General features: G+C 47.6%; 1 long non-coding RNA gene across 1 annotated transcript; it reads left to right on the top strand.

Moving 5' to 3' along the window:
* The first annotated feature begins 35,336 nt into the window (after nucleotides 1-35,336).
* LOC149370148 (uncharacterized) lies at nucleotides 35,337-65,051 on the top strand. Its single transcript, XR_016290999.1, has 3 exons — nucleotides 35,337-35,448; nucleotides 46,527-46,673; nucleotides 64,939-65,051. It is a non-coding gene; the product is annotated as an uncharacterized LOC149370148 (long non-coding RNA).
* The last annotated feature ends 7,038 nt before the right edge of the window (nucleotides 65,052-72,089 follow it).

Here is a 72,089-nt window from a genome sequence, read left to right as displayed (position 1 = left end):
TGCCACAATGTTTCCGCAACAACACAAAGAGAGGAATGCTGTTAGACAACTGGTTATCTAATCGCTGCCAGAGTTCGACAACCTTGTGACTTGCTTCAATGGGCACTACCCAGATTTGGTTATAAGCATGATTGCCAAGTGCTCGATAAATATCCTGTTACAACTACTGGATGCAACACAATGACGCGGCTGCTGATGAAAAAGTCGACGCGAAAGCGTGAAAATTGAAGACGTTGATTTCGAGGTGAATTGCAGCCGTCATTATAATTTATTAGTGTTCATTTCTTTGTGTGCTTATTGTCCTTGCATAGATGTAAATAAACGCACGCCAGCAAATCTATGGGGCGACGCTCTACTGGAATCAAAGCGTGTTTCCTCTCTAAGCAGAGCTTGCAACAGACCAAGCAGCAGTGCTAATAAGGGTAAATATTCCTAGGAAGACTTCATTAACCGAAGCGCAAGCTTTCGACACAGCGTGCGTGCTGGGCAGAGAACAGTAGAAAGGCGCGGCGGCGTCGGACGGCCCGTCATGACCTGGCTGAAGTCATGACACTTGACGCAGAGGCTTGAAACCAGTTCAGGAGGTGTTGGCTACAGTGGGAGATAGCTTTCTCTGGCTATGCAGCGGAAGCTACGAGCTACGGGAGATTACGCTGGGTGATCTTCACATAATCGCAAGGAGCGCTACAAACCTTGTCCAATATAATGAAGAGAACAAATCACTAGCCACTTTCTCATGACCCACCTGCCACACTTGGCTCTTGCCGAAGGCGACTGTATAATTTTTTGATGGATTCGTGCTGAATGCGGCGTCCTAGCCAACGAGAGAGCAAACGAAGCGGGCCGCAAAGGTCTACAGAGTCGTAACTATACGCGGATCTTCTTCACAAAATCAGATGCGTCCCAAGTCACCAAACTGTACACCCATCATAAAAAGAACCACCTCTATAACTTGCCAATTCATCATTGCCCCTTTCTCCAATCCATCGGCCCAGTGATCAAATAAAGACTACCACTCGGGCTTCCGCGTCATCAAGAAGCAATTTATCATCACCTCCGTCTTAATGCTGCATTTACGAACAGCCTACGATACCGTTTCAAGGAAGCGGACAGTCGGTATTGTGGCAACTACGGCTCAATCGAGACGGTATTTCACATTCTCTTCGAAAGTGCCGCATAGACCAACGAACGCGCGCACTATGAACAATGCATGCGGACCGTCACCAAAGTGGCACTCAGAGGCTGCTACAGACATCCGCGACGTCCGGTGATATTCGTATTTGTTTATTTAGACGCTATTCGTGTTTTAGACAAACTAAATTGCCTAAAAACTTGATCATCCGGCTTTACGGGCAGATAACCTGACTTCGTACTCATTAAAAGAAGCCATCATGCAATGAAGTACCACGTTACAACCGCCCTCAATGACCGCACACTTTTCTAACACCCTTCTTGCATCTTTACTCTCCTATCCCCTCCCTTACGCACCGTAGCATATCCGCGAATATTCACGCCGGCTAAAGTCTGTTTTTTACTAAAAAGCTCTCATCCCATGAGCAGAGGTGAGAATTTTCTCTGTTTCTGCCTTTCCTACCTCAACCTTCCCTCATTTTGTAAAACTCTCTGACGCTCCCTTCGCCGCAACCTCGTTAAATTTGCTCACCCTCCATCTCTCTCACCCTTACTTCGCCTGCCTTCCCTAACTCGCACAACCAGCAGTTCTAATATTGAAATTCTTTTTTCCTTTTTGAATGTATGTGCCGATTTTTTTCTGAGTGGCACAAGGCGCACACTATTGTCCATTGCGTCCACTTTCTGCTGTGTACAGCCGTGTGCGCAGCTTACGCTTAGCTCTCCGAATTTCTCGGTAGCCAAGGATGTTTGCGAGAAATAACAAAGGTATTGTGGCCATGCTGTAGCCATTTACTGGCAAGAACAGGGTCAGTCTGGTACTTGCCACGCAGCGGGCAAAATGAACTATGCTGGAAGAATCGGACCCCGTGAAAAACGCAGATATACTCACACGACACCCTATGTCGACAATTATAAGCGAGTTTCGGGAGCATTTCAGCCAGAAAGTTCGTCCATCTGCCAGAAGGAGTGACATTGCCGTAGTTAACCGGGCCACTCAGTCTACCGATGCTCATTTTATAAGTTTGGAGAGGGTGGAGCGAGAAACAGCTCTACCCACACCCAGAAGACGGGGATTCGCACTGCAATACGGGTCACTCCTGATCAGCGACTGACCTAAGCCACGGAGCGCACACGGCACATTGGATGACAAAACACTTTACTCTGAATCAAGTTACAATGAAACACTGCCACGCATTGAGCTTAATATTAGAAATAGGTTTGCCAAAAGGCAACGGAGTGAAGCATAGACGACTGTGGAATAGCAAGGTTACATACATAAGGCAAAATAAGGTGTATGCTGTAATGAACACACGCATAATACCGTCGTAATGACCGAGAATAGACGCGTTAAACGTTCACAACGCTATCTGACTGAATGATTCAATACAAAAGTGTTCCACGCGGCACAAGACAAAAAAGGGTTTGCCAAAGTGGGGGTAAGTGGTGGCCTATCTGCCGAGTGGATAGGCCACGTCGCGAAGTGCGCCGGCGGGCTGCAGGTGCTCGCTTTCGGCCCCAAGTGGTGTTGCGCATGCAGATGAGCTTGGGCCGCGCATCTTCGGGGCTGCTGTCACCGTACTGGACGTATTAGACTCCGGCCAGAGGCTCCCTTTCTGCCCAGATGCCCAGCTGACCTCACTGGTGCGGTGACGAAATCCAGTTCCGCCAAATGCTCTTTAACCCTGCAGTGTCTATTTATTATAAAATACTCCACCCTTTTTCTATGTCTGGGCATTCGCGCACGTACCTGTATTGTCGTGTTTTTTGTAACTATTCCTTGTGCCTAAGTACAGAGCGCCGACCTGCAAAAGAGCTCGACATTAGTTTCTTGCTTCGCTGTAATGCAAACGAAGCAAGGGGCTAGGCCTCGCCATGAATAACGGCCATTTGCTGCGGCTTCCTCGTTGTTTACAAATAAAAATCAGACTTTTAACTCTTCTCTAGAAATAGGAACCACACTTTTGACTTTTTTTCTTGGGATCTCGCTTGGGAATTATATTCCTTTCAAAACAGTTTGCGACGACCTCAAGATTGTTTTTCAAGGAACAAAAGTATAACTAATATAACTGAATTATCTTCAACATGCGTAAAAGTACGCAAAAAAAGTTGTCCAGAAGTTGTTTTGCACACGTTAGACAAGTGCTTAAGTAAAAAAGCATGTCACATGGCAGAGGCGAGTCTGTACAGTGAACTGACATTGGTTTTAAAGCGGTATTTCTTTTTACTGAAAAACTGCGGCAGAATATTGTTCCGCCAGTATGCGCTGAAACAGTGTGCGTAGGTAAAGAAAGAAGCGTCTCAGGCAGCAAGTACGGCTCTTCCAGTAAGCCAGATGTCGTTTCATTCTCGGTTGTGGTAGGAGTTAATTACAGAAGGTTAGAGGCAGCCAAACCGAAAAAGTGCAACCGGAAGAGCTTAAGTACTACCTACACTTCATTTCACCTAACGTCCAATGTTTGCGCTGGTAATGGGGCGCAACTGTCTTTATTCCGGTAGAACGGCCGTGCGAACAAAGAAAAACCAGCGTGTTTTGACCCATGTGTGGCCTCCGAGAAAGCATACAAAAATAATTTCTTAACTTACAGTTCCTCCCCGAAGAGGATTCGAGCTCGTGGTGACGCGAACAAAATAGATTCGCTTTCTTCTGGTTTAGACCACTTGACCATTGTAATTACTCCACCTGGTATCTACTACAGTGATGCAACGTTCTCTGTATAGGAACTGTGTACAATTAATCAGGAAAGCGGTGGCAAATCAACACGATGCATAATACGACAAACCTATGCAACTAATCAATAGAAAACAGACAACAAAGAGCACTGCAAAAAGATGGAGTGCCACTTCGATTCGAACACCATCTGGGCATACATATTCCTTCAGTGCACAATTTTTCTACTGAAGTGGTCTTTCGCAGAAACAACAGATTGACAATGTAGGCACATCATGAGTACTTTCCAGAGGCTGTTTAGTTCAGTTAGAAAAAACATGGTCTAAGGGTTACAAAACAAATGGCAGTGCAGTGAGATATCGTACAGAATCGGGTGCCAGAGAAGTGTTTTCTTCAATGTACGCTGCATGATAAACCCTGAAGAGTATTGCATTTTCGCAATTTTTGAATCAATGCTCAGTCGGTGCTGGAGCAACATTAACGTGGCAATATACCGTAGACACAAAACTGTCCTTTTTCTTTAGCCATATTTTAATGGACAAAGACTCGATGTGTTGCTTATTCAAAAATCTCTCTTGCTTATTCAAATGCTCTTTTGACTACATAATGGCCGGTAAACATAGCAGTATAGGTGGAGGGAAGAGCAAACAAGTAAATCCTTCTGCGAACGTTTTTGTCAGCACTGAAGACAGGAACTCAGGGGAGAAACGAACTGCCAAATATACCTACAGCATTAAGTCCCAAAAACACGGTCGAATAGAAACAAGAGAAGCCACTATGATGTTTTGTAAAATGAAACAAATTGACTTCCAAGGAGCAAAACCTCGTCGAAAATGCTTGATGTAAAGTTTTGTGCAATGAATTATTTGGAACACAAAATAGATTTTAGTGGCGAGAAACAAAATACAGGTGGTCACCGTGCCAAGTCTGTTCATGCCTGTCACCCTGCCTCCTGGTTTCTCTATTTTCCGGCTATCGTCTCCACCCTTATCGCCGCGTTTGAAATGCCAGCCTCTGGCGTTGTGCTTTAGAAATCGTCGTCGCCAACTTTTATCCGTGCGAGATAGTACAAAATAAGATAACTCAGGTACCCGGAAGGTCAGCCAAGGATCAGCACTGTGGCCGGTTTGAAGGAATGAGGGACAGCACAGTGGAGGGCTTGGGAATAATTTAGGCCACCTGGGGTTCCTTACCGTGCTCTGATATTCTATGTCACATGGGAGCTTTTGTATTTCGCCTCAATAAAAGTGCGGCCACCTCGACTATAGGATTTCCTTCCAGATCCCCGCTGTTGAAGCAACAGAAGAAAGGTGCAAGGCTGTACCGTTTTGGTTCAAAGTAATCGTGCAGTGGGGTTTTTCTTGGCTGTTTAATGCAGCATTTATGGCATAGCCTTAGGTACAAATCTGGGCAAGGTGAGCAGAATCTTTCTCTTCCTCTTTCAAGACTTCTTTCTGCTTACGTTGGCTTTAAAGGTGCAGTGAAGAGGAATCTGAACTCATCTTTTTGCCGCGGGAACTCAATCTACACGTTCCGAACATTCTTAGAAACCTCGATTTATTATCCTGTGTGGCCGATTTCCCTAATTAAATCGAATGAACGTCTGGCTCCCGCCCTTTTTTTTTTAATTCTCTCCGTACGGTGGGCGGAGTCGACCAACGCTGAGTGCATGCCTTTCACGCAGTCCTGTGGCGGAGTAATACGTAGTAATCCGTAGAAGCACATAGTCCGCGGGTATTTTTATTTCTACGGGGTGATTTTGCGGCTATATTATCTGCGAATGAAACTATTCATTCACGGAAACCTAAAAAACAAAATAAAACGAAAGCAAAGCCTCCACGGAGCTGGCTGAAAGGCGCTCCACGCGTTGGTCGACTCCGCCCACCGTACGGGGAGAATTGAAAAAGAAAGGCGGGAGCCGACGTTAATCCGATTTAATTAGGGAAATCGGCCACACAGGGCAATAAGTCGAAGTTTCTAAGAATGCTCGGAACGTGTAGATCGAGTTCCCGCTTCAACAAGACGAGTTCAGATTCCTCTTCAGTGCACCTTTAAGGGCTCTACTACACGGCTGAGAAGCAAGCTTCCTTGCCTGGCTACTTACAGCATAGATAGCACGCACGTGTACAGCTAAAGTAATCAAGGTCGGGTTGCGGTCTTGAAACTGCTAGACGTCGAACGCTCTTGTAGCGGTAAAAGTGATTTTCGAAATTGCTTACCTGTGCTAACACTGGCGTAGAGTGCGAAGGAAGACTTTCGCCGCCCCCTGAAGCGCCCGAAGGTAATGTTTTTCTTTCATATAACCCGTCAGTTGGCATTGCGTTTAACTTTTTGACATTAAATATGACAAGGTCAGGCTCGACGGAACGTCACGTTTCAGATGCCAAGCGGCAAGGCTGAAGTCCCCAGATGGCACACGGTCGCTGTGTGCGGTAATTGCGTGCCAGTGTTCCGTGCGCAGCTCATCAGGTTTAGCACATGGGACAGGTAACAGCTGTCCTGAAAATATAGAAACATGCATTAATAATCCTAGAAGTATGCGTCCACTGCAACAGATGGATAATAGTAAGGGGCGAATCATGTAGACGAAAATAAAACTTGAAGGAGACGAATCTATGAAAAAGAACAAGTGAAACAACAAATCGGGTGGAATAAAAATATAGCATGCTCATCAACCAAGGAACTTGGAGCCTCTGAAATGCAAGGACTGAACGGGCAACACATACTCTAAGATTTTTCTTTATTGAATGCGCGTACAGGTTTTTTGTACAGTGCGAGCGTGAGAACAGAGTGTCAACTGCCTAACCGGAAGAAATTTGTTTTCCACAGCAGCGTTTTACTGCTGCTCCCGGCATGAAGAAAAGCCGTGTCACGTTATTAACGGTGATAGAGATCGAACGCTGTGAAGTACGGCTGTAGTCACAGCTCAGGGAGCGTTTTCATCGGATCTTCAACTGGCAGACGGACGACGTTGGACGCGGCATCGTGATCATCTCCGACAGGCAAACCCGCTGCCCCAGGTTGAGCATAACCAACCGTCCAGCACAGTCATGGACCCTGACGTTGTGCCCAGTCCTGACGTGTCCAATCCGGCAGGGCAGGTTGTGGCACCTGACTTGTCAGATCAGAGTTCTGAAGTCTCCTCTCCAGGGGTCTCAACTGAGGAACCAAGGCAACCAAGGGCTTCAGAAGGTACAGCGTCCCCTCGTCAAACACCTGTCACCACGCCTCCCCGGCGGGGCACCAGGGTTCATCGTCCTGTACAGCGCTACTGCCCATACCTCAAGTGCTGCCATTGTTACGCGTAAGCACCTTATAATTGTTTGGTTGTTTTTTAACTTAGGGTGGGAGGGATGTGACATTATTGATCACTGGAGGGCGCCACCGTGTCGTTAAATAAAAAGGCACGCATGACTGGGCTAGTCAGTGCGTGGCATGCCCTCGACTGGCGTGTTGTTCTTCACTCTTGGCCGGGAAATGTTCCCGGCGCGGCTTATCACACTTGGTCATATATCAAGGTCTTGCGGGGTTTGTGGGTGTGTGCCAAGTGAAAAAAAATTAATATAGAAAAATAAAAATATCCGCGGCTGGGATTCCAACCCGCGGCAGCGTGAACATATCAACTTCGCTGTCCTCTGTGCGAAAGCGTCACAGCGCTGTGCATTGCACATAATCTTCCTCAAGTAATTTTAATATCCAGCTAATATTCGTGCCTTGAGCTATGTGATGGTTGTGACAGAGAGATGCGCCCGGCATGTGTTGGCGTGGACAACGTTTTTATTTTATTTATTTATTGGATGGGAAATACATGGTACAGCCCGTGGGGCAGGACAAAAGGAGTTAATTAGTCTCCTGACGAGGCCCTGGCCCCACTGGGCGCAATAGCAGCGGTTACAAAATACTATTCCGGTTACAAAATACATGGAGACAGTACACATACAATTAGTTATAGCAATCATCACCGTACAAAAATGCACAGGGATCAAGTTCAAATAGAAAAACACATATCACAAATAGCCGCCGCGGTGGCTCAGCGGTTATGGCGCTCGGCTGCTGACCCGAAAGACGCGGGTTCGATCCCGGCCGCGGCGGTTGAATTTCTTTGGACGCGAAATTCTAGAGGCCCGTGTGCTGTGCGATGTCAGTGCACGTTAAAAAACCCCAGGTGGTCGAAATTTCCGGAGCCCTCCACTACGGCGTCTCTCATAGCCTTACCAAACCAAACCAAACCAAACCAAACCAAACCAAACATGTCACAAATATAGAAACCAGAACACAATAAGTTTGCGATGAGAAATCATTATTCGTACGTGTTTGGCCAGCTATTTGGTGTGAAAAGAAGTTGTATTCTGCGTTTGAAAGTTCTCAGACTTCTACATGATTTTGCAATCTCGAGAATGTCTGGGTAATTATTACATAGTTTCATAATTTGATGATCAATTGTCTGTTTAGCACAATTTCCCCTCGGTTTTTCTATGACAATGAAAGTCCTACGCAAATTGTGGCCAGTATCTATATTTAGATAATGACTAAAAAATCGACTGTAATTACTTGATACTTCAGAGAATATGCAGGCAGATAATTTCTGTTTGCATATTTCGTGAAAAGGTCGGATATTTTGTGTTCTCATAAGGTTACAGGGTGTACATTTTCTTTATATTATGTTCTAATCGCCCTTCGCTGCAGTGCAGTGTATCGTTATCGGTCACAATTCCGGTTACCCATATTAAAGCAGAATAATTAAAGTGTGAGAGTACAAGTGAAAAATAAGCTCCTTTTTGGGCCTGGCAGGGACGAGATTTCGAAGGCAGCATAACATTCCAATAGATCTGGCTACTTTTATTCTTATATTTTCTACATGATAGGACCATGTTAAGTTCGACTGAAAAGTAACTCCTAGAAAGGAATGACAATCAACGCGCTCATCAATGCATCATTAAAGTTCAGGTTTAGATTGAAGACATTGGGCTTATTTTTTGAAGAAAATATCATATATTTTGTTCCTTTGTATTTATTTGAAGCTTGTTTGTTGATACCCATAAACTGAGCTCATGCAGCCATGCGTTTGAAGTGGCCTCAAGTTCCTCAAGGCTCTCTTCGGAAAAAGAAATACACTTGTGTCATGAGCATACAACAACACTTCCCCCGGTGACGAAATGTTAACGATGTCATTTATATACAGGACAAATAACAGCGGCCCGAGTATAGAGAACTGAGGAACGCCGTATTTAATGTTACCTTTCCCCGATGCAATGCCGTGTATGGATGTGAACTGGGACCTCTCATGAAGATAACTGCGTATAAGACTTTGTGTGATGCCTCTAAAGCCATATGCTTCAAGATTGTTAAACAAGATATGGTGCTGTATGGAATCGAATGCCTCCCGAAAATCTAAGTAAATTCCAACTGTAAATAACTTAGCTTCAATATTCCGAATGATTTTGTCTTTAATGCGCAGCAGCGCCGTTTCGGTTGATTTTCCTTTTTGAAATCCATACTGCTGTTCGACAATAACTTTCTTTGACAATAAACAGGTACTAAATCGTTTATATAGGATACGCTCTGCAACTTTGGAGAACAGTGGTGAGACTGAGATTGGTCTGTAATTGTTTAAGTCATTGTATTTACCACCTTTGTGCATTAAAGTAACACGAGGAATTTTTAATTTTGCGGAAGAACACCAACGGATAACATTTGATTGTAAATATGGGTTAGGGGCTTTGCGATAACACTAGCCACTGCTTTAATCGGTAGGGCTTTAATGTCATCTTCGCCAGCTGCGGATTTGTTGTCAAGGGAACTTAACAGAGAAATAACTGCATCTTCAGAAGTAGGAGCAAGAATTACACTGTCATTTATGACATCGTTAACATAATATAAAAAGTTATCGGGTACGGTCATTGGAGCTCCGACATTTATGAAATAATCGTTAAACAGACTGGCTAACTATTCGCGAGAATATATTTTTCCATTTATTTGTAATTCAGATGGTAAGTCTGCTGTCGGGGCGTTGGTCAACTCACGAAAAACTTTCCACGATCAGCTGCTGTTTCGCGCAAAGTTCTCAGTTTACGTTGAAAAAACGCGAATTTGGCTTTTTTTAAATCTGAATTTAACCTGTTCCTGAAGCGTTTAAATTCATGCAGTGTCTCAACGTCACGTGTTTTTAGAAACAGACTAAACATTTTTTTCTTTTGCTTGATGCGCTTATCAAGATCCTTAGTTATCCATGGTTTCCGGGCTTTTTTGTACTGAAGCACAGTTGATAAAGGGAAGACAGCATTATAGCAGCGTTGTAGTGTGGAAATGAATGCATCGTATGAGTGAGAGGGATCACTTTCAGAGTACACACTTACCCATTGTGATCTAGCACCTAAAGACGTGAAAAAACTGACACTATGGTGATTAATATGTCTTCTAGTGTATTATATGCTTTGAAAATTGCCATCTATTGGAAGGGCTGAAAATATGGATAGATGGTCGCTAATATCAGAACAAAGGACACCGGACAAAGTTATATCCTTTGGAATGTTTGTAAAACACGTCACACGTCAACAAACATGTTTGAATGCGCAGTTACTCTAGTCGCCTCGGTAATTTCACAATTATTCGCTAGCATAACTTCTAGAAGTTGGCATTTCGGTTGTTCAGCTGAAAGCAGGTCAACATTGAAATCGCCGACAACTGCATGCCAGTTTTTGGCATATGCAAGAACCAGCAGTCTTTCAACAAAACTAAGAAATTTATCAAGGATGCCATGGGGAGGGCGGTAAACTGCAAGAACGAGTACATTACGACACAGAATTGCAACTGTTTCAGAATCATTGTTCACGCATGGGAAAACTTGCAAACATTCAAACAGATGATGCCCTCGAACATAAATGGAAACGCCCCCACCGCTTCTTTCCGAGCGATAAACAGAAACCTGTCTATAATCACAAAACCTGAGTACCTCCGAGCTATCAGAATACCAAGTTTCTGAAAAAACCAAGAAGTCAAAAGCACACGCAATAACAGAAAGATATGTTTCGATTTCCACATGTTTATTCCGGAGGCTTCTCGCGTTCATACCAAAGACAGAAACGTGCTTGCTACGCTACCGGTTTTCACGGTTATACAGTCTGTTAAAGGATTCAGTCGTGTAAGTGGCCATGATTTGATTTTGTGGCGCACTGGGCATGAACTGAACGCTAGACAATTTGTTCGAGGTCATCTTCGTTTGAGATCCTGACAGAAGTTGCACCAGCGCATTTGCGCACGAAGACTCGCCCTTCTGAAATCCAAACGTACTGATACCCATTTTCTTTCGCTGTACGTTTTGCGAGCCAGCGCAGATGCTTGTTGGTTGCCGTCAGGTTGTCAAAGAATATGACTCCGGGTTTCTTAGTCTGCAATCGCTTCCTTCTTTCAAACCATTTTGATCTTAGAGCTCGCGACGCAAATCTGACAGTTACCACATCTGGCCTGCCCGGTTTAGAGGGCAGTGTGTGCAATCCTTCAATGTCATCTTTAGACAGTCCTGCGATCTCAAGGTGCTGAGCTATATTATTTACTTCTTCCAAGAGGTCCTCACCTTCTTGTGGCTTAGGACCCTGGATTTCAATGTTTTGCCTTCGACTGTATTGCTCTAGATCATTTATCTGTTGTTTTAGTCCGGGTACAGCTTTCAGTTCTGGGGAACTTTCCATAGCCTCTACCCGTCGACGCAAGTCAGTAATTTCCTGGTCGTGCCTGTTTTGTGTGGTTCTTATGTCGTCATAAGTATCCGACAAATGCTGGACGGATTTCTCGATACTTGCTACAGTTTCCTGCAAGTTCATCAATTTATCCAATTTAGCTTCGAGTGCCGGAATCAGGGACAGCTTTCTGTTGACTTCCACCAGCTCTGCCTGTATATTTTAAGACGGATTTGGTGTTTTTTGTTCGCTTGCAGAAGGCTTGCAAGATGAGCATTTTTGCTTTTTTCTAGGTGATTCTTTCATTTGTCGAAGGACCGTTCTGATATGCCACTGCACTTGCCAAGATGGAACATTCCGAACATGTCCTTATCAAATCGTCTGCATCAAAGACTTCATAGCAGGACGAGCACTTATCGGGCATAGAGATGTGAAGGCCTGAAAAAAACACTGCAATTTTGGAAAAAAAATTGTTTTTTTTCGTTTTTTTTCAGACGACAAAAAATGAAAAGAGACATCGAAAATTTCACAATGCAATTTCAAGGTTTTATAATTGCTTGCTTTTAATTTAAGCTTTTGTTTTTGCTTTGAAAACCATTACAGCGTGCATCGTTGTACGTTTGGAGAGCAGTCGTCATCGCCGGTGCCAGGTAGTGCTGCGAGTACGCGGGTTGAAGGCCAGGCCACATATAAGATCCAGGCTTGACTTCAAAACACACTAATACTTGAACTCACGGCTGAAGTAGAACAAAATAGCTGCAAATTCTACAGCGCTACACACAGGACATAACCAACATAGGCTGCTGTGCATGTAAGCGGTTTTAGCTAAATACAAGCTTAGCTGCTTGATTTCCAACGTAGCACAGTACAGGACAACCGCAAGAATTTGGTCTAGGACAGGGGTCCTCAGCGAAGCACGTGACGCCATCTACCTGGTGGCAAGGCCTTTGCACCAACCAGCCGCTAACTCGCCTGGCTTGCCGACTGCTGCAGATACCACCATCATCCGCCAGCTGCGAACGAAACTGGTCACATTTCGGAAACGTCCATACAAGGATTCGCAACAGGCTTTCAGAGGAACGCGTTTGAAAGCTTGTGTATGTGCAGTCAAACTTAGCTGTAGACACAGCTTCAATCCATGCTGCTGAGCGTAGTGCCGCATCCAGCGACAGTGACTCTAAGTCCGATATGGAGTGACTTATAGATCAGTTTTGATGTTCCCTTTCTCGGTGCAAAAGAACAAGAGGTTCGTTCTACAAATATGATATTTATATCTTCATATTTGCCTGCAGTGCAAATCATTATTTATCTTCTCGGTGCAATAGAACAAAAAGTTCGTTTCACAGTATGACATCTATAACTGCATATTCGACTGAACTTCGGAGCATGATTACTGATCGTTGTGCTGTTGCAAATAAATCTTTTTGTCACGTTTCGCAAAATTTCCAATTTTTCATGAAATAAACCCCGAAAGCAAAGGTTTTTTTCATGCCTTTCAAAATTTCTTGAAATTTTACATCTCTAATCGGGCATAGCACCCTTTTAGCAAGCGACGGCCTAAAAACCGAACAAGAAAAGACGGCAAGGGCAGCAGCAGTAGCAGTAGCTTATTTGGACTAATAGCAAATGAAATGAGGCGAAGTTTTTCACAAACCAGCAATGAATTGCGGGATGGATGCGTTTAGGCACAGGAACGTTGGACCATGCTTCCGCTACCGCTGCTGCCCAAGAAGTGAAGACACCGGGATTCGGGTCGTTGCTTTTGTAGGCTGGACTGGATGACGATTTGTTCACGTGGCCTTCGATGTAGCGGTGAAACTCGGCACTAGACCAATACGCGTTGATGTTAACAACATTGATGCAGAAACGCGGCAGTGGAACATGGGCCGCATGCGTATATCGGGTAAATTGGCACTGACGATGCAAAACCCGTACAAGCAGATAACTGGCACCCTGGGTCAGTGGACACCTCAATCGCGCTTTCAGGTACGTGGCGGTGGTGTCCGACTGCAAAAAACTGTTCTCGCAAAGCATTTCATGCTTAGCATTGCTAAACCACCAGCCATTTTTTATGTTTGGAGCTTTCACAGCGTCACGTGGTATTTGCTTTTTATTCCTGCTTAGGACAGCACATTCATTAAAATTCGTACCGCAAATACCCCGCTTGCACTGTTCAAGGTTTGGCAACGTTTACTTCAATTGTTTCTACGTTTTTGTTGTGCTTGCATAGCTTGTTAGCCTGTTGTTGAATCACCGCACGGCTTGCGCTATGTGCAATTTAACACAAGACAAAAACAGAGAACTACATGTCTACGTAGTACTACTCCATATTACGACTCATGTTTACGAAACAGCGCGAGGAACACCGAAGGAAGAAGGGTCGGAATGCCGCGTCCACTGCGATCTCGGTGGTTCTGTCTCCGGAGTTAACGCTCGTTACTTCAACGTTTTGAAGACGATGACGGCCTTTTTAAAGGAAATATCACACCACAAGTTCAAAGTTAAACTATGTAACTGCACCTCACCTGGATGGTCCAGAAGAAAGAGAGAATTATTCCCTTTTTTTTTTCACACTGAAGTGACGTCGACATTTAAGGCGCACTTGACACTTCGTTCTCTTTTTTTATGTTTTTATGATGTACACGGCACCTCCGCGGAGCGCATGTGTGACTTCTTCAGGAACATATAGTCCACCATTGTGGAAAACGGAAAATTTTATGTAGCAGCAATCTTCGCATGTCGAACATATTGCACGCTTGGCGCGTAAACTCATGAATGCAAGACGGAAGCAGACAAAGCGTTCTTTGTCGACCGCTGCCGAAATGATTTCTGGAATGTGCCAGAAATTACGGGAACGCAATCAGTCAAGGCAACCAATATTAAGTGCGCATATGAAGAAGTTTATTCTCTCATCTCGAAAATGTTTCCGCGATAACCTGCGGCTCGTAAGAAATGAGCCTTTGGCCTTTGTAGAGGCAGCGAGGTTCTGCACGATAAGCTAGAAATAGCACTGGAATGTATTCTGTACTTTAGTTCGATATTCATCGATGATCAAGACTGCACACCACATTTTTCTTCCACGAACTGTCTGCAAACAGGGACATCTGTACAACTGAGGAAGGCGCTTCTGTTCAACTTCTTCTCAACTTAGAGGTCAAAAAGTCGTCAGGCATGGACGAAATACCCAACACATTATAGTATGGGAGAGTGAATGGCAAACGAAGTAGTTAAGTTCAATATTTAAGAAATCACTGCCACGCTGACAGCTTCCGAGCGATTGGAAATTTGTAAAAAGCACTCCCATTCCAAAAACAACCCCTTTCTTTCTACCGCCGATTTTATGTTAGTGCAGTTTTTGAACTTGCTAGAACATATGTTCTCTAACCACACAAATATTTTTCTGGAGATGAACATGATTATCTCGAGCACGGGTTCGGGTTCCGTCCCGGTCTGACACATCATAACACAACTGATTGCAACTGTTCACGAAATTGCGGCAGCACTGAATGGGATCAACCAAGCTGAAATAATATCAGCAATTTAGAAGGCGTTCGAACGTGTACCCATGACAAATTATTGCAGAAGTTTGAACGAGCGTTAAAAACATTACTGACAAACTTTCCTGAGGCAGCCGTGGTGGCTCAGTGGTTATGGCGCTCGGCTGCTGACCCGAAAGACGCGGGTGCGATCGCGGCCGCGGCGGTCGAATTTCGATGTAGGCGAAATTCTAGACGCCCGTGTACTGTGCGACATAAGTGCACGTTAAAGCACCCCAGGTGGTTCAAATTTCCCGAGCCATTAACTAGGGCATCCTAATAGCTTGAGTCGCTTTGGGACGTTAAACACTCGTAAACCTTAAACCAAACCAAACTTCCTTAGATTTATGCCTATCTTTTGTACAGACGTCAATGTGCAGTTGTCGATGGCGTCCTCTTTGATCGAGTCCCAGCAGAATTTGGTATTCAATAGTGCTCTGTCCTGGGTGTCCTTTTCTTTTCAGTTTTGATCAATGACATTGTTGAATTATACAGGTTACAATACGATTATACGCAGATTATTGTGTACTTTACCAAGATATTTCTGGTACAGAGAACAAGCTACTTTTGTGCTATTACTTACCTGCAATAGAAAAATGACACTCGATGTAGCAAATGACAGTGAATTAAAAAAAACACCGTAGCAATGACTGTTACACGCGAAAAAAAATCGATGCCTATAACATAGGTAACGAACACTTCTAATTGTCAATAATTTTTAACTCCTATATGACGTGGGCTTTATCTGCAGAAGCTTCGTAAAGGGAGCAGGGATAACAGCGGACCGAGATCAGCTGTTCCAGCTTATTGAAAGCCCTGCCCACGCGGCTTTTCCCAGCATACACACTCGGATATTGGTTATTTCAACTTGCGGCATCATTCGTGGCTTTCGGTTGTCCTTCTCTTTCTTTTTTAGCTAACTGCTTTTACTTTTTCTTTGAGGCAAAGGAATACCCTTCTGTAATTATTGGTGCAGAATAATTTTCGCCGTGCAGGCAGTTAAAGTATACGTACTTTCGTATTGATTTCTGCATTCTTCGTCTATAATTCTAACCATATGGAGCTCTCGCGACCGCAGTATGGCCCAAGAACATATCGCGACTTCAGCTGTCATAGTTTTGTTCTTGCGTGGACAGTCTGTCTTTCCGTGTGTAAAGTTTACTATCTGGGATTGCGCAAGATGTTTATTTGCCTTGTTTGACGAATTATATTGTCACGGACGCCGGTAGAACGCTCTAACCCTGGCAGAACAGTAGCTGGCGAGCACACAGGGCAGAGCGCAGCCGGCAGCCCTAGCACCGAGCAGAAGAGGACGAAGTCCGGCGCGCGACAAAGGTCGAAGACAGACCGCACGGGGGCGCCGGTAGAGTGGTGTCTAAACTAAGTGCGGCATTGCCCCTCCCCTCTGGAAAGGCATCGACTCGATGCCTGAAAGTGAGGGGGAGCGACGTGTGGGCATTAACAGAGTCCCAGGCACTGAACGTGGTGAGAGTTGTCCTAGAGGGCATGGTATGGCTTGAGTCTTGCGACGTGCACAATTTCGGATGTCGGCGGGCGTCTGGAAGAACGAACACTCCTTTGCGGGCGCACTTCATACGTGACGTCGCTGAGTTTGCGGGGTACCTCGTAGGGGCCGAAGTAACGGCGCAAAAGCTTCTCGGAGCGACCGCGCAGACGGATGGGGCTCCAAACCCACACGTGATCGCCAGGCTGGAAAATGACTTCGCGGTAGCGAAGGTTATAGCGGTGAGCATCGATTTCTTGCAGCACGCAGGTTCGTTGCCGAGCCAGCCGGCGGGCAGCCTCTGCATGGCGAACGAATGCATCAGCGTCGGCAACGGATGGGCGCGCAATATCGGGCAACAACATCGTGTCCAACACAGTCACGACTTCACGACCGTGTACCAAACCAAATGGCGTGAACCCCGTCGTCTCTTGAAGGGCAGTATTGTAGGCAAACGTGACGTACGGAAGTATTTCGTCCCAGTTCTTATGGTCATCGTCGACGTACATAGAAATCATATCACCGATAGTCTTATTGAGGCGCTCGGTTAGGCCGTTGGTTTGAGGATGGTAAGCTGTGGTCTTACGATGACTTGTGCCACTGAACCGCATAACTTCCTGAGTAAGCGTGGACGTGAACGCTGTGCCTCGGTCAGTTAAAACAACATAAGGGGCCGCCATGGCCGAGGACTATGCTGATGATGAAAAAGTCAGCAATTTCAGCAGCGGTGCCGCGGGGAAGGGCTTTCGTCTCACAATACCGGGTGAGGTAGTCGGTGGCAACCACAATATACCGGTTACCCATTGATGACGTGGGAAATGGGCCCAGTAAGTCCATGCCGACTTGGTGGAAAGGAATTCTCGGCGGAGGAATGGGTTGGAGCAAGCCAGCCGGCTTGAAAGGTGGTTTCTTCCGACGTTGACACTCGCGGCAAGTGCGTACATAACGCTTCACAGCCGCAGAAAGCCTGGGCCAGTAATAACGGTGACGAACTCGTGCCATCGTTCGAGAAAATCCGAGGTGGCCGGAAGGAAGCTCGTCGTGGCATGCCTGCAAAACGTCAGTGCGGAGTGCCGTTGGAACCACGAGCAGGCAACCAGAGTCCGTCGGGCCGTAATTTCGTTTGTAGAGGACGCCGTCTCGCAAGCAAAATGACGGCAAGCCACGCACGAATAGACGAGGCGGTAACGAGGCGGTACCCTCAAGATAATCGATGAGTGGCCCCAATTCCGTGTCGTCCCTCTGTTGTTGAGCGAGGGCGGACGTGGTCAGAGCACCAATAAAGAGAGGATCATCTTCGAGGTCATCAGAGCTGGACGGGATAGGAGCACAGGACAAGCAGTCTGCATCGCTGTGTTTGTTGCCCGACTTGTAGACAACTGTTACTTCAAATTCTTGCAAGCGAAGGCTCCAACGAGCTAGCCGGCCCGAGGGGTCATTAAGTTTCCCGAGCCAACACAGTGAGTGGTGATCACTCACGACCCAAACAGACGACCATACAAGTAGGGCCGGAACTTCGTTATCGCCCACACAAGAGCTAGGCACTCCTTTTCAGTGGTTGAGTAATTCGCCTCGGACCGTGACAGCGTGCGGCTGCCGTAAGCAATCACGCGCTCAACACCATCTTGCCACTGGACGAGGACTGCACCGAGGCCAATGTTGCTGGCATCGGTGTGAAGTTCTGTGTCCACCTCCTCGTCAAAATGGGCAAGAATGGGCGTTGTTTGTAGGCGTTTGCGGAGCTTTTCGAAGGCGTCCTGCTGTTCCTGTGCCCAGACGAAAGGCTGATCGTCTTTTGTCAGCCGTGTGAGAGGCTCAGCCAGCCTGGAGAAGTCTTTCACGAAGCGTCTGTAATATGCGCAGAGGCCAAGGAACCAGCGCACAGCTCGCTTATCAGTGGGAGTCGGAAACGCAGCTACAGCGGCCGTCTTGTCGGGGTAGGGGCTGACGCCCTCAGGTGTCACAACATGGCCCAAAAACTTCAGCCGTTGGTACGCGAAGTGGCATTTCTCGGGTTTTAGAGACAGACCGGCTGATCGGATTGCCGTCAATACTGCACTCAAGCGTTTGAGATGTTCTTCGTAGGTCGCAGCGAAAATAACCACATCATCAAGATAGACGAGACACGACTGCCATTTGCGGCCAACCAGGACAGTGTCCATCATTCTTTGAAAGGTGGCAGGAGCGGTACACAGGCCAAAGGGGAGCACCTTGAACTCGTACAAACCGTCGGGGGTTATGAACGCGGTCTTTTCACGGTCACGTTCATCGACTTCGATCTGCCAGTACCCACTGCGTAGATCAAGAGAGGAAAAGTATCGGGCATGACGCAGGCGATCGAACGAGTCATCAATTCGGGGCAACGGATAAACGTCCTTTTTAGTAATCTTGTTGAGGCGACGATAGTCGACGCAGAATCGGAGAGTGCCATCCTTCTTGGCGACCAGCACAACGGGCGAAGCCCACGGGCTTGTTGACGGCTGGATAACCTCGTCGCGGAGCATTTCCTCAACCTGCCTCCGAATCACCTCCCGTTCTTTCGCAGACACTCGATAGGGGTGGTGTTGTATAGGCTTTTCGCCTTCATCAACTACAATGCGGTGTTTAGCGACCGATGTTTGCCGAACTTTAGAAGTGGTCGCAAAGCATTCACTTAGAGAGTCGAGGATCATGTGGAGGCGGTGTTTCTGATCGACGGTTAGGTCGTGGTTCACGTCAGTCATAACGGGGCGTCAGACGTCGATGCATGGGTATCGTTGAGGGACAAGACGCAGTGGGAGACAGAGGCACTAATTTCATCGAAATAGGCTATGGCGGTTGCTTGTGGCAAGTGGCGGTATTCGGTGCTAAAGTTGGTAACAAGAAGCTGCGTTCGATGTCCGCGGTGGGAAGTAACACCCCGCGCAACGCAGACTTGTTGACTCAGCAGTAACGACAGGTTACCTTCCGCAACCCCGTGAGGCGTGCGTGGGTTGGAGCATTCCACCGTAATAAACAAACTGGAGCGTGGTGGTAGCGTGAAATTCTCATCACACACGCGAAAAACAGGCCTGTCGGGCTCGCTGCTGTCGGCTATGGCACACTGAGGTGAGAACGTCATGACAAGTTCGCGGAGGTTGATTATCGCACCGTGTTCCCGAAGAAAATCAAACCCGAGGATGAGATCCTTCGAGCAATTAGCCAATACAGCGAAGCAGGCAGTGAAGGTGACACCACGAATCTTCATTCTAGCGGTGCAGACGCCAAGCGGTGTCACCAGATGGCCTCCAGCTGTCCGGATGTGCGTTCCAGGCCAAGGTGTCAGTACGTTCCTCAGGACAAGCGCCAGACCACGACTCATGACGGAGAAATCGGCGCCGGTATCTACGAGAGCAGTCAGCCGGCGGCCATCAATGATGACCAGGATTTCAGCCGAAGCTTGGTCACCTTCAGAAAAACGCTGTGAGGGGGAGGTCGGACTAGGGGATCGTTCTCGCGGTCGAGTTGGGGCGTCAAGCGGAGGCGTCTCTGTTCGTCGAAAGGTCTTCGGACTTAAGGGTCGTTCAGATTGTCCATTGAGACGTCAAGCGAAGGCTTCTCTGGGCGTCGAAAGGTCGTCGCGGCGTGGGGTCGGAGGTCGGGTCGCATGCTAACGTCGGTGAGCGGAGGATGTTTGTCATTATGTCCGGTGACGGCGGCCCTACCTCCGGGGGTCGCCGTCCTCAGTTTTCCCCGCGCGCGCAGGAGGACTGCCGAACGTAGGGCTGGCGGGCTGGTGAAGAAAACCGGCGAGGCGACGTAGACCTGGACTGACGTTGGGCAGTGGGTGCAGGTGGGACGTTGGCCGCTAGGTATTGATCGATCTCGCGGGGTCGTTCACCATAGCGGGGCAGGGGTGCGTCTGGCGAAAAGCCGCGCAGGCCAATCCGGCGGTACGGGCAGTGACGACGGATGTGGCCTGCTTCGCCGCAGTGGAAGCACAGGGGCCTGTTGTTCGGCGTTCGCCACATGTTTGCCTTCGTGACGGGTGGGCGGTCGTTTGGCAGCGCTGTCGTATACGGGAATCGGCGGGACGGCGCGGTAAGGGCAGGAGAGTAGAACGCCGGCGGTGGTGGCGCAGGACTTCGCAATGCCTCGCTGTATGTCATCACATAGGGCGCTGGCGGTTGGGGAGGTGGAATGGGCTGCACCGTGCGGCGTATGTCGTCACGCACAGCATCCGAGATGGCGGTGACACTAGGAGGCTGCTCCACAGAGCGAAGCTTCTGCAGCTCTTCGCGAACGATGCTCCTAATGAGCTCTCGGAGGGAGGTGTTCTCATCCCTGGGCCTCGGCATGTGGCACTCCACAGCAGTGATGTTTGATGGACGGCCGTAGTGCGCAAACCGCTGTTGCAGGGCGCGCTCCATTCCTGCCGCTTCCTTCGCAAAATCGGCGACTGTAGCCGGGGGATCGCGCACGAGCCCAGCGAACAATTGCTCCTTCACTCCCCGCATCAAATGGCGCACCTTCTTGGCTTCCGACATCAAAGGATCAGCGTGGTTGAAAAGCCGGGTCATGTCCTCCACGAACATCGCCACGCTCTCGTTTGGCTGCTGCGCTCTCGATTGCAGGGCCAAGTCAGCACGCTCCCTCCGTTCGTTGCTGCTGAACGTATCCAGCAACTGCCGCCGGAAGTCTTGCCAGGTGTGGATGGCGGACTCGTGGTTTTCGAAACACGTCTTGGCGGCGTCCTGGACGGCAAAGTAGACGTTCCGAAGCTTGCGGTCCTCGTTCCACAGATTAAATTCAGCGACCCTGTCATACCCGTCCAACCAGTCCTCCACATCCTCAAACTTGTCACCATGAAACGACACGGGCGTACGAAGCGTATGAAGAAGCAGCGGTGGCGAGCTCACAGATTGCTGGAAGGTCTGGCTGGCCACCGTAGAGGTCATCTCGCGGGATGGCGCGGTGAGGGGATTGTACTCGGGGGCTAAGCCTTTCAAACGGCGGCTTGACTTGTGGACAGGTGTTGTGTCCAGGGGGTGTGACGGAGCGCTGGAGGTTCCTGGGACCTCTTCGTACATGGATCGTACCCAGCAGCTGCACCAAAATGTCACGGACGCCGGTAGAACGTTCTAACCCTGGCAGAACAGTACCTCGCGAGCACACTGGGCAGAGCGCAGCCGGCAGCCCTAGCACCGAGCAGAAGAGGACGAAGTCCGGCGCTCGACAAAGGTCGAAGACAGACCGCACGGGGGCGCCGGTAGAGTGGGTTTTTTTTCAGTGGTTTTTTTGTGCGTTATCCTTTAGAGAGATACCTATTTTTTTCCAAGTGATAGATCGGCATTTGCGGTAGGCAGAATTTTATTTTATTTGTGCACGTGTTTTCAAGTGTGTTTGTCTTGAGCCTGTAGTTACCTTAGCAATCGAGTGTTGCTAAGATGGTTAAGCTACTGAAGGTTAGTTGTACGGAGTGTGAGGCGTCGGTGAATTTAAAAGAAACGCGGTTCGATTCGGTGGAGGAGGCCGAAGGCGCAGGTTTTATGTGCAAATTCTGCGTATTAGGTGCGCGCCTGGATAGGGCTAAACAGGCGAACAGCGAACTAGCTCTAAGGATGGATGCTCTAGAAACAGAGTTACAGATAGAGAGGGCAGAGAAGCATAAGCTTCAAGAACAGCTTTGTCAGTTGGAGTCAAAAACGGCTGACACCGCCATTGGAAGCCACAATGGCGGGCATTCCAGCGCCAGCCACGTGGATGGGGCTTGCACTGGCATGGACAGCGAGAAGGCAGTAGGTCAGACATGTTCAGGCAGGAACAACTACGCACAGGTGACAGCTGGGAAGTCGAGAGGCGATACTGAGAAGGGGACCGAGCTAATTCCAGGAAATGAGGTCACAGTCACTGATAAGAGGCAGCAAGATCCGGAAGTTAGGAGGGAGGAGCAGAGTAGGCTAGTGCTTATCGCTGGTGACTCAAACATGGGGCGCTGCAAAAGAGCTATTCTGGACCGTGTGAAGGGTGATAGGCGGGTAGCAGTCAGGGTGTTTCCAGGAAGGACAATGGACGATGTTCTGAGAGCGACTAAAAGTGAACTTTCCGAGAAGGCTGCTAGGCGTAACTTGGTAGTGGTTGCGGCGGGGCTAAATGATGTCCTGAATGGTAACGCCGCACAAGTAGGCAAAAGATTAGCTGAGGGAGTTGACGGTATAAGGGCGATAGCACAGCAAGCGCAGATCGTGGTGTGTACAGTGCCGGAGGTACAAGGAAGGAATGGAGAGGTTGCTAAAGACGTTGTGAATCTTAATCGAGAGATAAGGCAGTTAGGCCTCGAGAAAGGCTTTGAGGTGGTAGACATTAACAAGGAAGTGCACAGAGCAGGTTCGGGCAGAGACTTTGGACGAGATGGCATCCATTTCAGTGGAAGGGTAGGAGGAGAGATAGGCGGGCGCCTGGGAGGCCGAGCGGTAGCTTTTTTAGGGGGTCCACGGTGGCTCAGGGCGTAGGGGTACGTAGCAGCGATGTTGTAAATGAAACAGTGGTGGCTGAGCCCACCAAAATGGCCACTAGGAGGCCCAGAAAGAAAACTACGAAAAAGAAATTTAACGCCAGGATCAGTTACATAAACATGCAAGGGGGTAGAAAGAGAGCGAAATGGCTAGAAATAGAACAGCAGTTAAAGGACGAAGCAGTTGGTGTGTACGCTCTATGCGAGACACATATGAGGGATCTAGAAGATCCACCTTTAATCGATGGCTATATCTGGGAAGGGAGCAACAGAACAACAACGGAGAAGAAGGGAGGAGGAGTAGGTATGCTGATACATCAAGGAACAAATTGGCAAAGAATAAAATCAACTTGCAAAGAACATGTCTGGGTATCAGGTACAATTGCTGGCAAAAGGACATGGCTAGGGGTAGTTTATTTAGGGACCGGGGAAAAATGCAGGCAAGAAAACAAGGATCTAGTTGTTAAGTGCCTCAATGACGATATAAAGCAGATTGGAGACGGTGTCGATATTATTTTGCTTGGAGACATGAACGGCCACATCGAGGATCTGGATGGATACACAGATTGTAACGGGAAGTTAATGGTAGACTTGTGTGAGCGGCACAACCTAGTTATTGTCAACAGAGAAACTAAATGTGAGGGACAAATCACGTGGGAATCCCGTAACAGGCAAACAACCATTGACTACTGTATAATGTAGCAGGGCATCTATAGCAAGCTCGCAATAATGGAAATAGACAAATAGGGGAAGTACAGCCTAGGAAGTGATCATAAACGTATTAGTCTACAGTTGGGAGCTCTAGTCAAAAGAGAAATGCAGCGAAGTAAAAAAGACAACGCAAAATTAAACGATGAACAAATAGAGCTAATATCAGCCGAAATAGAAGAAGTAATCGAGAAACGCCCCATGGCAAAGTGGGATTATAATCAGTTAGAACTGCTCATCGCTACAAAAATGAAACAAGTGAAAGGAGTAAACCGCTGGAGAGGAAAGAGGAAGCCATGAAGCTGGTGGAATATATGGAAATTAAAGAGGCCATCGAACAACGACGGGTGGCTTCAAGGGAACACACAGAGGCAAAGAAGGCGCAGTTATCTGAAGAGGAAATAGGCGAAAATTGGGAATCTTATCGACAAAAGAAACAGCAAGTTCAGGCCCTAGTCCAGGCTAAAATGAAGCAGTCCTCTGATAAATGGCTGGCTGAAGTTCGCGAGGCAAATAAAGGGGGGCCAAGAAAATTCTGGAACCATATAAGCTGGTTGGGAAAAACAAATAAAAGAACGCAGGAACAGATTATAGATGCTGAGGGAAAATGTTTAGTGGGAGACGATGCTGTAAACTACATTACATCATTTATAGCTGCGTCTTTTAGCAACGACAATGGGGTAATCTTCCCAAGTGAGGCGGCAACACTGGACAACACAATAGAGAACAGCTTAGAACTGACTAGTCTTAACTGGGAAAAGGCGGAAGCGAATATTCCTAAAACCACATCCGCTGCGATAGATGAAATTCCAATTAAGCTGATTAATGAACTTGGCCCAAGAAGCAAGGAAGCGCTGATAAAAGCATTGGAGACAGCCATAACAAATCAGCAAATTCCGCACAGCTGGAGACAGAGTAAAATGAATTTGATTTATAAAGGGAAAGGAGATAAGATGAACATCAAATCCTACCGTCCGATTACGATAACGTCTGTTATGTACAGGCTGGCCATGCAGGCGGGGAAATTAAAAATGCACGCATGGGTAGAAGGTAATCGGATACTCGGAGAACTTCAGAATGGGTTCAGAAGGAGTAGGCATTTAGATGATAGCCTGTTCGTGCTTACCCAATGCATAGGAATAGCTAAGGCGGAAAACAGACCTCTGTTTTTAGCCTTTCTGGACATAAGAGGTGCATACGATAACGTGAACAGGGAACTCCTGTGGAGCATATTGAAAGGTTTAGGTATCGGTCATGACGTAATTGATTTTCTACAGGAAATATACCGAGATAATGAAGTTGAAATTACATGGGAAGAGAAAAAAAGTACCACAACTGTGGGGGTGCACAAAGGATTAAGGCAAGGTTGTCCTCTATCACCGCTGCTGTTCATGCTTTACGTGATAAATATGGAAAGAAGGCTAGAAGAAAGTAATCTAGGTTATAATCTGTCGTACAGATTAGGCGGAAATGTAGGTGAGCAGCGACTCCCGGGTTTAATGTATGCGGACGATATTGTACTGTTAGCAGATAGCCAGGAAGATTTACAAACTTTGGTTAATTGCTGTGGAGACGAAGGAGACGCTCTAGGATTCAGTTTTAGTGCAACTAACTCAGGTGTGATGGTTTTTAACGATACAACTGACCAGGTGCTTACAATACAAGGCCACGAAATACCCAAAGTACCCGCATACAAATACCTCGGGATATGGCTAAGCGAAGGGCAGATATACACGGAAAAGCACGAACAGGCTCTTAGGGCAAAAGGACGTAGAGACGCCGGGATAATGAAACATAGGGCATTATGGGGGTAAAACAAATATGAAGTACTAAGAGGTATTTGGAAAGGAATAATGGTGCCGGGACTTACTTTCGGCAATGCGGTTCTGTGCTTAAGGGCAGAAGTTCAGTCGAGATTAGACGTAAATCAGAGAGCTGTTGGAAGATTAGCACTAGGTGCCCACGGCAAAACCACAAACGAGGCAGTACAAGGGGATATGGGCTGGGCATCGTTCGAAGCACGGGAAGCTAAGAGTAAAATACTATATGAAGAACGCCTGAGGAAATTGGATGATAACAGGTGGGCAGCTAAGGTATTTAAATATTTATACAGAAAGAGCGTTGACTCACAGTGGCGGAAAAGAACTAGAAAACTAACCAGTAAGTATGCAGGTCATGAGGACGGAGAAAGAAAGAGCATTAAACGACAGGTTAAAAACGCGGAAGTTAAAAATTGGATGCATTCAATGGAAAAGAAACATAGTGTAGAACTATATCGATGCTGGAAAAGGCAGATCAGGAAAGAATTTTTCTATGATAGCTCAAGAGGCAGTGCCCTACTTTTTGAAGCTAGGTCAGGGTGTCTTAGAACGCGCAGCTACAAAAAGAAATTTAACGAAGAAGATGACACATGTGCAGTGTGTGGTAGATCTGTGGAAACAAATGAACACCTCATGATCAAATGTGACGGTATCCATCCGGATGTCGATGCAGGCGCAGTCACTCTTCCTGAGGCCCTAGAGTTTAAAGATAACAATGGTCATGTAAATAAATCTGCAGTGGAAGTCAGCAAAAAGCGATTGGAGGATTGGTGGCTGAAAAGCAGGTATGTGGCATAGGGTTAGAATTGTAGGAAACCGTAGGTAAAGGTGATGGCGAATCTTAATGAGAATTGCCGACACAGTAAACAAAAAAAAATAATAAAGAAAGAAACGCAGAGCATGGTGGCAATTGCCACCACCCCGTTTCAAAGGGGGCGCTCCTATCCGTCCGTCCGTCCACCCGTCCACCTGTCCACCCACCCACCCCCCCAACCGACCGACCGACCGACCGACCGACCGACCGACCGACCGACCGACCACCCACCCTCCCTCCCACCCACCCACCCACCCACCCACCCACCCACCCACCCACCCACCCATCCATCCATCCATCCATCCACCCACCCACCCACCCACCCACTTACCCACCCACCCATCCATCCATCCATCCATCCATCCATCCATCCATCCATCCATCCATCCATCCATCCATCCATCCATCCATCCATCCGTCCATCCATCCATCCGTCCATCCGTCCACCCGTCCGTCCGTCCGTCCGTCCGTCCGTCCGTCCATCCATCCGTCCATCCAGCCGTCCGTCCGCCCGTCCGTCCGTCCGCCCATCCAGCCGTCCGTCCGTCCGTCCGTCCGTCCGTGCGTCCGTCCCGCACTTTGGTTCACTTACACTGACGTTTTTTCAAACTGGAAAGCTTACGAGAAAGTTGGCTCCAGCACGAAGGTCACAAAAGCAGAAGGGAGACTTTGGAAACAGCCACGGATTCTTATGTAGCGGCATGCGACCCTGAGCATTACACCCACAAGCAACTTACTGCTGAAATAAAATGTCCGCAATGTCTCCAGCCAAATGGTCCTGCCCTGCTCGTTTTTTACATTTCTTATGAAGATGGAGCGCCATTACCATGGCTTGCCATCGGACAATGTAGAGCAGTAGTTTCACCGAGAGCGTGACTAGCAGTGCTCTTTTACCGTGTTGTAGGCCCGTTAGCTGATTCACTGCGGCTACTGGAGCTCGCTAAAACTTCTTCAGGGGCCACGATTGCGGTCCCGTCATGGTTCGGAAAATGGAGATTTTCAAAGTATAATACCTACGAACAAGAGGAGATACGCCTGTGTAGACAAGGGAGCAGTAGCAGAAACCGATCATCAGACCGCACAAGCTCAGCTTCAGAAAATAAACATCTTGTTGGTATCATTGGAGCCTAACCATCGAGAGGATGAATCAACGCGGAAGATACTTTTACCCGTGACAACGGAAGTCGCAGTGGGGTTGTTGTCGATAACTTCCTGATACGGAAACAAGTCTCCGGGAAGGCTGTCTTGCAGAATTTCTAAGAAGGACACGCACATAACACATAACAGCGATACGGTTGTCCTAGACTTAACATTTGGCCACTTCTACGTGCCCGCTGAAAAGGAAACGTTCAAAGGGCGGCTAGGCAATTTCACACCATCTGAAGGTGCCCTATTTGAGGTCAGCAAGACAGCCGTAAGATTGGCTACATGTGCATCGACTAGACATTAAACATAGTGCTGATGCAAGTCGAACTACTCCAAGGCAGTACCCCACCATGCACCCTCAGCTGCCGAATTTCAGCTCATAGATCGATGAACGATTGTACGAACACGTCGGGCTAAAGCCAGACGGACGCACGGAACCTGTGTCACCGTGTGCTGGCCTAAGAAGCCCCTCAAAAGTGTCTTCTTAGAACACCCGTGGCGTTAGTGCCGTAGATCTCTGAGAAAGTGTTCACTGACCTAAGTTGGTAGCGGCGCAATTCACAGTCTTAGACACCGCATTCAATTTTGCACTCTCCTCTGGAAGTCACGAACCGTCCTCCGACCGAGGAAGGTATGTAGTAAATTGAGCGGCAACCATTACAGCGCTACACGGCTGCACAATAGCCGCAGAACACCACCGATAAAGCAATGCTGCCAGCTCAATGACCCCGCATCGCCGAGTGTGCATACATTTCAGGAATGGTGCTTGGTCATGTGCACCCGATCACCCCGCTCCTCAAGGAGCTGCTGGTTCCTGCCGCAGCACCACGCCTAAAAGTAGCACGCTTAGCCAACTCGACTACATCAAGATTCTTGCTCACGCTTACACATTGTGCCACTGGGCCCATCCAACGCCGCCAATATGGTTGTGAGAATACACAAAAGATGGAGGTGATTCTTGAGCTGATCCTACCTCAACTGGGGTAGAGGTGGAGTGTATAGGAACGCAAGCGAACGTTAGGTATCTGGCTCCTGAAGGAATGAAAGCTGCAAAACTGAGGTCATGAGCTAATCGGCTGCCGCAAGTATGCGGTTTCATTGACAAAGCATCGATGTCCCAGCAACGGTGTCGCGGTCTTTCGTCCTTTTGCATACCGGAGAACTTTTCCTTTTTTTCCTGGCGGCGAGGGTTAACCTTGTGTGGCCAACTACCCGGAGTTGTGTCATATTTGGTTATAGCTAAGGTGTACAGCTGGCGTGGGCAGGACTTGCCTTCAAGTTCCTGTCGCGTCCCCTTGTTGGACTCCATGGTGGGTGACTGCCACCATGTCCGAAAAACCAAATTTTTTTATGGCTCCCCCCCTTTGAAAACCAGATCGCTCTCTCAAAAGAGGGCGGAACGAGACAGCAGACTTTTTTGCGAAAAAGAAGCCAACTTTCACAAAATTTCATGTAATACACAGCAACTGTGACGAAAAGCAAGCCCGAATCATATCCGCCTTCCTTAACAGATGCCTTGGGGCCTGGCTACAAGGTATCAAAAATGACCAGTGGCGACCTACTCCTTGAACTGCGTGAGAGCATCCAATGCTCGAAACTCTCCAACATTGCTTCTATAGGGGGCACCTCTGTCTCCGTGACTCCACACCAATCTCTAAACACAGTTAAAGGCGTTATCTCAGAGGCTGACTTCATCCATCTAAGAGAAACCGAAATGCTTCAAGGACTTTCTGATCGAAATGTAATTGACGTGCACAGGATCAAAATCCGCAAGGACAACAAAGAAATAGACACCAAACACATGGTCCTCACATTTAACACCAGCAGTTTGCCCGAAACGATCGATGTTGGATACCTGAAAATCACCGTCAGACACTACATACCGAATCCCCGCCGCTGTTTCAACTGTCAGAAGTTTGATCACGGTTCACATAGTTGCCGCGGCCGCAAAACCTGCGCGAAATGCGCTTCGAAGGACCACCCTTCTGAGGAATGTGACGCAGCCCTATGCTGCGCGAACTGTGAAGGAGCCTACGCTGCATACTCCAGGGCGTGTCCGTCCTGGAAAAAGGAGAAAGAAATCTTCACCATAAAGACCAAAGAAAACATTTCATTTAAAGAAGCCAGAAGGCGTTTTGCACTGACAAATACATTCTCTTTCTCAGCGAAACCAAACTTCGCTGATGTGGTGCGCAGGGGCGCAGCACCACACAGCACTCCGGCACCTGCCGCGGCCACTTCCACCGCGCCTGTGGCAGTGCCATCCACGCCCCAGGCAGAGACAGCGAAAGCTGCTCTGCAAACTCCAAGCCAGGGAGTGCCGGCCCGCGGGTCAGCATCCCGCAGGACTTCCCTCCGTCGGGGGAGGCCTGACACCAACACATCCGCGGCATCTCCGCGGTCGTCCAGCACCTCTTGCGAGGTGATGGACCAAACTCCCAACCCGCCTGCTTTACAGCGGCGGAAAAGCTCTCTTGAGCGGAAAAAAGGCAGGGCCACCATAACGGCCCCAGAACATAAGTAAACCCCTCGTCGTTCCTACCCCAAAAGATAAACATGGCTTTTCTAGTTCAGTGGAACTGTAGAGGAATATTGAGAAATTTTGATGACATAAAAAATATTTTAGGGTCAATGTCACCCGTAGCCTTATGTCTCCAGGAAACCAATCTAGGTCCACAACATATGAACATCCTGAAGCATTATAAAACTTTTAGACGCGATCGTGAGCAGGCAAATAGACTCTCTGGAGGCGTCGCGATTATCGTACAAAGCGGCGTTCCTGCTCGAGAAATCAAACTCAAAACAAAACTTGAAGCCGTTGCGGTCAGTGTCGTCAGCCATAAATCAATTTCTATCTTTTCTGTATATGTTACTCCACATTTTACATTAACAGTCCACGATTTGCAAGAACTTATCAATAAACTTCCAAAACTGTATCTAGTAGTTGGGGACTTCAACGCCCACTCCACTTTTTGGGGAAGCGAGCGCTGTGACTCTAGGGTGTCAAAAAATCGAAGATTTTATCCTCACAAACAAAGTATGTCTTTTAAATACAGGTGAAGCCACCTACTGCTCCCCTACCTCGGGGAAAATGACCTTTTTAGATTTGTCATTTAGCTCACCTTCTGTTTTTAATGATTTTAAATGGCATGTCTTTGACAACCCATATGGCAGTGACCACCTCCCCATACTAATCACTTTAACTTCCTCACCAGAAATAATCCCAACAAAGCCGCGACGCTGGAAGCTGCATTTAGCAGACTGGGAACTTTTTAGAGCAAAAGCCACCTTAGAAAATATAGTTTTAGAAAATTTTAGCATAGAGCAGATAAACGAATTGTTCACAAATTGTATTATAACCGCCGCACAGTTAGCTTTTCTGCAGTCTTCAGGAGTGGTGTCACAAAATCGCAAAGTGTGGTGGACAAAAGACTGCAAGGAAGCAAAAAAACAACAAAATAGAGCTTGGGGTAAGTTTCGAAGGTATCCGACACATGAGAACCTCTTCAATTTTAAAAAGGCTAAAGCTCGGTACGTTCGTCGCAGTGCTGAGAAAGCCTCATGGCAGAGATATGTTTCATACATCAATAGTTCGATTACATCAAAAAGATGTGGGAACAGGTGCGTAAATTAGACGGCAAATTCTCTCCCTTTACAGTACCATTTCTAACAGCCCCTGGAACACAAACAAGTATAGATGAACAGGCTGACATACTAAGACAACATTTCTCTGACGTTTCAAGCTCTTCACACTACACACAGTCATTCTTAAAACACAAAAACACAACTGAAAAGCAGAAACTTCCAACGACTGGCAGTACAAACGAAACATATAATACAATATTTACAATTAAGGAGATCCAAAACGTACTGTCCTCCGGTAAACAGACAACACCTGGCCCGGATGATTTACATTATCAAATGCTTGCCCACCTGTCCGAAGCTGCTGTAGGAGCACTTCTTCAATTTTTCAACAAGATATGGGTGTCCGGAAAGATGCCGGAGGCTTGGAAAAAAGCAGTTATCGTACCGTTCTTAAAACCTGGAAAACCGCCCACCTCCTCTAATAGTTATAGGCCGATAGCTCTTACAAGTGTTATAGCAAAATCATTTGAAAGTGTGCTCAACTTTAGGCTCATGTTCATTCTTGAATCACGCGAACTCCTTGACATCCCCCAGTGCGGATTTAAGAAAGGATGTTCGACAACTGACCATCTCGTCCGCTTAGAAAACACAGCTCAAGAGGCGTTCATACATCAACAACACTGTCTGGCAGTCTTCTTTGACATGGAGAAAGCACACGATACCACATGGAGATATGGGAGTCTACGCGACTTGGCAGATCTTGGCATCCGGGGTAGGATGATGAACAGCCTGAAGGATTTCCTGTCTGACCGGTCATTTTAGGTGCGCCTGGGTGCAACCCTTTCGAAGACCTTTGTCCAGGAGAACGGGGTACCGCAGGGCTGTATCCTAAGTACCACACTTTTTGTCGTGAAAATGAATTCCATAGCGAAAATAATTCCCAACTCCATTATGTATTCCGTATATGTCGACGACCTTCAGATTGCTTGCACGTCCTCCAGCCTGTCAACGTGTGAGAGGCAGGTACAACTCACATTAAACAAGCTAGCAATCTGGGCAGACAAAAATGGGTTCAAGTTCTCTCCACAGAAAACAGTGGCTGTTGCTTTCTCACTTAAAAGAGGCTTGCAGATCAATCCGAACTTACACCTAAATGGAGCCACACTACCGGTAAAACAAGAACATAAATTTTTAGGAATAACATTTGATAAAAAACTTACATTTGTGCCGCACATAAACAACTTGAAAGTAAAGGCCTCCCGTGCAATGAATATTCTTAAAGTACTCTCAAGGAAACGCTGGGGATCTGACAGAGCATGCCTCCTTCACATCTACCGTTCTCTAGTGCGCTCATGTCTAGATTATGGGAGTATAGTGTACGGCTCGGCAAGGCCTTCATATCTAAACAGATTAGATCCAGTTCATAATCTAGGTATCCGCCTTTCTTGTGGAGCATACAGAACGTCTCCGGTAATGAGCCTTCATGTTGAAGCAAATGAGCCACCACTAGAAGATAGAAGAAAAGTACTTACGTGCTCATACATTCTTATAATTAGGTCGCGAACAAAACGCGTGTGTTATTCAATCGTCATAACATGCCCTTCTCGAATAATATTTATAAATAAGCACCAAGCAACCAGGCCTTTGGTAAGGCGGTTTGAGGATATCTGCCGAGAACTTGACTTATCAGAAATATTACCAAATGTTGCAAAACGTTGCGACGCATTTGCCTCTTCGTACAGTTTTCCACCGGTTTGTGATATAAGTCTTACACAGTTCAACAAGAGACAAACTCCAGCAGAACACATAATACAAGAGTTCCTTACACTAAATAAAAAATATGATAGCTACACCGAGTTCTACACAGACGGATCGAAAACTACAGGTTATGTTGGAAGTGAACTAGTGGAAGGGAACTGGGAAAAAATAGTAAGCTTCCTCAGTGTGCATCAGTTTTTACAGCCGAGTGTTATGCTGTGTTTCTTGCTACGGAGAACATAATAAGCAAGAACATCGAAAACAGTATTATCTACACAGACTCCCTCAGTGTACTGAAAACACTACAGTCGAGAAATGCAGTTATGCCATCAATAGGTAAGGTCTTATATAACATAACAAGGATCGTAACACAAGGGCATAACATAAAATTATGTTGGGTTCCAAGCCATGTTGGAATCGATGGTAACGAGAGAGCGGACGCATGCGCTGCTCAAGCCTACAACAAGGAAATACAGAAAATAAGCATGCCACATAATGATTGTATGAAGCTAGTTCAGAGCAGACTGAGAAACAAATGGCAGAGCATATGGAATAGTCAGATAAATAAGAAGCTACACTTAATAAAACCAATATTAGGAGAATGAAAATCATGCACTCATCAGGAACGCTTTTTTGAAGTTATTTTATGTCGTTTACGTATTGGACACACACACCTAACCCACAACTTTCTACTAACAAAACAAGACAAACCAACGTGTGAAAAATGCGGAGATGAACTCACAGCAACTCACATCTTAATCTCGTGCAGAGAACTTGAAACATTGAGAAACAAGTTTTTTACCCCGTTTTACAACCAACACATCCCTTTTCACCCGTCATTGATTTTAGGTGAAGAAGCTCTTATTGATAAGTCAATCGTTTTTAACTTTTTAAAAGAAGCCAATGTACTTGAAAAACTCTGAATTCCTACCCCGTGCATTACAATTCATTGACACACCTCATCCACCTTCTCCGTCGCGAGAAGACGGCTGAGGTCCCTATTCCATCGGGTGGGAACCTCGAGATCCTTGCCCAGCCAAGGATGGCTGCTGAGGTTGCCGACCCTCTTTTAAAGCTTTTACCATAAGTCACTTCTAAACTTTTGTCTTACGTTTTTACTAGGTTTCATGAATGAACTTTTTAGGCCCTTTACACCGCCGTTCATTTAGACGTTTGTATAGCATCCATATAAAACAATTTTTTATACCCTGAGCTTGGCGCATGATAGTCTTAGTTGCTTATGCGCATTAAACTCAACTCAACTCAACGCATACCTGAGAACTAAGGCTTCTGTAACTATCGGAGGAAGTCCGGCGTTCGATACGCGAAGGGAGGCTTTTTGCCGCTAGCTTGGTCATTACTTCTACCCAATTCTTCCGCATATTGCCAAGTGTCAGTGCGACACGCAACGTATCACAGCATTGCAATCTGCTTATACAACCCTGCTTGCCTGGTAGTCCGAATGTAGTCGAATTTCTGCCCTTCCAGAGCGGTGATTCCTTCTGACTCTCGACGTCTTGAGAACGTTTACTTTTTGGCGCAAGAAATGGTATGGAAAATTGATGTGGAGTGGGAAGAACAACAGTAGCATGCAGGAATGGACCAGCCCAGAGTTGCTTGGTGTTGTCTTTGCACCCTTCGTTGCCACGCGATGGACAGGGGTGGAAGGATGTAGCGGTCGCTTTTAGAGGCGAATAAGGCTCTAAGGCGCCCTTGCCGTTCTTAGGGAGATTAAACATTTAAAGGAATACCCGCAGTCTGACCCTAAGTCCTTTCTTTGAGCCACATTTAGATGGTGTGCGAACTCCGGAAGGATCTTGAAGCCAATGCTTATATGCAGCAGAGGTAATGCAGGCATAATTATCGGTACTTACTGAGTTTCTACGAACACAAGTAGTAGTAGCATCAGGGGTTGGAGAGTCACGTGGACAAAAAGAGAAAACACGATGTGAGGAGCATCTGCTCTTATTTCGCGCCCATTAATGAACACAAAGACCGAATACAGCCCCCCCCCCCCCCAAAAAAAAAAAAAAATGATCGAAGCACACATGACGCTCAAATATGTCATTTCTTAAGTGTGAGCAGGAGGCGATAGGATCCGAGGTTCCGGTGTAGTGACGGTGTTTTTTTCCACGTACATGCACATCTGCCTGACCTAATATGTCCCTATGTTAATAAAAAATCCATCTCTGCACCTCCATTCCGCGTAAATTGTCGTTCTTTCCACACTTTAAAAAAAAAAAAAGATGACTTGTGTGTCCACCTGGCGACGCAGCAGGCGACAGCCTTGCGATGATACGTGCTAAAGTAAACCTAGGTGTCGTGAATGAAAAAAAGAATAGCGTCAGAAGATTAATGGCTCGAAAGAGTCCGAGAGGGAAAAGGTGGTCCGCATAACGTCGTTTTCCTCAAATTTTCCAGAAAAGGTTTGCTTTCTTACTTGAGCGACTACGTGGCGCATTTCCCTATATAGTTCCAGAGCTGCACTTGAGAGCGAACTGATCGTCGTAGGTCGTCACAAGCATTTTGTGCAACGTTACTGAGACTCGGCTAATCGAGAAGATTCGCACCCCTGGTACTTTCAAGTCCTGTGTCCAACTGGGTGAAGAAACTTGCATCTTTTTGAGGTATGCAAGCTCTAAATGCCTGCAACGATATATTTTCTGTTCAAGCTGCTCTACAAACTCAGGGCATCTTTTTTCCATTCCCGCTGCAGAGCTGCACCGACTGCAGTGACTCAGCAGAAAATTCCAGCGTTACCACTACGCGATGACATGACGCTATCGCCTTCGGCTGAAAAGACCGAGGTTCTAGGATAGATCTCCAGTCGCGGCAACTTGGCTTTGATGGACATCACGCGCTGTGTGATGTCGGTGGAGGTTAGGAATCTTCGGACGCAAAAATATCTTCATCACGGAGTCACTCATGGCTTACGTCGAACTTTCGAATGTTAAATTCCTGAATAGCACGATACCATAGTCTGCATGAAATCTGCGCCCAAATCTGCCCCCAAATTTTTCCGCATAAAACTTTCTCCCCAGCTGTTTGCACAGATCTTTGTCAGCAGCGGGCACACTGAATTGGCGGGGTGTGTATGTACAAGAGGTCGAAAAAGTTGGACATGAAAATATGCGCTCATGCTGTTAAGATTAACTTCTAGAGGTGGGAACATTAGGCATGGGTACTGTGTAACAGCTGCGGCGTTCAACGGCGCATAATCAATAGACTCTATAGATCAGATGGATCTGGCTGCATGTAGTAGGACGTTGGTGTCTGATAGAAGTCAAGTTGTCGTACACATCGCTACGTTAAAGCCATACCTCCCGCATGAAGCCACAATCTGCAGCTGTCCCCAGCTACGATTGGCAGTGGAAGTGCCTCAAACACAAGGTGGGTCCCTAGCAAAAAAGCCATTTTCTACAGCGGTGAAAATGTCACGACTGGCAGGTAGTAAAAGGGAAAGGTAGAAATGTCTCTCCTTTCAGAGGAGAGGGAAATGCAAGTAGGAAGGGAAGAAGAACAGAGGGTGACAGGCGACGTGTGGAGGGTGTAAAAAGCGGAAAGCAGGAAATCACCTTTTCCGTGTCGTGCTCTAGCACAAGGTTAGCTACTACCGAAAAAAGCAGTTACGTTTCCTTGTGCTTGTAGGTGCCGCGGTGAACGAGGAAAACTGGTTTAGCGGCAGCTGCCGCCATTTGGAAACGCACAAACCGGGTCGCGTTAGCTGCTGCTTACATTGTCTGTAAACCCTTATAAGTGCCTTACGTAGGGCTCCATACATATTGTGTTAGTTCACCTGACTTCACTGGGGTTTAACAAAGTAAATAAGCAATTAATTTTTGAAAGCGATAACGTTAAGACCCCCATTTCGCAGAAAAGCCGGCATCAGCGTCATTGGGCGTAAGCGAAAAATTTACGAAAAATCCTCAGAGCAGCAACACAGGGGCAGATAGGCCGCTTTGGTCACATGAACTAGTTAGATGGTAATAAGCGGCCTAGGGTCAACAGCGGCGTAGCCAGAGACATGCGCTTCTAGAACACTTCCACACACACTTCCTCATCTTCTTGAAAGGCGCTTTGGTCTGCACGAGCGCTGGCGTCATTAGCCCCTCTCCGCCGAAGGCATCGACCCGATGCCGGCACGAAGGCAGGTGCGGTCGCTAGAACAGTTAGTGCGTCCTTTCGCAGTAGCGCTTCAGGCGAACCACGTGGACCACCTCGGAGCGGGGGTGGCGTCGAGATTGTTGAGTCCCGTGAGGGACGACATCCTAATTCAGGGCTCCAAGGTGTCGCAAAATCCGGTAAGGACCGAAATAGCGACGCAAGAGCTTTTCACTTAGACCGCGTCGTCGGATCGGGGGCCAAACCCAGACAAGATCACCCGGGAGGTATTCAACAAGCCGCCTCCGTAGGTTGTAGTGTTGCGCGTCCTGGCCCTGTTGGTCTTGAAAGCGAAGCCGTGCGAGTTAGCGGGCAGCTTCGGCGCGTTGTAAGAAGGATGAAACGTCGTCATTTGGGTGATCGTCGTCATGGGGCAGCATGGCATCGAGTGTTGTCGTCACCTGACGACCATAGACGAGGCTAAACGACGTCATGGTGGTTTCGTGTACGGCTGTATTATAGGCGAACGTAACATAGGGCACGACGTCGTCCCAGGTCTTATGTTCCACGTCGACATACATGGAAAGCATGTCTGCAAGCGTCTTGTTTAGACGTTCCGTCAGTCCTTTGGTTTAGGGATGATAAGAAGTCGTTCTGCGGTGACTGATGTGACTGAAAATTAGAATATGGTGCAGGAGCTCAGAGGAGAAGGCAGCCCCTCTGTCCGTAATCAAAACTTGTGGAGCACCATGACGTAACACGATTTCATGCACAAAGAACTGGGCTACATCGCGGGCGGTGCTTCTCGGAATGGATGCCGTCTCGACATAACGTGTGAGATAATCAGTGGCTACGATTATCCACCTTTTTCCGGAGCCTGATGTAGAGAAGGGTCCCAGCAAGTCCATGCCGACTTGTTGAAATGCTTGCGGAATCCGGCTTGAGGAATCCGGCTGGATTCACGGGCGGAACCTTACGGCGCTGCAATCCCGGCAAGTGCGGACGTAACGTGCAACGTCATGGCCCAGGCGAGGTCAGTAGTACTTTGCTTGAATTCTAGCTTGTGTTCTACTAACCACAAGGTGGCCAGAAGCGGGTTCGTCATGGCAGGCGTGAAGAATTTCATTGCGTAGGGACACGGGGACGACCAGCAAGTATGGCCTAGTGTTGGCAAAGTTCTTCTTGAAGATAACATCGTTACGTATGCAGAGAGACGACAAAGTGCGCCTGAAGGCTTTAGGGACTCTGCTGCTGGCACCTTCAAGATAACGAATGACGTCGCAAAGATCGGGGTCGGCGCGTTGATGCTAGGGGAAATCGTTGGTATGTATTGCGCTCAGGAATACTTCATCGTCGTCAGCACCGTCATCCGGAGCTGGTTGCACAGGAGCACGAGATAAGCAGTCTGCGTCCGCGTGTGTACGACCGGATTTTGTAAATGATGGTGATATCGAACAACTCAAGTCGAAGGCTCCATCTAGCTTGGCGGCCAGAAGGATCCTGGAGATTGGTCAACCAGCATAGTGCGTGATGATCGGTCACTACTTTGAAGGAGCGGCCATAAAGGCATGGTATGAACTTGGAAACTGCCCACACGATGGCGAGGCATTCTTTTTCAGAGGCAGAGTAGTCTTGGAGAGTGCGCGGCTGGCATAGGCGATAATACATTGTTGCTCCCGCTGAACTTGAACGAGGACTGCGCCCAAACCAACTTTGCTCGCATCGGTGAGTCAGCCCTTGAGTCAGCAAGCTCATCAAAGTGCGCCAGCACGGAGGTGACTGCAGGCGGCGTTGAAGCTCTTGAAACGCCTTCTGCTGCTGAGGTTCCCACTTGAACGGTACATGCGCTTTTGTGCGATCAGTAAGAGTGAAGCGATTTTAGAGAAATTCTTCACGAAGCGGCGGCAATACGGGCATAGCCCGAGGAAACGACGAACTTCCTTTTGGTCACGCGGCAGTGGAGAATGGGCAATGGCGGATGTTTTGTCGGGATCCGGAAGGACCCCTTGTTGGTTCACGACATGGCCTAAAAACTTCAACTCTTCAAATGCAAAATGACATTTTTCGGTTTTTATAGTAAGGCCTGATGACGTTATGGCCTGCAAGACCTCCTCGAGGCGACGAAGGTGCTCCTCGAAAGACGGGGCAAAGACGATGACGTCGTCCAGGTAGGCCAGACAAGTTCGCCACTTCAAATCCGCAAGAACGGTGTCCATGAGCCTTTCGAAAGTCGGGGGTGCCGAAGAAAGACCAAATGGCATCACCTGAAACTCATACAACTTGTCTGGAGTGATGAATGCCGTCTTTTCGCGGTCTCTTTCTTATACCTCAATTTGCCAATATCCAGACTTCAAGTCCATGGAGGAGAAATATCTGGTGTTGCATAAGCGATCCAAGGCGTCGTCAGTTCTGGGCAGCGGATACACATCTTTTTTAGTGATGCTGTTTAACCGATGGTAGTCAACGCAGAATCGTAAGGTGCCGTCCTTCTTCTTCACAAGCACGCCGCCCACGGGCTCCTAGAAGGGCGAATAACGTCTTTTGCGACCATTTCTTTCACTTGTGCGCTAATAGCCTCACGTTCTTTGGTAGACACTTGATAAGCTGACTGTCGGAGTGGCAGAACGTTTTCATCTGTAATAATGCGATGTTTCGCAAGATGCGTCCGCCCGACGCGTGGCGAGGACGCGAAGGCACCACGGTAGCGATTGCGCAGTTCCCACACTTTTTCTCGCTGCTCGAGTGGCAGGGTTGGGTTAATGTCGTACTTAACCAAAGTTAGTCCGTCAGGCTCAGTTGTTGAGACAGTGTTAAACTGTGCACACACCTAGTTTCACGAAGAGCGTCAATATACGCCACAGTAGTCCCCTTGTTAAGGTGTTGGTGTTCGTTGCTGAAGTTGGTGAGAAGAACATTGACCTTGCTATCTTTAAGGAAGACAACCGCCCTGGCGATGGGAAGTTCTCTGTCCAGTAGCAACAGCTGCTTGCTTTCGACGACACCCTCAATTTGTGTATGTGCTTTGAGCCGACGGTTACCATCCCACTGGAGCGTGGAGGCACGGTCACGTGTTCGTCCAGAATGTGCAGCGCCTCTGGAAGAACACTATCCACAGATATGGCCTTTTCGGTCGAGAACTTCACGGACTGCGATTGGAGATCAATAACTGCACCTTTTTCGGTCAGAAAGTCCATAACGAGTATGACGTCCCGTGAGCACTCGGCTAGCACTACGAACGTTGCCAAGAATGTTTGGCCTTGCACGGTTACGCTCGACGTGCACGTTCCCGTTGGTGCAATCAAATGTCGCCCTGCAGTACGCATCTGTGGGCTGTCCCAAGCGGTTGTGATCTTTTTTAGTGCCGCGGCGAATTGTCCACTAAGTACAGAATAATCGGGACCAGTATCCACAAGCGCGGTTACATCAGCGCCGTCAACCGAAATCTCCAAGTCGGCAGTTGATGGTGTCTTACTTTGGGGATGTCGCGGCGTTCTGTCTCGGCTGCGATGCGTCGAAAGAGTTCGGCATCGAGGAAAGGCGTCTTGGCCACGGAGGGGTGCGTCAGGACAGCGGCTAGTTTTGAGGTACGTGCGCTCAGGAATCGTATTTACGGCTACGGAATTCGGCGTTGGTTGAGAACTGTCTTGTGGCGATGGAGGATCTTGTATACTTTGACGTTGAGCAGCCGCACCTCCAAAGGCTGCTGCATCTAGTTTCCCCTACGGGGACTCCGAGTCTGGCCTTGTCCTGGGGAACTTTAGCGACGCGGTGATGGAGATCGAGAGAAACGGCGCTGTACGGAGTCCGCTTGCGAGATGTTATCCGCGATCTCCTGCGGTCGTTCTCCATACATCGGACGAGGATACCCGACGGGGAATCCTCGAAGGCCCATCTCCTTTTATGGGCAGCGGCGCCAAACATGTCCAGCCTCACCGCAATAGTAGCCCAGCGGCTCATTGTCTGGCGCTCTCCAGACATCCGTCCTGCGGCGAACTAGCCGCAGTGGAGAATTCGGCTGGGAGTTCACGCAGCGGCGGCAGCAGGTGTGTCGTAACGTGGGTTCGGCTGGGACGGAATAAAACGGCGTGTGACGGCGGCGTAGCTGAGATTCGGAGGCTGAGGCTGCACAGGGGCAGGAACAGGTTGTGGTGTACAAGTACCGAGAGCTTGCTGCACCTCCTCACGGACAATGTCGGCAAGTGTGCCAACCTGAGGCTGTTCCTTGTCCGGAAAGAGCTTCGCCAGTTCTTCTCTCACGATGCATCGGTTAATCTAACGTAGAGAGTTTGCCGAATTCACCGTGGCGCCCACCGCAGTGGCCGTGAGCATCGACGCTGTTGTACGGTCGTACTACCGGGCCCTCATGTCCAAAGTCTTTTCGATGGTGCTCGCCTCCTTTACGAAGTCAGCTACAGTCACTGGAGGACTTCGAACCAGGCCGGCGAACAGCTGCTCCTTGACACCTTTCAATAAGAAGCTCACTTTCCTCTTCTCCGACATGCTCGGGTCCGCACGTCGGAAGAGTCTCTTCATTTCCTCTACATACACTGTCACACAGTCGTAGGGCAGCTGATATCGGGCCTTTAAAAGCAGGTCAGCCTTGCACTTGCGCAACGTGCTGTGCTTGAAGGAATGGTGGAACTGAGTTTTAAACGTATCCCACGTTTGAAGGCCAGCTTCATTGTTTAGAAACAATGTCCTCGAGTAGTCTTCAAGGCCAAAATAAACACGCCGCATCTTGCAGTCAGCGCCCCAACCATTGTAGATGGCCGCCCGGTCATACTGGTCCAGCCAGTCTTCGGCGTCCTCGTGCGGTTGACCGTGTAAATGGGGTGGCTCTTGCTGGTGGTGGAGCAGGACCGGCGGTACTGTAGCTGGAGGATTCATTGTTGTAGCACCTGCCCTCCGTGAACAATGAGAAACAGGGAGCAGTCCAAATTCGGGAGGGAAGCCCTGCAATCGGCGACTGCCCTGGTGGACTGGCGTGTCTACATTCGGTATTTGTCCGGGGCTGGAATTTTGGCTTGAAGGGGGCGTACGTTGCATCAACGACGTACCCCGCACCTCCACCAGATGTCACGTTGGTAATAAGCGGCCTAGGGTCAACAGCGGGGTAGCCAGAGACGTGCGCTTCTAGAACACTTCCACACACACTTCCTCCTCTTCTTGACAGGCGCTTTGGTCTGCACGAGCGCTGGCGTCAATATATCCGCAACCTGCCCACCGGATTGTGAGCTAACTACCAACAGTGGCAGGTGGCAGTTAAACCAATTTTTCTTTGTTAGAGGTTTCTCGGGAAAAAATAAGCTGTGGTAGCACCTGCAACCGCACGGCTGTGGCGCATCGGTTAACCGCTACACCAATGCGCTATTTGTGGCACGACGATTCCCGGGAATCTAGTAGAGATATCAAGTACAGAATGACAATTTTGATTATATATGGGCATTATAATTACCCAATAGCCCTATCCCGTCATACACGAAAGGTGGAGGCTAAGTTTCTCCTGCAGAAAATCTCTTGTAGCAAGCCGGAGAACTATCCTGGCATGCCACTATCGAAATCTACGCCATTTCTGCAAAATTACCAATAAAGCTGGCATTTCTTTGTAGTAGCACGCTTACGTTCAGTCAAATTTCAATAGAAAGTATTTACATATTGTGTTCTGCTGTTCAATTCGCAGTTCTGTATGAACATTGTATTTCATCTTTCCAGCACAACGGTGCTCTTTTCAGGTCTATTCTTCTCTTTCGTAAGCGCGCTTATGTAAATTACTGCCCCAGCACCTTCCAGAGGAGTCGTCAGCTAGAAACGTGCAGAAGAATTTTCAACTGCTGTGCTTAGAAGTGTGGAAGCTTCGAGGCATTCTTTCTTCTTAAGGAGAAAAGAAGTCAAGGCCGCTGGAATAGATTTATCATTGTACTCAATATGAGCTTGAAAGCTTCCGAAGTGACCCAACTAAGGTTGCATCTTTACAGTGCTCCAAAAGGCCTTTACAGAGATCATAATTTCTCCAAACATACAGTGTAATCTGTTTTTTTATTAGCCAGTAAGCGCACCACTGTCCAGCACCGCAGTATTCGTTTAATTTCGAGACTTTAACTCATGTTGGTTGACAGTCCGACTCCTGCCGACGCACGCCACGACTAGTCCGACGCACGCCACGACTAGCGATCCGGTTCTACGTAGGCCCCAGATTCTAATGCGGGTAGTCCGCCATTTGTGCGACAATTTGGGTCCCATAGTCCTGGCGCAAAAAACGCCTAACCGGGCAAGTTAATGTGATCGTTTGGGGGGGGGGGGGGGGGGGGGGGAGGAAGGGGGGCATGTGAGGCAAGAATCAGGCGTGTTGCAGCACTTCCTGTTTGCTGACATCACTTTTTTAGGCATTTCCTGTGCGGCTACACCTTACCCGTTCATGTTCCGTCACGTGACTTTGCAATGTCGTAGACCTCTCATAACTTCGCATGGGCTCCTTGTCCTTACCGGTTCTAGCCAGGTCAGTCATTTGTTGTGCTGCGCACAAAATTAATCAGTCTCATCCCGTAAAGACGACTAGTTGACCCTTATTAAGCCGAAGTGAATATACTTTTAATGCATGAAACATATATTTTTAGTCAACTTATCATGTAATATAGTTGCTTAGGCTAATGGGGATTTAATGCCCCAAAGCGACTCAGGCTATGAGGGACGCAGTAGTGAAGGGCTCAGGAAATTTCGACCATCTGGGGTTCTTTACCACGCTACTGACATCGCACAGCCCACGGGCCTCTATATTTTAAATTGAAAGTCTAGAGGCCCGTAGGATAGAGTAATCTGGCGGGTTAGTGTCCCTGATGAAGCCAGTAAAATGGGTGGCGTTGTGCTTGATAACACGCCGCGCAGTTGCTGCCAGGGAGTAGCTGAAGGTCTGCCATTTCTTTCCAGGGGTAATATTTTGAGAAAGAGCAGAATTATTTGGCACGGAAGAAAGCAGAGAGTCATGCCTGTAAAGCATAATAGCGAAATTCAGTTTTAATTTCTTTAATCAGTGTACAAGTTGATGTAATTGTTTTGTGCTCAAAACTGGCTTTCGTGTTCCCACATTAGCAAGAAGAACATAATCGGAGGCTGCCAATTATGTTAGTAATTTACTATGCCTAAATTTTCTCTTTGAAAATAAGTTAGATTGGTAATCTGTATTGTCTCTAATGGTAGTGCTTTAAAAACCGGGACTATGTTTTTCGCGTCTTATACCTGCAACATGCGAGCTAAAAGATTAAATATTTGTGGGGTAGAAAAGGTACCTAAATATTGGTCTCATTCAGTGGTTCTATATTATTATTGTTCTGATATTTCGTAATAGCTTTGGTACAGCTATGTTAAGACACTACAGTTTCACTTATTTAAGAATCTTTTGCGTCTCTGCAATGCGTTCAAGCGCTACCGACTACAGACATGCTGCAGAGAACCCGCGATACTGCTCAAAATTTAGTGTGCCTTTCCGGCTACTCTTTCAGACTCGCGCCCTCCTTCGTTCTGCGCTACAACGTATGCTGCTTAAGAGATTAGATTGCTTCAGACGTCAGACAGTAAAACTGCCGCGGCCAGTCAACTGCGCAGCTCGGAGAGATCACGAAGCTCCGTCCCCATGAAGAATTCCCGTGTGCGCTGGCAGCCGGTGGTAGGGTGGAGTGGGTGAGGCCGACTATGCTACGGGACCTTTTGGTGTGGAAAAAGTGACGAAAAGAGAAAAAGCCGCTAAAATGCTCAAAATTCAATTCTGACTGCAGGAAATTATGCTTCTAAAAATGTATTTAAAAAATTCTTGCTTGTGGATAAGCAGCGTTCTTTAATATCGAAAACATTGCACAGCTTTATTGAGATCCCATTTAAAACTTGAACTTCCTGAGTGCTTCTGAGAGTTCTTTTTGTTTTCAAATTGCTTTTCTCTGAAGTGTTTAAAAGGAGAGGGAGTCCCTTTCAATGGAATTATCACGAGGAAGAAATGGGCTTGGCCAGGGCATGTAATGCGAAGGCAAGATAACCGCTGGTACTTAGGGGTAACGGAGTGAATTCCAAGAGTAGGCAAGCTAAGCAGGGGCGGCATAAAGTTAGCTGGGCGGATGAGAATAAGTAGTTTGCGGGGATACGGTCGCCGCCACTTGCAAAGGTCAGAGTTAATTGTGGAGACGTGCGAAAAACCTTTGCCCTGTGTCACCCACACTTCGCGCACTTTTAAGCGTGAAGTTCCCAGACACCCTTAGAGCGTGTGGGGGTAGCGGTCTCGGACTCAAAGGAGATGCCCTCGACTCAGCGTGGCAAACTCAGCAGAGACCAGCTACCAAGTGACAAGAGGTTTTTGGGCGTTTGGTGCCCAGCTGTCGCCGGTCGCAAGCCAGAGAATGGGTCGAAGCCAAATATTCACAAACAAAACAAGTTTATACAGCAATGAGACGACACAGAGGATTTCACAATCACTAGTACAAACACATACAAAGTGATTAACAAAACAATGCAACGCGTGCAAACTTAAACTCGAGAGGGAGAGACTACAGTACACAGGCAATATTAAACCTAGAGTGCATTAACACAAGAGAGAGGCAAACAAACAAAACACAATTTGTTCACCGGGCACTGCGGCAGTCCGACGACCTAAGGTCCACGATGATGCCGTCCCGCAGACTGGCGAGCGTTGCCTCGTTGGTCCGATGCTGGCCGAGTGGTGTTTTCCCGGGAGTCGAACGGGCGCCCTTCGATGAAGCTTAAACGGCGTTCCGGACTAATCTGACAGCGGTCAGCGTCCTTCTTTTATAGGCTCGCTCTCACGTCTGTTTGTTCTACGCGCCAGAGTAGGCGCGCACATACACGCAGTATCGGCCGTGCTGTCCCCCTTTCCATCCCGCGCCGACCAAGCGTCCTCATTGGTCAGAGGTTGGAAGACGCTTCTCGAAGGTTCGAGCGTGGTCTGGCGTTGCGCCGTCGCCGACGTCCGAGTGCAGAGGAGGGGGACATGACTTAGCGCACGCAAGGCATACCCCATTTTCCCCCGGTTAACAGTAGAAGCGACTCGCACGTTCCAGAGAAATCGGCGTGGATGACTCATGCCCTCCTCGTACGCCGTGTCGGTGAGCGGTGGTGGAGGGGAGAAGGAGCACACGCACGCAGGCTAGGCGCTCAGCGAGGGTTTCCTTCTCCCCCGTTCGGCTCGCGCCGGCGAGACCTTGTGCGCGCGGCGCTGTTTTGTTTCTTTGTTTCCAAAATTGCGCCGAATTTTGTGACACCCTGCAGTGGGCGAAGTTAGGCGGGTGATAATGATGACTGTGATTTCAGGGAGAAGGCTATGCTGAAGCATGTATTTTGTTTTTACAAGCGAAAAGCAACTTTTACTGTTACCCACTTTGCGGGCATAAATATTATAATATCTTTCAATGACAACTGCTACTTTACCTTCTTTTTTATTATGGCTGTTGATACTTCTCTTTCCAAAGAAGGCAACCATGTTCTGCAAAAACGCTGATCCAAAGAGCTTTTCTAAAAAAAAGGTTTGATGGCGCTACCTATTCCGAATTTTCTGTCCAACTTTCTTGAGCGTTGATGACAAATTTTTCGCTTGTTTTTGCCGCAGGGTAGATGGAATTCCAACCAGTCAACAATCGGATAATGAGAAGACATCCCCGGGACAAACGTTGTACGCTTCTAAAAACTTGGTTTCTTCTGTTTTACACAACACTCCTCTGGGGCAGCAGTTTTGCTTGCAATACCGAAATTCCAAGTAAGACATCTCCTTTTTGAAGTTTTACAAATCCGTCCTATTTTTACAAACAGGACAATTTTTAGAACAAATGCTTTATATGGTACACAGTTGGAATACAAAAATGCTTCCTATGCTGCATGCATCTTTGTCGTAAACAAACAGTAGAGATACGGATATATCCGCAAGAACCGTTTCCCTCCTTCAGAAGTGCTTTACTGTTTTAGTGTCTGTCAGCCTAACTGGCTCCGTCAGGGTGCTGCACGGACAGCCTCTGTTCGCGGTTCCCGCACTTCGCCATCATGCAGGCCCATCTTTTATGCCCGCGAACTGCATGCAGCCCATGCTTAGCTCTTCAAACTCAGTTTAGGATACAGGCGTAGAAGACGTGAGAACAGGAAATGTGCCCAGCCCATGCGAACCGTCGCATGTCTTGATCAAAGCCCAAACTCCAGGTCTGAAACGCTTCGCCACTGTGAAGTCCAAAGTTTCGCCCCTGTATTTTCTACGCGGGACCCATGTAGGCTGAAGGCGGGAATACTAGCTCTTCTCCCGCACAAAACTACTACGGCTGCCTCACGGTATGTACGGGCAGCCCCTTTATGGCTTACCGGCGCTTCACCATAATAGAGCCCGCATCTTTACTTCCATGCATGTATGTGGGGTGAGACCTAGTTGGGCCGGCCAGTCTCTTTTAGCTCATGCATAGCCGACGAGGGTCGCACTCAGGCATGATGTGGGCAGCCCAAGCGTTTTGTGCCAGCACTGCACCCACAGCGGACCTATGTAGGTTTACTGCAGGCAGCCACCAGCCCTCATTACCCATGTCGGAACCGCATGGGCTCGCCACCTTGTGCTACTGTGGATGTGACAAAGTCCCTAAAAGGTTTCAGGGTAGTCATAACAACTCGGAACGCCTGAAGCTGAAAAGTGGTAGCCAGCTTACCGTCAGGATTGCAACGCGAGCGTATGGCATGAAGCACGAAACGCCGTATTCAAGAATAGTCCGTTCTGCTGAGACCAGCGCGAAAGTGCGATTGGGAAGCATCACAATAGTTGGAAGAATGAGGATTTGTCATCGCACAACTTGTGCTCGCTCGGCGATTTTATTCGGGCATTTTTTTTTTGTTATACCACTTGGTACCACGTCCCTCATGCACACTGACCCCCTATTCGCATTATTACAAGGAGCATTGGGCAAAGAAACGGAAAGGTTTCTTTTATGTTGATAGTATTTTGGTGATCACGTGAAAACGTCGTGCATGGAGCCCGAGGCTCACGCCTCGTGTAACCTTCGTTGTTGTCGAGTGGTGCGCGCAGTTCTAGCATGCCACAAAACACACCGAAATGTCTTTCGGAGAAGCATGAGTTTTAATGTCCTTAATAATTGATTTCTAGCCCCACTTACTTACGTGGTAAGTGCCACTACCTTGACGGACGAGCAATTCGTTGGCAGACGAAGCATCACAATATTTCAGCCTAAGAATAAAACTGACCATCTCACTTCCACCACTGAACTCCTGCGTAACTATGCATTCCTTTCCCATTCGAAAATATCCTTCAAGGCTTCAGCCTCCCATATTTCTCGTAGTGTGGTTATTGCTTGGTTAAGTGAATAGTAACCATGAATAAGCATGCAGAAATCACATGAGCTTAGTGCACTGAGTTTAATTGAATTTTCGCAGCATGCGGTTCTGGTTTATATTTCAGTAGCAAATAGTGATTAAGAAGTCACAAGCAGGTGACAGAGACATGCAGAAATATCTTAGCATCGCTGCTTTGTCGTTTAAATTGACCCCACTTATTACACTACCGGCTGCGTCAGAGTGATATACGGCAGCGAGTGAACAAGCATCTGTCGTAAATCCAAGTCTTCTAGAAAGCTGTGAAAATTACTAAATATAAAAATACAGCAAACGCTACCGTATACGTTGTCAATTTATGTCCCTGAATGAGGCGAGCAAAATATTCAGGAAGATATCAGGCATCGCATCAGTTTTAGCTTGTGCTGGCTGCATTCTACCCTGAGCGTACTCACCAACGGTCGCCTCCAGCGTAGGTGCTGGGCCCGAGACGCTCTTCGGAGCATTGGCGGCATTCTAGGATGGCACGTCCACACGATGAAGCCGAAGATTCGCCTCGTCCCCCTTCCGCTATTCTTAGCTGGCATTGCGCTCCGCTGGTCAGTGATCATGTTGGATGTGATCCTCATCTTGCGCGTGTAGTTAAAGCTGCTGCAAGGCTGTGTGGAGGACCAACTACGCATCACTTTGTAGTATGGCAGATACACCTATTCAGTTAACATTGACAACACATTGCTCGTTCTTCATAATTCAGAAACGAGCGAATAAGAGTATCGCCTCGGCGCTTTTGTCCCAGCTTCCCCTTTTTAGTGTAGCATATACACCTATCGAGTTAAAATTGACAACAGTTTCGCCGTGCTTCTGTCGCCTATCGGCAATTGTTGCGTGTGCTCCCAGACGCCCTTAGGGCATGGGGGGGGGGGGGGGGTAGAGGCCTTGGTCTCAGTGATGATGCCGCCGTCGACTCTGGCGTGGCAAGTTTATTGACAAACCAGCTGTCAAGTGACAAAGGGGGTGGTCATTTGGTGATCAGCGTTCGCTGGTCGCAAGTCAGACAATGCGTCGGAGTCAAAGGTTTACTAACAAAAGAAACTTTATGTAGCAAAGAGTCGATACATAGGAATTTATAATCAGTACTGACAAAACAAAGTGATTTACATGACAATGCAGCACCTGAAAAGTAACACAAGATAGAGATTAAAATATACAAGAGATCTTGTAACTAACACACGAGAAATGCAAACAAAACAAATCACAATCTGTTCACCAAGCACTGCGACGACCAACGATGGGAGGAACGGAGGATTATTCCCGAGATAAGAGAGAGCTTGCTCTGCTAAAGCCACAGAGAGGATGGCACTGCACAAGGCTTACCTGTACATACATAGTTTGAGTGTGGGTGTAATCCTGGGCATTAGCGTGAAGAGAAGGTTAAAACCGGTCCATATGAAAGCCGTTCGTAAAAACGACTGCGTAATATATGGTAGAGTTTTGTTTTGTGAAGAAGTTTAACTTTCAAACTTTCTTGTTCAAACGGGGCATATAATTAGAAAGCACTTCCAAATCTCGTCTGAAAGACGACGAGGCTTGGCCCGTACACGATGATGTCATTCAAAAATTTAATGCGCAAAGCGCAAAACCGCAGGTAACACCACCGGCTTATTTCGCAGCATAACGCGATATATCAATGTCCTCGCTCTGCCAAAGCAGCATTGTGGATAGCTTGCGCGGGTGTTAACTGGATAATATGTAAGGACATTGCAATCATCTTACATATAATGGACGTTACCGGCCTCACAATAATTGGCCTAACCAGCGTTACAATAATGGGCGCAACCGAACAGAGTAACGTGAAGAATGGGGTAATAAATGACGCACATATGGAAAGAGTTCAGCGGTCTTGCGTAAGCTATGGCGGTGTTTTTTTTTTTTACTTAGTAAGATTAAAATTCTGAGGTCTGGCAAACAAAAGGGAATATTAGTCGAAAACACTTACAAATCTTTTCTGGCGCCCAGCTTCTGTTCTGTCCTGCTGCTGGGTAGCCGCTAAGTACCTGGCGGTGTTGTGCTAGCTTTTCCAATTTTTCCTGCTTGTTTTCTGTGGCTGCTCCTGCTCCAGGGTGAATGGGCGCGGGACGAAGGCTTAATGTCTACCTCTTCTCCCGGCCAGGGGTTTTCCCTGTTAAGCATGAAATGTTTTTAGCTCCGGTTGTCGGCAGTGTGGTGACGTCACGCAGAGACCGAGAGCCAACATCCGGGCACTGAATTCCACACATCCGGTAGCTGAAACGAGAGCAGCCGTGCACCGCACGAGGTTTAACGAGACTATCAAGCCCTGCTACAGGACCGGCAAACAAGCGCCGGTAGCTCTCCAAACGAGTTACAAAAAAATAACGCCTTCCAATGTCTTCTGAATGTTCATCGAGATGTCACTCGAGCTGTGCATTTGATAGTGCGCCGAATTAAAATTTCCGATTTCTAATAACGCGTGCAAAAAGCACATACATGCCACGATACTGCATTAAGGATAGTTGCCGGGCCAGTTGGTACATCATCACACCGTAAAACAGCGCGCTTACACGGGACGAAGAAGACACGCACACACACAGCGCTGAACTTACAGCTGCATGGTTTATTGCAAGGTATCGCCTTTCAACAGTCCAAACGTTTTTGAATTTGTGCGAGCCACCTCTTCAGACCTCCAGTATAGTATTTCTTATTCAACCTGCAGTCTTTTTAAATGCCGCTTGGTCTTTGCATACTCCGCAGATGTGCTTCGTGGAGTCTCTCCTTTATTCCTTAAACATTCATTTCACAGATCTTCATCCAATATGTGGCATCTCTCCTTCTGTCCAGATCGCATTCGATAACACTTTCCAATCGAATGCAAAACTGCAGCCTTTTCCTCTCCTTCACGGTTTGTTGCAGGACCATCTAAGGTCCGTTCCTTATCATATCCTCATTGCTACCGATGGCTAATTGGATCGTGAAAAGGCTAGTGTGGGCGTTTTTTCGCCTACATTGGGATGGTCCTTTTCTATGCGTCTTCCTGACTTCACTTCAGTTTATCTGGCGGAATTATTAGCAGTAATTTTGCCATTACGTAAATTAAATCCTACCGTTTCCCAAGTCATGGTTATGACGCACTCTCTATCTGTTTGCTCGTAATTATCATTATCCAATGAGTCTCGGGTATTGCGCCTCTTTGAGCAGCTGATCCCGCTCCATCTAAATTTGGTGCTGTTGCTTTGAGTACCAGGACATATGGGCTTTTAACTAAATCTGGTTGCAGAATCCTTAGCAAGGGCCTCTCTCTGCGGCGCAATAATTGCTGTCGCGCCAACTTGTGCATATACAGCTTCGGTAAGATATCGCAATTACACATTATTTCAGGAATTTTCAGCCAGGGCGCTTACGTCAACTCCCGATTATCAGCATCTTCTTCATGCTTGGAGTTGCAAAGACTGGCGCTCGCTCAGGCTGGAGGTCTCTTTCAAGCGTTTCTGATGCCGGGTTCCTCTGCTAAATTTCGACCTTGATAGATCTGTTCTGGCGGTTTCTTATCTGCGCCCATTTTGTGCCGAAGCTGAGACGGTGGGTCAGTACCTGCTGTTCTGCCACTGCTTCTCTTCTTTGAGGAGGCGCCTATTAGAAATTCCGCTTCAACAGCTGGGTCTGCCTGTGTCCACTGCGGTTGTTCATTCCTGTGCAGCTTCTGCGCTTGGACAAAGCAACAGGAGTGCGCGCTGTGCTGTACAAAATTTTCTGCTAGAAACAAAGCGGCTACCATGCTAACTTTAAATTAATTTTTTGTATTTATTCTTATTTGTCAATTTTTTACTTTTATGTTATTATATTATTTTTTTCTCTTCCACTCAGTACAAAGTTGAAGCATTACATGCGTTGCATTTGAATTTGCACATAAAGCTATCGTCCCGTCTCCGATCTCCCACCTGACAGGTCCCCTGTCATTGCGTTGTCCAAACTCTCAGCCTGAGCCCTATTACTACTCCTTTCCCTCCTCTATACACTCTCCTCTTTCCAGCAGTTCAACGCCTGTGTGTTGACCGCTCCCCCGTAGTGAGTATGTGTAATTTTATTTCAGTCCAACCAACCAACCAACCAACCAACCAACCAACCAGAAATTGGTTGCTTCTCGCTCGACCGCTCGGACCCTTTGGGACCACCGCAGTTATTCGGCTCTGCTGCAGTGCACACCGTCCTGCGTCCTCCGTCCTGGCTCTGACCTGCGCACTCCGTCCAGCATCATACGGAACTGACACCGCATCACCAGCTTGCCAGCCGCCTTCTTGGCAGAGATTCGCCTGAATTTGGGCCCCTTCCCATGCCCACATGGACGACAAACCTAGAACCGCCGAGTCTAGTTGACATAACCGCTCACACGAGGACCCCGGTACAGAGATAGCCTAGATCGTCCACTGCAACTGCCATAGCCTCCGATACCAGGCCCCTGGCTCCGATCCTTTGTCACCCACCACGAATAACGCCATATTTTCAGGGCGATGTGTTCGAAGGCGCTGAGGATCGGCTGGAGACCTTCGCTTAGCACTCAGAACATTTCGAGGGTGACTCCTATGCTTGCATGAGTACGACTTGACAGTTGTCTGCAAATCGGACGGAAAGCATCAAGATGCGGACTGTTTGTCGCGTGTCCCTGTCACAGGAGATTAGTTTCCTTTCCTGGACGCTGTTAGTGCCACTCCAATGGTGCAGCTTCAGAGGGCGGAATCGGAGTTAGAGCCGCTGACCGATTACCTCGATGCCATTGACGCGCACATTCCACGCGTTTTTTTTTCCTGGGCTCCACAACTTCAATTTACGATCTGTTGTTCTCTACAATCGCAACACTACCAACAGCAAAGAAGCCGTCCTGCTTGTCTGGCCATCACAGTTGCGGCCTGAGGTCTTGAGTGCCTGTCATGATGCACCATCCGCCGGCCATCTTGGAGTCAGCCGCATACTAGCGCGGATTCGACAAAAGTACTACTGGCCCAGGTTGATCTCATCTGTGCGGGCCTATGCAAAAACATGCCGTGACACTGTCAGCGTCGGAAGTCTCCGGAATTGAAACCAGCCGGATTTCTTCGCCCCGTCCATCCACAGAAGACCTCTTTCCACCAAATGGGCATGGGCCTTATTGGCCCTTTTCCGAAGTCCCCGCCTGGAGAACCTTGGATGCTCGTTGTGGCCGACTACATTACGCGGTACGCTAAGACCACGTCCCTCGCCAAAGGCACTGCTGCTGAAGTGGCGGATTTCTTCGTTCACAACATTGCCTTGTGTCATGGAGCCCCCGCAGTTTGTTACTAGCCGAGGGACTGCTTTCACGGCCCGCTTAACACAGTCGGTGATGACTGTGACACACACCAGCCATCGACGTGCTACGGCGTATCACCCGCGGACAAAAGGGTTGGCAGAGCGACTCAACCGCACACTAGCCAACGTGCTTTCCATGTCTGCTGAAGTAGACCGTCGAACCTGGGACAACATTCTGCGGTACGTAACGTTTGCGTACAACACCGCCCTGCAGGAGACAATACGACTGACCCCCTTTCAGCTTGTCTTCGGTCGGCACGTAAACTCTCCGTTGGATGCTCTGTGTTGCTCGTTCACCTCTACTGCGAATCTGACGCTGAACTCGACGAAGACACCTTCGTTCAGCGTACTGAAGAAGCGCGGAAACTGTCCAGCCTGTGAATTAGCCGTGAACAGGAGACGGATGCCGCTAGGTACAACCTCAGACGCCTCTTTGTCAGTTATGTCAGTTAAGCGCCTGCCGACTTGATTTGGGTTTGGACACCTGTTTGTCGCCGCGGACTTTCTGAAATGTTAGAGATACGTCATGGCTGCCGAGCGGTGCGGTAGTGTGTCGCATCGACTCCACAGTTTTTGACCGTTCCGAACCATGGCAATCCACACGCCACCAAATTTTATTTGGAGCTGAGAGAACTCACAAGCTGGACCGCCTGGGCATCAGATTCCGAACGGTGGCACCAAACTTTGGGTCCTTGTCAGACTTGGAAGCTGCGATCCGGACGGCGTCCCGCCATGCCTACCGGCAGGCTTAGCTTCGACTACGGGAGCAGATGGACTGCTAGGCCTATCAAGGCAACGGTGGTGCGGCCGGGAATCGACTTCGCTCTGCGAACTCTACATTCGATGAGACTATGGAAGGATTGCCCGAAAACTTCCCAGACGCCCAGGAGATGGATGAGGACGACCTCGACACCACTGACTCCGAGAGCTCAGCGAGCAGCGGTGACGCGGCGTCCGCTACGCAGGAGCCGCCCAACTCTTACAACAATGATGTCAGCTCGGAATTGGCATTGTGCAAACGCCACAAGAAACTCCAGAGGAAGAGCAGACGGATCGCTGAGGGAAAGAATCCGACCACCCAAAAGAATCCCAGTGAAGACAACTCAAGTCACACGGACCGACGGAGGGCCAGCTGCCGCCGGCAGAAATGCCAACGTACAAGGAACCTTCAAGTAAGAGCTCAAAAACACAGACGGGGCACATAGAACGAGAACACACAACGAGCGTTCACTTTCAACATGTTTATTTCGAGGCATGCATGGCTGTATACACTTTTGCGAAAAAAAAAACGACACAGACACGTGACTTCTGCCACACGTATCATCACTTCCACGACGATCATCGTACATCCAACAGCTCTAGTTCTTCTTTTATCAAAATACAGATGGTTTGATGATACAACGAGCTCCAAGCTTTCGTATCTCTGCAGCCTGAACTATATTGCGAACCAGCTCCTCGGCGAGAGCAGCTGTTTTTTTTTCGCAACAGTGTATAAAGCAATGCATGCATCGAAATAAACTTGTTGAATGTCAGCGCTCGTTGTGTGTTCTACTTCTATGTGTACCGTCTGCGTTTTTGCGCTGTTACTTCAAGATAAATAACCAGCAAGCCCAAGCTGCTCTTCTGGGTACCAGGAACACGACACCAGCCGATGCGCAGGCTGCCTCCGCTCCCTAAAAACGACTTCAAAATTATCCGATGCCCGAATAAGGGACTGGCTGTCAGACTGCTTCACACCCACCAGGTAGCCCGCGCTGTAGTCGCAGCGTGCAACCACCAATGCAATGATAAAGATTTGACCATACGGCTGCGGCTGCACAGCTGCAGAGCTCGTGAGGCGCGTTACCAGCCTTAACATTGCGGGACGCACATTTCAAATGAACACCTACCTGGCTGCGCTGGAAGATGTCCAGCGTGGTGTTATACATGGAATTGATCCCGGGACGACACAGGAAGAATTCAAGGCCCATTTAGGAGCGCGCACTCAAGGAGTCACCATAATCAGCGCCCGGATGTTAGGAAAAAACAAGACGGCCGTCATCTCCTTTGACGGACCCATTATCCCAAAATATGTTATTTACTACGGGGGTGAGGTGGCATGCTACCCGTACAGCCCCACGAGACAAGCGTGTTATGTGTATTTCCAGCAAAGCCACCGCTCCGACGTGTGCCCCACACCGCATGTGCGCGCGTGTAACCAGTGCGGAACGCAAAGCCCGCCGCCTGAACATTCCTGCACGCCCAAGCGCGTGGTCTGTGGTGCGGCCCACCCTACCGGGTCGAAGGACTGCTGCGAACGACTAAAGCAAGTGAGAAGAAAGCAAACCAAGAACGCCCACAGCAACGATAAAGGCGGAAACACCAGCAACAGCGCTGGACGCGACAGCAGACGCCGCAGCCGCGGTGACCGCAGCGGACGGCCGCTGCGTTTCAGGTCGAAGAGAGAGACATAGCGGAACAGCTCGCGGTCCCAGTCATTTCCTCATTTCCCCACTGCCGCTCCCTGCGGAGACGAATGGCGGGAACTAGCAACGGAAGAACGCAGATACCGGATCAGCCCAGAAAACCAGCAACAAGGTGAGCTGCGAGCCGATGCTCCTGAGGTTGCTCCGCACTCGGGGAGAACTGGTAAGAAAAAGAGCACAAATACAAACAACGGACGCAACCATGACCTTGAGCACGGAGACGCGGCGAAAGCAGCCCTTAAGCGCGAACTAGAACTTGCCTGCGTTAAACAGAACGAGTTGGAACGCCAAATTGAGGAACTCACAAAGATAGTTCGCGAACTAAAATCCAATGACCCCCCGCTTTTGAACCCTCCACAAACGCATTCCTCGCAGCAAATGAGCGACGAGGAACGCTAAAACTTCAAATTGGAAACAACAGATGATGCAGCAAATGATGAACAAATGATGCAACAGATGAGGCATCAGCTACAAGGACAACAAGCAGAGCGTGCCTTCCGCAAACAAAAACACACAGAGAACATTAAGAAGGCCTACAACTGCCCTGTGTTAGCAGTTCTTGCCGCCAACCGGACCCCCACTTATAAACTACTGGTATTAGGGATCTACAACACTATGACGGAGTTCTCGGAAGCTCATCCCACTTCTCAGTAGGAGCGTCTCACCCACACCTCCACGGGACGTCACATACTCGACAAGCTTGGAATACGCTTCGAAACGACGGTCGCCGACAAGGCCCAGCTTCCGCACAATATCCACAGCAACCTTATCGCTACCCCTCTTCCTAAAAACATGCACCCAGAGTATCATGTCGCTCGCCGCAAGGACAGGGCTAAGCCTCTGCCCAAAAAGTATTTAACGATCAGACAGCGGTCTTTGTTGACGCCGCCGAATACTCCTACCGCGGAGCTTTTTCGTTTACGGTTGTGAACTACTGTGGACGACCGCTGGTTACGTGCTCGATTCCCGTCAGATCGCTTGAAGTGGCCTAGGAGACGGCCATAGCCTTGGCGATGGTCTCCACCTCTGCAGAAACCATCTTCAGTGACTCTAAATCTGCAATTCGTAATTTCTCCAAAGGCCGGGTCTCCGCTGTCACCCTCTCTCTCCTTCACTCCGCCAACCTTCAACTCCGCCCGATCCAATTGATCTGGGTCCCTGCGCACTCATCCCATCCAGGGAACGAGGCGGCCCACAATTATGCCCGAGCATTCTTCGATTGGGATCTGGTGTCACCCGTCCTGCAGAAGGCGAGAAACGGTATGGTTACATTTCATGACATGAGCATGCACTACCGCTTAGGTAGACTTCTATATCCTCCCGCACATAGTTCTCTCACCAAACGTCAAGCGGTTGTGTGGAGGCAACTCAAAATGAACATCTTTTCCAACCCCGCGATATATGCCCGCATATACCCTGGGGTCTACTCCCCTTCCCGTCAACTATGTGGCCAACATGCCACTCTATCAAACATACTCTGAGCTTGCCCTCGGGTCTCCCCTCCTCGGGGTTTGCAGCTCTCGAATACAGACCGGTGGGAGGCCGCATTGCACAGTTCCGACTCGGACACACAGATCGTGGTTGTGACAAGAGCCCTAGAAGTCGCCTCACGCCATGCGCTCATGGCCACCTCATGTGGCTATAACTGCACACCGTCTGCTACAGTTGTCGGCGGAAATAAAGTTTATCCTCCTCCTCTTCTTGCCAATCCATCTACGTCCCAGGGAAGGAACAATTCCACCAGCTCAAGAACCTAAGTTATGGCTAACACGAACCAAAGCAAACAAGACATCTTAGACATATGGCAATGGAATTGCAGGGGCTAACGCAAGAAAGAAGGCCTCATCAAACAATTAATTCACACGCAACTGACACCACACAGGATAAACATGCTCCCACAAGACGGGAGAGACAGCCATCTTAGTGAGCACGGCAGTCATAGCCATCAATCACGACACCCTAGCCGACACTGACGTGGAGCACGTGATAGTAGTGATCATACCAAAAGAGAAAGAAAAGGGAGAAGTGTATTCATCATCAACATGTACAGTTCGCTGAAGCAAAGAAAGGCAAAGTTTTTGAAGTTTTTCATGGTGCCCACAAAGTATCGAAAAACAATACGTTAATAATCTTGGGGGATTTCAACGCTATGGACAAGAGCTAGGGGTACCAAAAAGCCAACATTTAAGGTGAAACGCTGTCCGAGGTTGCGGATAACTTAAACTGCAACCTACTGACCGACCCAGCAACCCCTACCAGGGTTGGAAATAGCATCAGCATCGACGCCAGCCCCGACCTCACATTCGTAAGAGCAATCGGACAAACACAATGGGAGAACCTATTGGAAAATTTACGCAGCGACCACTTCATACTCATGACGCAAGTAACCACAGACAGGCAGAGGCGCCAGTCGGGAACGGCAAAAATAACGGGCTGGAATGCATTCCGTGCAGACTGCGGCAATAACCTTACCGAGGGTGGCATACAGTCGATAGAAGAATGGGGAACTATGCTAAGAGAGACGCAAAACAAGTACACCAAAAAGCATAAACCGAACAGCGGAAACACCCGAGGTGGACGGTCGGCTGCTCAAACTCTGGGATGCTAGGCGCAGTCTCGCCAGGAGTTGGAAAACAAAAACATAACAATCAACTCCAGCTGAAGATCGCCGAAATTACAGCGAAAGCAGAGGCATGCGCCACACAGCTGGCAAAACATAATTGGCAGCAATTCAGCGATTCTCTCATTGGGACGCTAAGCACGACACGGACTTGGCATATCCTTATAGCTCTCCTTGATCCGACTAAGACAAAAGCAGAAAGCAATAAAGCCATATACCGGTTGATTCACCGATTCGAGGGCACTGACTAGGAACTTCTTGACAGAGTGAGCGCCAAATACTTTGGTAGCACGAACCCGCCGACCTATACAAGAGAGTACCGGGCAGACGATAACGCTAATCATGGCAGACCAATCACAACAGAAGAGGTCTACGCGGCCATACGAAACGCCACAAGAAATACGGCCGCGGGTACGGATGAGATAAGCAATGCACTCATCCGCCACCTCAGCGATGCGCTGGTCGCCGAACTGACCGACGTCCTCAACAAATATTGGGAGCTGGAACAGTCCCCGAGGAGTTGAAACATGCCGAAGTAGTCATGCCTGAGAAAACTATACGAGCGAATGTTAATGAGGAGACTTCAGAACTGCTTGGAAGACAACGAACTGCTCCCTCACAGCATGTTCGACTTTAGAGCAACATTGTCAACCCAAGACGTGCTCATTCAATTATATGAAGAGGTTTGGTTTGGTTTATGGGGTTTAACGTCCCAAAGCGACTAAGGCTATGAGAGACGCCGTAGTGGAGGGCTCCGGAAATTTCGACCACCTGGGGTTCTTTAACGTGCAGTGACATCGCACAGTACACGGGCCTCTAGAATTTCTCCTCCAAAGATATTCAACCGCCGCGGCTGGGATCGAAATCGCGTCTTTCGGGACAGCAGCCGTGCACCATAACCACTGAGCCACCGCGGCGGCAATTAAATGAAGAAGTGCTGCGGAATGTTCCTAGAGACGGAGAAAACGCAATAATGGCCCTAGACATCAAAGGGGCTTGGACAATGTGAGCCACGAAGCAATCCTTACGGGCCTGAACGACCTGAACTGCGGGTGAAGGATTCACAGCTACGTCAAAGCCTTCCTATTAAACAGAACTGCAACCATCCGCATAGAAGAACTACGGTCCGAGAAGTTTCGAACGCCTAATAAGGGAACACCTCAAGGGTCGGTGATCTCAGCCACGCTATTTAACATCACCATGATCGGACTGGCGAAGCAACTAGAAGAAATCGACGACATGCGCTATGCCCTTTATGCCATATGGACCATATCACCATATTATCACCATATGGACTAATACTGGCTCACTCGGCGAGAAATAGGATAGGCTACAAGAAGCAGCCACCTTCGTGGAAAACTACGTCAAAGCAAGAGGGCTAGGGTGCTTGACCGAAAAATCTGAGCTTCTACGGGTGTGGAAAGGAAAACCGAGCCGAACAGTCCGTACCAGTAGAGAGCTTCGACTAAAAGGCTACCTCGAAGGAGAACCAATACCGGAGAAGACACTCATACCAGTCCTAGGGAAGTGGATACAGTCAAGTCAACGCTGTACTCATACCCTTGCGCTATGAAAGACATCTACACTTCATGTGACCCGCATGATAACGCGCATCTGACATAGACGTCATGGCATGCGAGAAGAAGACACACACAAGCTGGTCAGGAGCCTAGTGGTCAGCCAGGCTACGTCCAGTCTACCGTACTACAATTCAACATGCCAATCAGGCCTGCGATAGAATACGCGTCGGTGATCTGGAACCCTCATCACACCTATCTTATTAACATGTTGGAATCTATTCAAAACAAAGCTGCTCGATTCGTCCTTTCCCGTTACTCTCGGTATCAAAGTGTAACATCACTGAAAATATCGCTCCATCTCTCGCCTCTGGTCATGCGCAGAAAATTCAGCCGTTTATCTTTTTTCCATACTCTCTACCACAGCAACACACCATTTTCAAGTTCCCATCTTCTCCCGGCACCGCACACATCGGCTCGTGTAGATCACATGGTGAAGACTAAACCCATTTTCACCCGAACAAAACGATACAAATATTCACCTTTGGTCCTGGCTATTGAAGAGTGGAATTCGCTTCCTTCTAGCATTGCGGCTATCTCTGAAGCATCATCATTTCAAACAGCTCTTTGGTCCTATTTAGAAATTTCTAACATATATTGACGTGCGTTCTTCTTCTTTTTTTTATCACTGTGTGATTCACTTCTTTTTTTTTGGTTGCTCCAGTGTGTGTGTGTGTCGGCCGTAAAGTTCCGCAAAATGTTAGATGCTGTGTTTAGTAACTTTCGAAGGCGGGATTTTTCTTAATTTTTTGCGTGCTTTGCTACATGTGCATCTTTTCAAATAACTGTTCCTAGACTTTTTTTTTCTTTCTCTTATTAACTTGTACCTGCCTTCTTAACTTGTTTAATTCTGTTTCCAGTCGTTTCTATTCTGTGTTGTATATTTTTTTTATTGATGAATCCCACCCATGTAATTCCCGCATTTGGGCCTTTAGGGTATCGAAATAAATAAATATCAAGAGTGAAATACAACAGGCAGACGCGACTTTACGCAAAAGGGTATAAAACCACGCTTCGACTACCACATAACACAACTGAAAAGCTCTTAGCCTTGGGACTGCACAACAGGTTCGAAGAACTACGGGTAGCGCAGCATGTCACCCAAATGCGCAGACTTCAGCAGACCGCCACAGGCAGAGTTGTCTTAGAGAAACTGGGCTACACCGAGCAAATTCGGGAAATATTGAGAACCGAAACAATCCTTGATGAGTACCGCAGCACGCTCAGGGTGGCACCAATACCAAGAAACATGGACCCTAACCTCCACAAAGGCCGCAGAGAGGCAAGGGCCGACCGCCTACAGAAAACACAAGCATCAGAGCATACGACAGTGCACGTGGACGCTGCCACATACGCCATGACCAGGGGAAAAGACACCAACAATGCAGTGGTAACTGTAGTAAACTCGGAATTACACGAGATTATCAGCGCCTCATTGCAAGACTGCACGATAGCCCAGGCTGAAGAAGCGGCCGTCGCTCTAGCGGCAGCGGAGGGCTATCGGACTGGACAGTCACTGACAATTCTTACTGACTCACAAGCAGCCTGCCGCACCTATCTTTGTGGCAGATTCGGTCACAGAGCACTCCGCATACTCCGATCTGTAGACTTCAAGCCACAACAAACAGATGCAGAACCATACAAGCCGATCAAACTTAAGATCATCTGGGTGCATAAGAGGGTGGCAGGAAACCAAGAGGCGGTCAGGATAGCTCGAGGATATACTAACTACCGAGCATGAACGTCAATGACCTTGAGGAATCTCTGCCAGCCTCGGGAATACTCGGCCATACTAAACAACTACAAAGGCAGCAGGATGCGAAACCCACCATCGCACAAAGTCCTAAATAAAGCAGAGGCTGTCAGATGGAGACAACTACAAAGGGGGTCATATCCAAACCAAAACACACTAAGTAAAATTCACCCCACACTTTCCGACCACAGCTGTCCGTGGTGGCATGAAAAACCTACACTGTATCACATCACATGGGCATGTCAAAAAGTCGACATCGTCCCAGTTATACAAAACCCAAGTGTGGAGCAATGGGAGGGTCTGCTCTCCAGCGACTGCCGCGATGACCAGATCGGTTTGATACGGCGAGCTCAGCTGACGGCAGCATCCAGCGGAGCCCTGGAATAGGGGCAACCGACCGTTGCGGATGGACTCATCTGAGCACATAAAAAAAAGCACTTGTGCTAGAGCCAAATAAAGTTATCCTATCTATCTTTCAACAGCGGAAAGCTCTGTGTAATACTAAACAACTACAAAGGCAGCAGGATGCGAAACCCACCATCGCACAAAGTCCTAAATAAAGCAGAGGCTGTCAGATGGAGACAACTACAAAGGGGGTCATATCCAAACCAAAACACACTAAGTAAAATTCACCCCACACTTTCCGACCACAGCTGTCCGTGGTGGCATGAAAAACCTACGCTCTATCGCATAACATGGGCACCGCTGCCACGTGCAGATATAGGAGAGTTCAAAGATCAGAGGAAAGAGAAAAAGGAAAGAAAAGACGCGCGTCGCGCCCGATCAGCCAGCTTATATAGGTGACCGGGAGAGGGCAAGGGGTGGGAGGGACTAGGGAAAGCGTGAGGAGCATGCGCTTGGCCTTCGCCAGTACTGAAGACATAGCGTGCGCCGTAGTGAAGGCAGAGCGTTCACAAAATTTCTCTTCCCTTAATAAAAAAAGTTGAGCGTTCGCCGTAGTGAAAGCAAAGCGTTCGCAACAAAAACCATAAGTGCGAGCAAAAGCAGTCGGTGGAAATGGCCTGGTCATCTTTTGTCGATGGAAATGCACTCGATGTTCTTTTATTCAGTTGCATTCTCAACTTACGGCCTGCAGTGCCAGCTGTAAGCACGTGCTGAGGTTTACCTACGTTTCAAATAAGCACACAAACCCATTGGAATGAACGCTCGGGAGCTAGGCGGATTTCATGCACCGATAGCATGTTTCGGGGTGTAGGAGTACTTCGTTTCTCACACTGCAGCAGTTGTTAGAAACCCACACAGAGACTTTGTTCAATGCCATCGAGCGAAATATTTCCATTTATAACTGCGTGCGAATATTTCAGTCCTTAGCAAATTCCTCTTACCTCTTTTACTGTGCAGCTTTAAAATACTTCCTGCATTTCTGCATTCTTTTCTCAGAAGCGGTAAGTACACTGCCCTGCCAAAGAGATTCCGCCTTTTTTAAAACCATCAAAACCATTAGCCGGAACATTTTCCGTAAGGTGCTACTGTATTCGATATTTTCCCTCGTGAATATCCTACTGTTGTCTTTGCCAGTTTAATCAGGCTTTTTTGTTTCTTTTGAACGATGGTGAAGAGCGAATAAAACCCACGGCTAGTAGAGGAGCTGGGGCTTGCTTAAAGATTAGAAAATGCTGCTTTAAAAAAATACCCTGCATTTTATTTTATCATGAGTTTATTACATGATGTCGCATTGAAACTGCCCATCGCTTGATGGTAGGAGCCTGAATATTTTGACTTCCAAAAAGGTGTCCCTTCGAATAACACGACAAAACTTAGGTAAACCTGAGAGCGCGACTGTTCGTCATCCTCACCTGAAGCACAGAACAGAGGAGATTAGATAAAACATGCCTTACAACGTAGCTCCTAGAGCCAAGCGTTCTCGGTTTCACGTAGATGGCGTCCGTCCACGGATCTGGGTAACGAGAGGAATCTGCTAAACCGGGCAAGGCAGACGACAGCCGGTGCATAATCCCAAAGCTTAAGGTTCCTTGTCGCCAGGGGGAACTTCTTATTGAAGGAAACTGATGTGTTACATCATTATCGTGATCACTCAAACACCGGCTCTTCTCGCTCCCTTTGACGTCATCGTATGAGGAGCGTGCTCACCGCAACTAGTGTACGAGCCGTGAATGCAACGGGCCTCATGCTGCCTTTGTCCTTACCGGGTTTGGTGCACGTGTCTGCTACACGCGTGGAAACGAATTGAGGGAAACAACAGGAAATTGGTCCCCTACAGCTGGTTTGATCCACTTTAACTATCAACCTTCTTTATGACTTAACCTCGACGTTATTAGCAGAAGAATTGAGGACATCAAATCAGGGGATTCACCTATCTGGTTTAAATGCCTAATGAGAAGACGCACTTCCCTCTTGAAAATTTTGCACCGAATTCGGCAGAATAGTGAAGCACATGCCGCGATATATAGTTTAGTACGAAATTCAATGAAGAAGTCATTACGCCCATATTCACATACCTTTAGGACAAAGAACCGCGCATACAATCTGAAAGTAATGTTTTGAAGTAGCTCAAGGCCAACAAACGGTCTTACCGAACACAATAGCAGATATTCTTATCAGATAATCTGTCACAGTTTGCAACGGTAACGTTACGATCAAGGCAGAACACAAACGACACACGTCCACTGCGTCTTGTAATTGCATGCATTCCCAGATTGTCTAGAGCCCGTAACTAAACTGCCTCCCTGTCTCATCCTTTTTTCACTCCCTCCAACGCAGTCTGCTCTATGTATAAAGGGCTCGTAGAGAGAGAGATACTGTGGATGTGCCTTCGCCTTCCCGATACCCAATTTTCACCCCCCCCCAGAGTGCAGCACAGGAGCCATCACCGAATTCTGTTGCGTTGCTTCCTTATTTACCACCCACCTAGCGCTGCCGACTTGCCACTCCATTGATATTTGTCCCAGTGATTTTTATTTCCTTTTCAGAAATTGGACCACGTCTTTTCGCGATAAAAGATCTCTTTGGGCGAACAGTGAAGATGTGCAATACAGAGATCCTTGCTATTGCAAAGATAATACCACCCACCAAAGTGCAAGCGGTAAGGTGTTGCTTGTAATCCACAGAACCAAGCTGAACTCTCAAGACATTTCGGTATTATAAAAGGAGACAACCACGAGGACGCCAGAGCTTGGTATTATGGGATTTTGGGTTAGGCATTAACGGACAATGCGTTAGGAAAGGACAAATGCTGATTTTTCTTCCCTACGCAGTGAACTGGTATTATTTTGGCAGATAAAGATGGATTTCTCAAAATCACTTACAGGGCTTGCTCGAGTACCTTAGTTCTGACTTTTTCGCGGTGTCGCCGCCGTCGCTGTTCTTTTCTGTTGCATATGTCTCCTAGCAAACGAACGCACCAGCGTAGGAAGAGTGCCAACAACATGTAGCGCTGTGGTCTCCATTCTCCAGGGAAAGCTAATTTCGGCAACAGAGTTCACACCGGATGCGCTAACCAAAGCATTGATGGAGAGTATACTGCCCTCTGTACGATCGACTCAATCATTACGGCACTACTGAGGCTACTTCTCTGTACGATCGTGTTTAGCAGCGCTAATTGAAACTCTTGTGTTAATGATGTGTTAATGATGTCTTGAACCATCTCTCGCTGAGCCCTTTTCGTCTGATGGGGGTAAGCGGCTGTAATTCATTTTTAAATTCTCAAACATTTAATTGGGAAACATTCGCCGCGTGGCGGTTGAGAATCTACTTGAACCAATGTGCACGGCGTAAAAAGCAGCGTGAAGAAATGTCGATGTGCGTGCTGAAATGCGGCGGCAGTGCTTTTCGAAACTTGATAAGCACATCGATGGCTAAATTTTTATAGCATACGCCGACAGATTGACATTAACAGTAGGGCAATACGCTATACATATTTCTAAAGCATTACTTTAGTTTTAGTTTTCGAAAATGGCAGCATGCAAGGAGAACAGATTATTTGCTGCGGACTTGCATTCCCTCTGAGTGAGCATGAAAACTCTAACGCTAAGGGGCGAAATAAGACAGTGCGCGGAGCAAAGTGAGACCACCCTCCAGAAGAACCGAATTGCTCACCTTTGCAATGAATAATCACTACGGAAGCTCCGTGTACGTCATCATGATCATTGCGAGCATTGTCGCATGACAGCAACTATATGCGGTCGCAAATTGGCCCTACTTTTTATATTGACAGCCTTTATGAGCAGCCCGGGGTCGCTGTGTTTTTGAATTTTCTACCGTCTTCGCAAACTATTCTGCTTTATTGTCATAGCTGTCGCTCTTTCACTTCTTTCCTGTTGATGGGGACGAAATATTGCTAGATTCTCGTGCCTCTGCGATTTTTGACGGAATAGCAGTACAGACAGAACCGAGGTTCACAGACCATCGCCACACTTGTAGCACAAGTAGCCGTTCTTGATAGTTGGGAACAGTGCTATGCATAGATTCCAAAGAAACGTCGGATAGTCGGTGCCCTTTACATTCATTTCTTTTCTTCTTCAACGGAGGGCGTCCTTTTGGGAACGAAAATGCTTAGAGCACCTTTGGAATCAATGTTGCATTATAATTGCAATATTTTATTTATATTGCAATTAATAATTTTCTCTCGTACATTTGAACTATCATAAAAAGCGCGAAAATAAATGCACAGTTCGGAGCAAACAAAGCCCGAACCATTGCGTTAATTTCTGTAGAGGAGTGCGATCTTGCGATCTGCCCTTAATTTATCATGTTGCTAAATTAAATTTCATGTTATAACGTGAAAAACAGACGCAGCTAAACTTTTTCTTGACAGAAGAAAATGAGCAATCGCTGTAAATAAAAGCTCTAAGCAATCCAAACTGCTTTATGGTCATGCTGCGCAGTGCTGAAAATAGTGCTATGCAGAAATTCGCTCACATTATTATGTTTTCTCGTGCATCAAGGCTAACTTAGGAGTTTCTTTGCGCGCTTTAAATATGCCACATCTCTCAGGCTGATGGTGATCTTAAGTGGCCACGTGGCCAAAGATGTAAAATAAATATTAATTGTTTAGAATTGGCTTTATGAATTTGGTGGCGGTAAGCAAAAATAAGTCGTTGTTAGCTGCCATAGCACATTTTATCCTGTTATTCAATATTAGCGTTCGCTTTTTCATCAATAACACAAAAACAGCTTGTCTGAGCACTGCGTTCACGGGAGCTATCAATAAAGGCCGTTGTCACAGAAGGTTTATTTTTGTTGGTTTATAGACTGAAACTTCATGGCATCAGGTCGGTGTGGGCAAGTAGTCTTGAGGCGGTTGTCAGCGCTCGAATTGTGCCATCTCTTCAGCGTAAGGCTTTAAACTTTCCAAAAATTCAATTTTGTAAATATCGACCAGGGACTGAAGAGCAAGCATCTTGCCATGCAGCCGAACTTTAGGCACCATGATGCCATCGAGGGCAGCAACAGACGTCTGGGTTTGATTCTCAGGTGGAGAGCGAAACCCTTGGGCACCCCCCGACACAAAAGGACGCGAAGGAACATTAGAAGGGTTCTCCTAACCGCAAACATATTTATAGCTTAAGAGGTGACATAAGTGCTCCACTAGAAGGGTAAGAAACAAACCCGCTTGCCTTGTTGCTTTTGCCAAAGGTGATAATTGCGCATAATGTCAGTCCCTTTGTCCCCAAATATCAATGCAAATTGTGCGAATACTTTGTTGGCGAAAGAAAGGCTGCCTTCTTATTTTCACTATTTTGGAGCACTCTTTATTAAGGCCAGAAATTTTACTCTCAGTGTTGTGTATTGTCACATTAATGGATGCGTTCTTCCACAGACCACTTTCCTGATCTGCAAAGCTTTCAACACCTGCATAGAAGCAATTCCACCTCACAACGGGTCTTCTGAGTTGGCTAGTTTAATGGCATGTACATCTCTTTGATACTTTTTGCTCCAGGTCTTGTGCTATGCGCGGGAAGGTTCTAGAAGCTAAATCATAGCACACCTACGTCCGAGACCGATGTTGGAATACGCTTACTAACTGGGTAAGGCTAACTGTCGTGCGCGTATTTCGTCATACCCAGGAGGGAAATCTGATAGAGTTGAAATAGTAAATTATGATACGCTTGGGAGACTCACTGCGCCTCTCACTGAAGATACTGAGCACCGGGTAGTCAGTAAAAGGTTGCTCCAAACGCCAAACTTCTTTTGTTCCATCTTTTGTACGTAAAAGTGTAACTTTTATTCCACGCGGAGTATGACCTCAGTTAACTGTCACACTAGAGGAATTGCCTACGAAAAGAAATCGGAAACAAACTGAAAACGAGAGAACCTCAAGACAACAAGTATTCATTGAACACAGGCGAGAGATCAATCTAGTCTACTGGGGACTTAGACGGGACACTAGAGCAGGGAGGAGGTCCATAGATGACTTAAATTCAGCTTTTAACCAAGCAAGATGGCACTGGTGTACAAGCCAAGAATTACGGTGGTCTCACTTGTACATTTCCTTAGATAACTAAAAACACGACGTGGGCTAGCTAGCCAGGGTACTGGCAAGCTTCCTCAGGAGACAACTTAGCTAAATGAAAGACGCCCGTGAAATACTTCTGCTCCATGAATTAGATAATACTAAAAGTGTCAAACAACCCAATGGAGCAAAGTTAACCCCACGCACATAATAAGAAATAATAGGGACATCAAAGAGCACATGCATGCAGTCAGAAGGCGGGAGGACAGTGCCATTACCAGTTGAGATGGGATAGTTGAATTCCCAAAGCAATTCCAACTGCACCTGTAGACCAGCTCACTGATACATGCTGTAACAATGAAAAAGCGGGGAAGATGACACCGATACTCCGTAGGCGCCGAAAGAGAAAGTGAAGGTATCTTTATAAGAAAACAAAAGCGAAAAGCGGCACCGAAACATGTAAAACTGGGGCTGCCTTGAAGGTGGGAAGAGCAATTGCGCAGGAAAAACGTGCCAAGGATTAGAGCTAGTTCTTCAGGACTTTGTATTTATCGCCAGCAAGAAAAACTCCAAAGGTCACTGTAATCTAGAAGAAAGTGCACCCTGAAGATTTACAGAACTATTGACCAATGAACTTAACGCCTATTGATTCCAGTGTATGTAGTAATATAATGCTTATTAGGATTAAACTAATCTTAGAGATATTTAGTGTATGACCAACAGCGCAACAAAGTTTTAAAGAAAGCCCCTCCTGCCAGCGCCTCTCAACCGTGAACTGCCTCATAAAAAAATGGCTGTACCCATGATTTCCAACGCAAGTGCTCGAATTCTAAGGTCGTCTCCCGGAAAGCTATGGTGCTCGATGTTAGGCAGGAGAGTTCGAAACGAATGTTGTTTGGTTGGCCTCTCACTTGAGATGCGCGATCGTCTGATCGCATAAGTGCTTGCAGAAAATCAAGCGTGCCATAGTCACGAGACAAATTGTGACAATCGAAAAAGAAAGCTCTACTTCCGCCATTGGTTCAAATTGACGTGAAGATCAGCGTAGCGCATAATGCGTGGCCACTTTGCTATGTATCAACTTTATGGAGTATGCACGTGTATTTACATTGATAGACACAATTCAATGTTTAGAGGATGTCTATATCAACAGGATAGATATGAAAACACACAACAGACAAAAGGCTTCTGAGGTGCTGCATACTTCTCAAAGCCCCATACAACACGTTTCTGAGACGGGAGTAGCCTGCGACCAGTGATAAATGCGATCGTAACTTCATAGCCGGTTCGGTAGTTATAGAAAACGTCGAAGGAGGAAATGCTGTGATCATTACAATTACCACTACATAGGTCGCCAGAGTCCAAAAGCTATATTAATGTAGTTTAAAATCCTAAAATAAGCAAATTATATTGCTTCATTATCAGACGCCGGGCAGTATGTACTGCACAGTTTTCCAAAATAATGTCCGCATGAGAACTTGTCATTGACTTCTGGCGAATGACGAGCCCATGTGCGGCAGAAGAGTCGGGAACTGGGCCAGATGGCATGCACTAACTACGATTCGCGCCGTACAGGAGCGTAGACAGAGGCGCCTGAATCCAGCGTAGACCCTGACGGCCAATCATATGGCCGCTGAACTCGCAGTATAGTTCAGTCTTCTCCGGCGAGAAACTGCAAACTTTTTGAAAGCAATCATGATAGAACGGCGTATACGCATTCACACACAAGCTAGACGCAAAATAGCCCATATAGAAAGCTTATATGATATCAGCGGATTTCTTCTCAATCGGCATTTTCGGTTCGAAGCACTTGGAAACCTTATATGGAGTAAAGATCCAACTGTCATGATGTTGCTCGGTCAATATGGCTTTTGTTGCGACGAAATCATTGTTAACCCCTATTAAAGGCCAGAATTTTTGTTTTTGCGTGAGCTATAACTGACTCTCTTTGCCTTTCAGGTACATTACTGCACACGAAGTCGTGTCGAAAACCTGGTATGTCCTCTCTTTGCTGAATCATTGTTTTGGTGTTGAAGAGATCCCAGGATAATATCACAAAAGGAAAACATAACACAAACATCTGAGAATTCGCAAAAAAAGGAGCCTATAACATAGAGATATCATCTAACTCTACATTGTCTACGTGGTATTTACTGATGCATGTTTAATATAATCAATGCAGTCTTACGCTAAAATCGGCCAATGACCGCGGAGTTTAAAGTAAAAGGTACTGGACTAGAGGCCTTATACACACCAACAATTAGACGATAGAGGAATGAGCAGAATATATCCAACCCCAATATACGGCCTTCGTAGATTAGGAGAAACCGCTTGCCTCAGTATAAACATGAGCAGTGATACAAGCACTATGGAATCATGGTGTGCAATAATTTTGTGCAAAATACTGGATGATAGTGATCACGGCAGCACATCAATTCCAATAACGAAGTCCGCCAGGCACTGAGACACGATCTCTCTAACGCTCTTCACTGCCTGTTTACAAGAAGAATTCAGAGACCTGGATTTAGAACACTTGGGAAGAAGAGATAATGAAAAATTCCTTTGGAATGTACGATTTTCTACTTTTATTGCATTGCTAAGCGACTGAGCAGATGAATTGCCAAGCTCGATTAATAATGGGTCTAATAATTAATAAGCACAAATCTGAAGTATTGTTCAACAGCCTCAGAAGCGAACAGCAGCATATGATTGGCAGCGAGGTGCTGGAACTGGTAAGGCAAAGTAGAGGTAATGACCACAGAACAATTGAGAATTTCTCAAGAGAAAACAATATAACACCAGGATATTACCGGTACTCATCAATGGGGTAGAAACATGGAGGCTAGGGAAAAGGATTGAACTTCAATTCAGGACACAGCAGAAGCCTGTTGCAGGAAAACTGATAGTTATAACGGCAAGAGAATGCGACTGAGTACAAACGTGGATTAATGAGACTCCATCCGAAATCAAAACTCGGCTTTAGTGGGACCTGGCTTCCCCGGAAATCACTGAAGACTTCTCTTTCCTTGGTGCTGTTAACGCAACCGATATGGCGCAGCTTCAAAGGGAGGACACAGAGTTAGCGCCGCTCATCGCGTACCGGAAGGCTGCGACGGTCCCCGCGTTCCTCGTGTTTGCCTTCGTGGGTTCCGATCCGACCTTTCACCCTGCAAAACAGCGTCCTCTACAAGCAGAACATTGAGAGCAGCACCGTAACAGTTTTGCTCCAAGTTCCGTCACAGTTGCTACCTTGAGCGCTTGCCATGACGAACCATCCGCCGGCCACCTTGGAGTCACTCGTACCTTAGCAAGAATTCATCAGAGCTACTACTGGCCCAGATTACTTCCAACAGTGCGGACATAAGTAAAAAATGTCGCGACTCTCAGCGCCCTTCAAACCCGCCTCATTTCTTTACCTCATAGCGCCTCCGAATACGCCTTTCCAACAAGTGGGAATGGACCTACTCGGCCCTTTTCCGAAGTCATCCACTGGAAAACGTTGGATTGCTGTCGCGACAGATTATTTGAAGCTGTACGCTGAGACAACGGCGCTTGCAAACAGAACTGCTATCGAATTAGCTACTTTTTTGTACACAATATCGCGCTGCGTCATGGCGCTCCTGCGGTTATCATTACCGACGGTGGAGCTGCTTTCACGGCCTGCTTGAC

This window comes from Amblyomma mixtum, chromosome 1 (assembly GCF_055824585.1).
Source record: "Amblyomma mixtum isolate Tamu chromosome 1, ASM5582458v1, whole genome shotgun sequence".
NCBI lineage: Eukaryota > Metazoa > Arthropoda > Arachnida > Ixodida > Ixodidae > Amblyomma > Amblyomma mixtum.
Note: the sequence above shows the minus strand (reverse complement) of the source record. Positions and strands in the feature narration are given on the sequence as shown.